The sequence below is a fragment of the Monodon monoceros genome, unplaced genomic scaffold (genome assembly GCF_005190385.1).
Source record: "Monodon monoceros isolate NGI ecotype Baffin Bay Population unplaced genomic scaffold, NGI_Narwhal_1 Super_Scaffold_21, whole genome shotgun sequence".
NCBI classification, from domain to species: domain Eukaryota; kingdom Metazoa; phylum Chordata; class Mammalia; order Artiodactyla; family Monodontidae; genus Monodon; species Monodon monoceros.
This window is the reverse complement of record NW_021703778.1, coordinates 143,052,321-143,124,152: the sequence shown is the minus strand read 5'-3', so window position 1 is coordinate 143,124,152 and position 71,832 is coordinate 143,052,321. Positions and strand designations below refer to the sequence as shown.

Sequence of the window (71,832 nt, the reverse complement as noted above, 5' to 3'; positions counted from 1 at the left end):
CTAGTCAAATCCTGGCAAACTTAAATTGGGTAATTAGTCATTTGAGGAGAGTTACTAAAGAGACTTTTCAAAGGTGGATAGAGTGTAGAAAACAAGGCGTAGGGTAGTACCCTGGAGCTAGTAATATCAGGATGATGTTGTCAACCCTGGGCTGAAGGGGTAAAAGGAGAGAACATTCCCAGAATCCAAAAAGAGAGAGCCATGTGGAGAGGGCCACCTGGCAGGAGCTGTGTGTGACCTTAGGTTGAAGGACTTATCTTGCTGGTGGGGTGAAAACCTTGACCTCCTTCACTTCCCTCCATTGGCTGAACTCTGTTGATATAGTTGGTATGAGTCAGCCTCTTGGGGTTCACAGCAGGGCAGAGAAGAGCAGAGTGGGGATCTGGAAGGACAAACAGATTTCTAGCTCAGAAATCAGGCACAGCCTCCGTCCTCAAGGAGCTTGCATATCAGAAGGGGAGACAGGAGTGCAAATTACAGTGTGATAAATGCTTTAACAAAGACATGAGCAAAGGACAGGAGGAGCTCAGCGGTCAGGAAATGAAATCTGCCGGGGAGGGTGTTAATGTGTGTGAAGGTAGGGGGAGGTGGTTGGTTCCTGGGAAGGGGTTTGCAGACAAACTGTTTCTCAAATGATGATCAGGCTTCTTGGAGGAAGTAGTATCTTGAACTGAGACCTGAAATATCAATAAGAATTGACCAGGAGAAGAAAAAAAAGAGAAGGAGTCCAGGCAGAGTGAAAAACGTGTATAAAAGCTGGAGGCTGAAGGAGAGTATAGACCTCTTTGAGAAATTGTAAGTAATGTAATATGGTAATGTAATGTGATAAAGTAATGTAACATAATAGTGTCGGGGGGATGGGTGAGAGATGAAGCTGAATTGAAAAGGGCTCACAGCATGAAGAATTCTTTTGCCAGACTAACAAATTTGGAATTTTGTCTAAGGCCAGTGGTAAGCTCCTAAAAGGTCTTAATCAGGGGAGTGATATCATTGTATTTATGTTTCCGAAAAATCGCTTTGGTTGAAGAGGAGAGAGTGGATTAAAGGCAGGGAGATTGGAAAGAAGGCTGCTTTCAGTAATCTAAGTGAGAGGTGACAGTGGCCTAAAGTCCACTGGTAGAAGAGGCAATGAAGGTAAAACTTGAGGGAGAGTTTAGTCCTGGGGAGATGGTGATACAGTTCACTGAGATGAGGATCTTTAGAGGAGGGAGAATGTGTGTGTGTGTGTGTTGGGGAAGATAGTGTGTCATGATGGAGAAGATAGAAGGAATTAATAAATAATCCAGTTTTGGCACCAGCAGGATGGCCAAACAGTGCTGAGACTGGAAGGAAGGGGGCAAGGCACAACCATTAAAAGAATGACAGGGCTTCCCTGGTGGTGCAGTGGTTGAGAGTCCGCCTGCCAATGCGGGGGACACGAGTTCGTGCTCCGGTCCGGGAAGATCCCACATGCTGCGGAGCAGCTGGGCCTGTGAGCCATGGCCGCTGAGCCTGCACGTCCGGAGCCTGTGCTCTGCAACGGGAGAGGCCACAACAGTGAGAGGCCCGCGTACCACCAAAAAAAAAAAAGAATGACACAACCATTAAGAACAGGATACGACAAAAACAGGTTAGAACCTACTAGGCCCAAGATGGCAGAAGACTCTACTTCTAGTAGACCTTGAGCCTCATTATATGCACGTTATAACACATTAGTGAGCTAAATGACATATCCACCAGCGCCATGACAGTTCCAGGGCCAACCATAAAAGGCCAAAAGGTGGGTGGTGCCCCAATTCCTGGAAATCCCTGCCCCTTCTCCAAGATAGTTAGAATATTCCTCCCACTCATTAGCCTATGAAATTACTAAACCCATAAAAACTAACCACCCCACACCTCCACTGCTCTCACATTCCCAGATGACCCCATGCCCTGGGGCTGTGGCTCCAGCCTTCTGCTCCCGCCTTCTGCAACGGCCCACACCCTGTCTATGGAGTGTGTATCTCACTAAATAAACCTGCTTTCACTTTACTATGACTCGCTCTTGAATTCTTTCCTGCTGGAAGCCAAGGACCCTCACTTAGCAGCCCATCCCAGGGACTCACTCGAGACCTGGGACACAACCATCCCTTTGTGCCCCATTTTTTTTCTGCAACAGTGCTTTGAATGAATTGTTCAGAAGAGGTCTTGGTGGAAGCTATGGATCTAAGAACCATCTGGATGCAGAAGATGACTGCAGCAATGGAGTATATGAGATCACCACGGAAAGAGCTTAGGGTTAGGAGAAAAGAACAGCAGCAAACACTGACGTTTTAGAGGATGATAGAGGTAGAAGAATTCACAAAGGAGATGAAGAAGGAGTGGCCTGAGAAGAAGGAGACCTAGGAGAGAGTGGAGTCATAGAAGCCAAAGAATATTGAGTTCTAAAAAGAGGCAAGAGAAGTAACCACGCTGAACATTACTCAGAGGTCCTAGACACAGGAGTTAGTTAACAGCGTGATTATTCTTTCCCCTTCTGTGTCTTTTAATCAGATAGATAAGAAATATTTCCTGAGCATCTACAGTATGGTTGTTATTGTGTCCCCCCAAAACGATATGTTAGAGCCCTAACCCCTAGTACCAGAATATGACTGTAGTTGGAGATAGGGACTTTATGGGGGTAACTAAGGTAAAACGAGGTCGTATATGTGGGTTCTAATCCAACAGGACTGATGTCCTTATAAGAAGAGGAGATTAAGACTCAGACAGGCACAGAGAGAAGACCATGTGTAGACAAGGAGAAGATGGCCATCTACAAGCCAAAGAGAGAGGCCTCCAGAAGAAACCAACCCTGCCTACGCCTTCACCTCCAACATCTAACCTCCAGAACTGTAAGAAAATAGATTTCTGTTGTTCAAGCCACCCAGTCTGTAGCAGCTCTAGCAAATTAATACAGTGCTTTACATCGGGATTTGAAAAAGCAAACATCATGGGCTAAGTCTCTCAGAGAACTTAGAAGTCTTTTAGGAAGGGAAGAAGCACAGAGATTGGCAACTGGCCCTTCTAGCCAGTATGACTCAGATTTGGGTAATCAGGCTGGCAATAAACCCTTTTGGAGGTTAGAGAAGCAAGCCCTTGCTCTGGGTGGGGGACATCTGGGTGACGTTTAAAGGAGGAGGTGGGGGACTTCCCTGGTGGTCCAGTGGTTAAGGCTCCACACTCCCAACACAGGGGGCATGGGATGGATCCCTGGTCAGGGAAACTAAGATCCCACATGCCACACAGCACGGCCAAAAAAAAGAAATAATAAAGGAGTAGGTGCGATTGAGCTCAGCCCCGAAGCATGTACAGGATTGGGGTTGGCAGGGCAAAAGGGAAGGCAAGCCCCCCTCGGGGGACAAGGCTAGCAAAGGGGTGGAGAGGAGAAAGTGGGAGGTGTTGAGGGAGATAGTCTGTAGTGCAGGCTGGCCGAAGATGTGGCTCCTCCAGTAGAACTGTGGAAGATGGGGTTATCCACAGACACTGAGAGCCACAGGTCCTCCCAAGATCTCTTCTCTCATCCATGCTAATAGAAGCTTTAGCTGAGCACTTGGCTCTCTGGCCAGACATGTCCTCTGCTGTTAGGTGTGGTCATGTGACTCGGTTCTGGCCAATAAAATGTGAGCGGAAGAAGTGATGCAGCCAACCTCCCAATTGTAAAATTGTCTAAAATAAGAAGTGCACCCTCCCCTTTCACCCTTCTTTCCTCATCCCTGGTTGGAAGTGGACATGTGCTGGTGAGCACTGGAACAGCTGTCTTAAACCATGAGATGTTGAAGATGGCAGGAACGAGATAGACAGAGCCTGGACGCAGACAACACGTGGCTGCTGTGTCAGACCTGGACTGATCTCGCTTAGGCTGTAATTGGAGAGAGAAGCTCCTATGTTGTTTAATCTACTGTTGTTTGTACCTTATAATAACAGACAAATGGCTAACTGATACATACAGGATGGGGCTAAATGTTGGTGGGACCTCTGGTTTGGACTGTATACAATGATAACTGCTAAAGTCTTTTGGATCAGAGAATGGAGATTAGGGAAAGAAACAAATATTTGCTGAGTGCTTATCATGTACTAGGCATTGTGTTAGGTTTAAGTATGTGTTATGTGTTAGAAGTATTTAATTCTCACGATGGCTCAGTAAGGTAGCTATTATCAGCCCTGTGTTAATGTCAGGGAAACTAAGGGTTCAAATAAGTTACGTCTCTTCATATGCTTCTCCATCCATCACATCACCAAGGGAATCTAGTTAGTAGGTAACAGAGTCAGGATTTGGATCTAGGTCAGTGTTTCTTAACTGGGGGCAGTTCTGTCCCCCAGAAGAGGCTTGGCAATGCCTGGAGAAATTTTTGGTTGTAGCAAGTTGGAGGTGGGGAGATAGGGGCGTGTTACTGGGTAATAGGGATGCACTAAATGTTCAACAATGCACAAGACAGCCCCCCACAATAAAGAATGATCGGGTCCCAAACGTCAATAGCACTGAGACTGACAACCCCTGAGGTCTGTTCTACAAAAATCCCATGTTCTTTCCGTTACACCAAATTGGGTGGTGAAAGTTGAAGAAGGGGTTATGAAAAAAATGATATGGTAGGGTAAGAAAGCCATGAAAAGATTAGTTTAGGAAGGTTAGCCTAGAGGGGCGGAAAGATGAGCTGGAGATGGGAGAAACTGAAACTAAGAGACTAATGGAAACCACTGACAAGGTCCAGGTGAGAGGCAGGAAGGACCTGGAGGGTTGGGCAGTGGGGCCGATAAAGTGAAGAGAATTTAAGTGTCCATGGCAAGAACTTGCTGACTGAGAGCATATAGCAGGTGGGAGAGGCAGCGAGAAGTAAAGACAGGCTAATCAATGAGGATTCCATCTCTCCTCTCCCCTCTCCCCGCCCCCCCGTCCCCTCCCCCCCTCCTCCCTCCCCTTCCTCCTCTGCCCATCTTTCCTTTCCCATCCTTCCCTTTTCCCTCTTTTCCCTGCAGCCCCTCCCGCATATGCCTCTGGTACTCTCTTTCTTTCCTGCTAACCCCTTTCTGTAAAGGTCTGCTCTGTTTCCCCCTGACCCCCAGTTCTAGGCTGTGGGTCTCAGCTTCCACCCCCATCAAGTACAACTCGGAAAAATCTGTGTTTCCTCAGCTTTGTCCCCCGTGACAGGAACCAGCAACAGTGACAGACTCTGACATGTCTTTTCCATCTTGCTTCCTTCTCCATTTCCTGTTTGCAGGATGGATTGAAAAGTTTGACCAGTGTCTAGGATTGTTATAAAGACAGACCCGTAGCTCCCGGAATAGCCCTAAGGGAATTTCTGACAGGTCAGAGGAGGAAGGAAATCTTGCTGTTTTTTCTGGAGTGTCTTCCAAAGGACGCTAGCCCATTGACAAGGTATCCCAAGGGCATTGGGAGGTGGCCTTCCTCCCTTTCCTAGGCCCCGGCCTGGCTTGGCAGCCTGCAGCCTGCTTCAGGGCCAGGGAACCAGCATTGCCAGGCAGGCCCTGAGCCCTGCTGGCAGAAATGTTAGTGTTTGGTCTCCATCTCTGCATCCCTGGCCCTCCTTTCCCCAAGACCCGTTTTGAGGTCACTGGTGTCTCATGCCTTTGGAAACATTTGGTCAATAAGAGGGCTGTAGTGATAAACTGATTGTTTTCATGGCTTACAGCTAAAGTCAGCGACTGCCTGGCTCTGCCCGGGATCAACGACCTCGACAGAGGGGTCAGCACTGGTTCCCCAGCCCCTCTTCCCATCATGCTTCCCGGATGTGCCGTATCCATCTCACCGCTTGTCTCAGGCAAGCCTGCCCGCGTTCCTTGCCTCTAGGCCCCCTCTGCTCATTTACACTCTTTCCAGGTCCTTAATTTCCTCTTCTCCTCACTCCCACCCCACAGCTTACCATCTGCCATGGGAGCCAGGTCTTGGGGAACAGGAAAGCAAATCCCAAATCTTTGGCCTTTGTCTCCAATCTCTTTTCTGCGCTCTTTCCCCTCCCTCTTTCAGGTATCTGCCTCCTCATACGCTTCTCCATCCACCACATCGCCACCTGGTTTGAGGAAAGAATTGGGTACCAGTCCTCTGTACCTTCGGTGGCTTCATTGCATGATGTTTCGGAAAATGCCTGCACTCTGGAGTTTAATATCTTGGGTTGGAATCCAGGCTCTCTTCCTTACATGCAGCTCTGGGTATATTAGCAAACGTTTAGGCACCCGTTTCCTTAGTCCATAAATCGGGGCTTACAACAGTATAGAACTTGCGGAGTTGTAAGGATTAAATGAATAATACATGCAAACACTTTGGATAGTGCCTGGCACTTGAGAAGTTCTAGAAAAATTAGGTGTTGTTATCTGTATAAATATGAATTGAAGTACCATAGCTCAACAAGAGTTCTTCTGTGTGTAGGAAAGGCCGCCTTCCAGCCATGACGAGCTGAATCACGAGCCACGATGGGGTGACCAGGCTATGGCGGGGGGGGGGGGGTGCTGATCAGTGTCTGCTGCCATCAGAGTGGCCAAGCCAACATTGGTGATGCCCAGGAAAGGCTGAGCCAAATCCCCAAATCAGCACCGTCGGCTTGAGACGTGGGGACTGCCGTAGAGAAGGGGAGCTGAGGTAGGGACTGGAAGGTGGGTTCTGCACGGGCAGGGATGACATCATTCCAGCACTCACTGGAGCATCAGGCCAGCAGTGGGCTGGGGAGCAGAGAGTGTGTGCCACTGCAGGGGGAGGGATGGCCAAGATGGAAAACACATAGGCTTCCCTAGGAAGCTGCTGGAGACGGGCAGGCAGGAGGCACTGCGTAAGCAGGACTGATGTGCCAAAAAAGACCTTTTTTTCCTGTTATTTCTTTAAAAAATTTTTTAAATTTCTATACAATTTTTAAAGGTTACTTTCCATTTACAGTTATTACAAAATATTGGCTATATTCCCTGTGCTGCACAATGCATCCGTGAGCCTATCCTACACCTAATAGTTTGTACCTCCCATAGCCCCACCCCTATATTGCAGTCCCCCGCCAACCCCTAGTTTGTTCTCTATATTTGTGAGTCTGCTTCTTTTTTGTTATATTCACTAGTTTGTTGTATCTTTTAGATTCCACATATAAGTGATATCATGCAGTATTTGTCTTTCTCTGTTTAAATTATTTCACTTAGCATAATGTTCTCTAAGTCCATCCATGTTGCTGCAAATGGCAAAATTTCATTCTTTTCTGTGGCTGAGTAGTATTCCATTGTGTATGTGCACCACATCTGTTTATTCATTCATCTGCTGATGGACACTTAGGTTGCTTCCATATCTTGGCAAGTGTAGATAATGCTGCTGTGAAATTGCAGTGCATGTATCTTTTCAAATTAGTGTTTCTCGTGTTTTGTTTTGTTTTGTTTTTTAAGATGTGCCCAGGAGTGGAATTGCTGGGTCATATGATAGGTCTATTTTTAGGTTTTTGAGGAGCCTCCATACTGTAATAAAGACCATTTTAATTGTCACAACTGCCTCCCCTCCATTTCCTGTGCCCTTTCTCCCTTGTTCAGGTCCTCAATGCCATTCATGGGCTCTCCTTTCCCCTCCCAGGGGAGACCCCTTGGAAAAGCCCTGAGAGCAGCCATAGCTGAGGGTGAATGATAAGGTCTTCTATGTGTCTTCTAAGTTTTCTCTATGGGAGGACTGGAAGGCCTTGACTTTTATTAAAGAAAGAATATCGTCTCCCAGCAGGAGGGCAGATGTTGGAGGTCTAGGCTTTTTCCTACTGCTTCCCAAGCGAGGAGCAGCATGTGGCACGCACGGCCCCCGGAAGGCAGGGCTTGGGGGCACCGTCCATCCTGGAGCACCAGTCACATCTGACCTCCGGCATCTCCCCTTGGACCCTGGCCAGTCAGGGACTCTGGCTCAGAATCCCTTCCTCCCTGTTCTTGGTTCTCTTTTTGTGAAGGACTGGGGGTTGGCGGGAGGTATTGTGGGAAGTCGGAGGAATCAGATTAAAACGCAGGGCTGAGAGAGCCCGCTGCTCGGGACAGGAGGAGGAAGTTAGAGCAGAGGTGAGAGCGGGGCCTTAAGCTTTCACCTCCCCTCCGCTTCTGTCCTGCCTGATGGATGATGAACCGGGAGCCGAGCAAGGAGCTGTGATGCGCCGACAGATCCGGCTTTCCACTGGTTCATTAGGAAGAGAAATGATGGCGGCAGAGCTGCCAAGAACAAACTCTTCCGGACTATTTCTTTCTGACACCTTCCACAGCATTCCAAGCTAATGGAGGGGTCAGGGGTATCTGATGCTGGGAGCATCAGGAAAACCAGGTGCCCGCAAGGTGAACAGTCAGGGTGTATGCCCAGCGGGGTGGCGACGCCTCATGTCCTGATATGGTCCTCGTGATCATCCTGGGCTCAGGAAGGAACCATCTCAGGGTCTGTACGTCCAGACGCCTAAAGAACACAGTGGCATGGCTGGGTGGGGTTACCGCCCTGGTGACTCAGCAGGAAGAGAGTTCCAGGCAGTGCTTACTCGCTTTCGCAGGGATCCCGCCTCAGGAAAATCCCGAGGCCAGAGTACAGTGGTTGGGTCTGTCTGCTTTTTCCACACGCTTCAGCAGCAGCCCTGCCCACCTCCCCCATTCATCAATATAATGGTTGTGTTTTTCCATCTTAAGAAAAATGCAGTGCAAAAGCATCTTTGAGCCAAGTCCCCTAGCCCCAGGGGTGATTTTCAAAATAGTGCCAGACATGAATCCTTTTATAGCAGGATGTCAGGGAGGTCCAGGGGAAGGAGGCTCAGGGCAGTGCCATTTACCATCTAAAAGGGAAACACTATTTTGAGGGAGGTGGTATTCACGTTTTTTTTCTTTATTGTCAAAAACACATAATATTAAATGTACCATCTTAGCCATTTTTAAAGTACAGTCCAGTAGTGTTAAGTATCTTTACATTGTTGTGCAACAGATCTCTGGAACATTTTCATCTTGTGAAACTGAAACTCTATACCCACTAAACACGAATTCCCCCCTCCTGCCTCTCCCCAGCCCCTGGTAACACCTTTCTAGTTTCTACGTCTATGATTTGGATGGCTTTAGATCCTCCATAGGAGTGGAATCATACAGTATTTGTCCTCTTGTGACTGGCTCATTTCACTTGGCATCATGTCCTCGAGGTTCAAAGCACATTGATCTTTTAAGGACCCATATTTAGGCACGTGTGTTGGCTGCATGTCAGCCCTGCCCAGCCTCCACCTCAAACTTAAACCCTGTTGTACAGGAGTCCTGGAAGTTACTCTTGCCCGAATATCAAAGAAATCCCATTCCTCCTTCCCAAATCCCTACTATGGTTCCTTCCCCAGTATGAGTTCCAGAAGACTCTTGGAATGTTCGAATCTCTCTGCTTTGGCCAATTTTTTGTTCAAGGCCTCATTTATTTAATGAGGCCACTGGTGTGGTAGTGTGTGTGTGTGTGTGTGTGTGTTTTTCCTTTCTAGCTCATTCTCAACTATTTCCTTGCATATACCACATACTATCTAAAGGGAACTTCTTGCTATATTTTGTTTTCAAACACACCCAACATGTTCCCCATCTTCTTCTTCTTTTTTTTTTTAACATCTTTATTGGGGTATAATTGCTTTACAATGGTGTGTTAGTTTCTGCTTTATAAGTGAATCAGTTATACATATACATATGTTCTCATATCTCTTCCCTCTTGCATCTCCCTCCCTCCCACCCTCCCTATCCCACCCCTCCAGGCAGTCACAAAACACCAAGACGATATCTCTGTGCCATGCGGCTGCTTCCCGCTAGCTATCTACCTTACGTTTGGTAGTGTATATATGTCCATGACTCTCTCGCCCTGTCACAGCTCACCCTTCCCCCTCCCCATATCCTCAAGTCCATTCTCCAGTAGGTCTGTGTCTTTATTCCTGTCTTACCCCTAGGTTCTTTGTGACATTTTTTTTTTCTTCTTAAATTCCATATATATGTGTTAGCATACGGTATTTGTCTTTTTCTTTCTGACTTACTTCACTCTGTATGACAGACTCTAGGTCTATCCACCTCATTACAAATAGCTCAATTTCGTTTCTTTTTATGGCTGAGTAATATTCCATTGTATATATGTGCCACATCTTCTTTATCCACTCATCCGATGACGGGCACTTAGGTTGTTTCCATGTCCTGGCTATTGTAAATAGAGCTGCAATGAACATTTTGGTACATGACTCTTTTTGAATTTTGGTTTTCTCAGGGTATATGCCCAGTAGTGGGATTGCTGGGTCATATGGTAGCCCCATCCTCTTGCCTTTGCTCATGCAGTGTCCTCTACGTGGGGGATCATTTTCTCTTTTCTCATTGTGTCCATCTCCTATCCATATGCTAAGTCCTACTCAAATGGCACCTCCTCCCTCAAAGTCCCCAGCTATTTCCTTGTCCAGAAATGATCTCTCTTTCCTCTGACACCCTAAAACACTTTCTTTTAAAACTTTGGTGTGGCACTTATAATTGTATCATCATCACGCAGTAGTATTTACTGAGAACCTATTTGTGTCATGACAATGTTCTGTGCCTTACAGTCTCATCTGCTTTTCCATCTTGTTGAATAGTTGTTTACGCATGTCTCTGTCCTTTCTAGGTTATAATAATTAAGCAAATGGGATTTGGCATCAAACTTGGATCCTAGTTCTGTTACTGGCTGTAGGACTTTGGGCAAATTAGTCTCTCTAACCTTCGGTTTTCTTGTTGGTAAAACCCAGATAATAGTAGTTCATATCAGGTAGTTGTATGGCGTGAAATAATAATAATAGCTAGCATTTACTGAATGCTTATTACGTGCTCGGCTGTTCTCTAAGCACCTTTTCTGTATTATCTTACTTAATAATTTAAATCCTTTATAACAACCCGATTTAGTAAGTTTACAGAAGAAGAATCTAAGATAAAGAAGGTTTAAGCCAGTAAGTGGAAGAGCCAGAATAAAAAGTTTGACTTTAGAATCCTTACTCTTTTCTTTATTACTTTTATTTTTTATTGAAGTAGAGTTGATTTACAACATTGTGTTAGTTTCAGATATATAGCAAAGTGATTCAAAGATATATAAATATATATGTGTGTGATATATATATATATATATACACACACATTCTTTTTCAGATTCTTTTCCATTATAGGCTATTATAAGATTAGAATCCTTACTCTTTTTTTTCTCTCACTGCTGTGGCCTCTCCCGCTGCGGAGCACAGGCTCCGGACGCGCAGGCTCAGCGGCCATGGCTCACGGGCCCAGCTGCTCCGCGGCATGTGGGATTTTGCCGGATCGGGGCACGAACCCATGTCCCCTGCATCAGCAGGCGGACTCTCAACCACGGCGCCACCAGGGAAGCCCGGAATCCTTACTCTTAATCCTTACCAACAACTGCCCCCCTAGGATGGATAACGTCCAGCACAGGCTCGATAATATCTGTGTGATACTTACCAACAACTGCCCCCCGAGGGTGGATAATGTCCAGCACAGGCTCGATAATATCTGTGTGATACTTAACCTGGCACTGGCGGGTGGCAGCTGTTATTCTTATCCTCATTCTCATTACTGAGGGCTGGGGTCTGTCCCGTGCATCTTTGTGTCCCCACAGCACTTCATAGTAGTAATAACTAGTATTTGTTAAGCATTTTCCATGAATTTGCACTTGCCAGAAATTGTGGGAAGTCTCTAGCCCTAGCACAATTAACGAATGAGTGATTGAATAAATGGATAAATGAAAATAGGAGGCAAAAACTCTTGAACAACAGGCAAAGCCTGTCTGAAAAGAGGGGTCATCCCTGCCGGGTTGTTAGCAAGTCAAGAAGACATGGCAGCCGAGGAGAGGCCTCCCAGGGATCTGACTTATGCCCAATATTCATCAGTGTTTTCATTAATGACTCAAAAGATGGAGTGCAGAGTATACTAATCAAATTGGAGAAGCCTGGGAGGCAGGATAGAAGCTGAGCACTTAGGAGGCAAGCACATGCTTGCAGACAGCACTTGACAAATTAGAGAAATAAAGAGAGTCAATAAACAGAGCTCCAGGAGCTGCAGACTTCAAGTGGCTCCGAGGGAGCGGCTACCTCTAATGGATCTGCCCAGAGAAGTCTTTGGCCCACTTTTCTTTGGGCTTCACCTGGCTTGATTGCGTATCTGGGGACAAGTCTGAATGCAGTTCTCTTCATGGGGGATTTGGGCTTGGAGGCCTCATGGACAAAGTCCCCTCTCCAGAGACCGTCCCCATACTCCTTCCTGGGCTCTCCCCTCCTCACCCTAGCCATCTGCTTAGCTGGGTCTGATGGAGGGAAGGAAACGGTTCACCTGCTCCCCCCAAAGACCTGAGACTTGGTGAAAACATCAATTACCCCATAATGTCTCCTCCCTACCCACAATACGGTTCTGCTCTTTTCTACTTGCTACAGATTCTTATCATCTCATTTGAGGCTGCCCTGGAGGTTATTGTGACCTCAGTTTTCCTTGGGACAATGTATTGGGTGTGAAAGGAGGGACAAGGAGAGTGTGACCTGGTAGAGAATGCCCTACGGCTGCTCTGCCAGCCTCTGGGAGAAGACACAGCCCGAGTGGTTTGGCAGTTATGGAAATGCATGGGCTTTGAAGGTCCAGCTTCATCCTTCTGGAGCTATGTAGAATTTGGCAAGTTACTTAACTTCTCTGAGTCACGCCCCTTTGGTTACAAATAATTGAAAGCCACTTGGTTTATCTTAATCAGAATGGAGTACCTAATTGAAAGAGTCTCAGAAAATCTGGGAGCCAGTGGAAGAGTCACCATGGACCATGGCATGGCCTCTTTCTTCCTCCTCTTTCTTCCCTGGAGTTGCAAAGTTCTCTGTGCACCTGATTTTCAGCGCATCTGATTCTTTCTTCTTTCTGGCTTAGCCTTCATTGTACGCATGACCACAGGCTGATGTTCCAGTCCCCCCTTCAAGAAGGGCCTTACAGTAATGTCTCTATATCCACATCTACATTTCTGGGGAAAAAAAACTGAACCTGCTGCTCTGGGGTCAAGTTTCCACCGTGGCCTGAGGAGTGTGGGGCATGCTTGGTACCAGCATGCCAGCAATGACCCACCTTTGTGGGTAGACGGCAGGTCCTCAAAGAAGAGAAAGAAGTGGAAAATCATTCAGTTGGGTGTTCAATGCAGTCTTTAAGCTTTCGTTTTCTCATATGAGGATGGGAATGATATTACCTACCTCATGAGGATGAAATGAAATACTGTTCGTAAAGTGCTTATCATTGTGGCTGACATAGTAAGTTCTGCCCCTTGAACAACTGCTCTTATTCAAGTTGAGGTTTACTGGACTTGGCAGGAGGATCTCTGAGGCTGGATGGGCCTGGGTAGGAAAGGAGGGTCAGGCTGAAGGGATGGGATTTGGGAATATGGGGAACATGTCTTTTTTTTTAAATAGATTTATTTATTTATTTTTGGCTGCATTGGGTCTTCGTTGCTACACGCAGGCTTTCTCTAGTTGCGGTGAGCAGGGGCTACTCTTCGTTGCCGTGCACAGGCTTCTCATTGCGGTGGCTTCTCTTGTTGCGGAGCACGGGCTCTAGGAGCGTGGGCTTCAGTAGCTGTGGCTCGCGGGCTCTAGAGTGCAGGCTCAGTAGTTGTGGTGCACGGGCTTAGTTGCTCCGCAGTATGTGGGATCTTCCCGGAGCAGGGTTCAAACACGTGTCCCCTGCATTGGCAGGCGGATTCTTAACCACTGCGCCACCAGAGAAGTCCCTGGGGAGTGTGTCTTTATTCATCGCCTAAGGGGGAGACAGAGTTGTAAACAGTTGGGGATGGGGATGCTCAAATGTCGCTATTTCAGGGGGCCTGACTCCTCATTCCCAGCTAAGGTGCAGGTCAGTGCTACCATGTCATGGGCACCCAAACCACACTTTCCTTCATTCAGCCACAGAATGTTTGGGCAGTGACCTGGAAAAGAACTAGTTGATTCTAGGAACAGACAGGTTGAATTTTTTTAAGTCATCCCTAGCTATTCAGTGAAGTTGATCATCTAGTTATCAGTCTCCATTTTTCTGTCCCCCATTAGACACAAGTTCTTCAAGGGCAGAGATCATGTGTCGGGCTCATTTTTGCATCCTTGATGATAAGCATACAATAGTGGGGGTAATCCACTGGGCTTTCAACAATTAATTGATGTTAATTGAATACCTACTGTGTGCTGGATATCATTCTGGTTGCTGGAGTTACAGCAGTGAACCCTCATGGTGTTTGTATTCTAGTGGGAGAAGAAGACAACAGATAAGATAAATAAGTAAAATATGTAATGTGTCACTGGCAGGTGTGAAGGAGAAGAAATAAAACGGGAAAGAGATATATGAAATGTCAGCCAGCTGCGATGAGTGTTAACATTTTAAAGGGGGCTAGTCAGGGAGAGCCTCACTAAGAAGGTGTCTTTTGATTAAAGACCGTGAAAGAAGTGATAGAGCTAGTCATGTTATTGGGGTGAGGGTGTGGGTAGAGAATTCTGGACAGGGGAAACAGCCAGTGTAAAGGCCCTGAGGTGGGCACCAAGAAGGAGTCCCAGGGAGACCAGTGTTGCTGGAGAAGATGGAGAGCAGTAGGTGATGAAGTCAGAGACTACAGATCCAGATCCTGTTGGATCCTGTCGCTCATAGTAAGTGGTTCGTAGTTCAGCTTTTACTCTGAGTGAGAGGGAAGCTGTGGAAGGTTTTGCGCAGAGGAGTTACATGACTGGAATCAAGTTTTACAGAATCACTTTGTAATAGACTGGGGGAGTCAAGCACAGGAGTACTGGGTCCAGCTGATATTGTTAAGGGGGCTAGAGATCATGTCTCAGACCAGAGTGGTACTAGTAGGAGTGGAAAGAGGTGGTCAGATTCTAGATATATTTTGAAAGTAGAAGTGATGGGATTTGCTCAGCTTAACTACTGCTGTGTTTTGCTAGGAGTGACGTAAATTCCAATTCCAGGCCCTCAAGTATAACTTGGCACATGGTCCTTCCTGCCAGCCAATCCTTCCCATGCATGTCTCTGTCAAACATGCTCAGGGGTCACCCCCTTTCCATGACGACCCAAGGTGTAGAGAACTGCTAAGATCTCTAAGGTCACAGCCATGGCTCCTGTGCTTGGGAAACTCTGAAGCCAAGACTCCCACGAGGAGGCATGAAGGATTTTTATTATGGTGGCAGCTCTCTTTCAGTTCAGGGACCTGACGGTGAAGCCCAAAAGTCACTTCTTCCTTCCCTTCTTAGTTTTAAGGTACACATTGAGGGGTTCCAGGAGGGAGTTCCCAACCCAGGAAACAAGTTGCCAATCTAGAAGTACATGGAAGGTCCAGGGCCACTAAGAAGTACGGAGCTCAGGCTCCAAAAGAAATGGATTTGAGTCCCAGCCCTGTCACCATGGGCCTCCGTCTGTTTATAAAGGGTTCAATTAGATGAGCTTCTTTTAAGTTCTAAAGGCCTGTGAAGTTTATGCAATAAAAGCATTTTGTTAACTGAGATATTTACTTCTCTGGCCATGACTCCTTCAGAGTCCTCATTCTTTTACGATTAGCCTCCTACAAATCAGGATAGCTATGTGAATTACAGTTTTCCAAAATGGCCTGACGACAGAGAGGATGCCTTCAAGCTAGATCACCAGGCTAAGGCTTGGAGAGCTCATCGTCCTCCTGTCAGTGGGCCTCGCTTGGCAGCCTGAGTGGAAGGTGCTCATCTTTGAGGCAAGAAGGAATAAGTCAGGAGAAAGGAGGGATGAGAGAAGGTGATGCCAGCAGGGTTTAGTTTTCTTGTTGCCAGGTGTCTTTATTCTCGTTTCTTGTGAGTTGTCTTTCAGAAAGCAAATGAAATTTTTCTGTCAGCTCCAGGGCTATAGGCATGACAAGGCATGAAGATGTGAAGAAGTGGCCCATAGTTTCTTGGGTGTCACCAGGTCACCCTTCTCTAACTGGTTCTGTTTGGGTCATCAGCCTGGTAGGAGGGGCTGTAGAGAAAGAATTTGAGCCCTCCTAGCTTTGGACAGGGGGGAATCTTTGTTTTGTGGCAACACAGAGCCTGCCAGCTGTCTTGGAGCCAGCCTGGGAGCTATTCCTTCGAGCCAATGATGGGAAAGCCCAAATTCTCCCTCTGATCTTTCTGAACTGATCGCCATCACCCTTAAGACTATGTTTCCTAAATGACGCTTGAACGAGTGACACTGGTTTGCTGGTGACTGTTTATGGGGTTATCGGAGGAGGAGTCACATGCTGTATAGTTGGTTTTTCCCTACTGAGACTCAGTGACCAAAGTGGTCAGAATTAGAAGTTTTTGCTTTGAGGGGGAAAAGCTGTAATGCTTAGGCAACAGTGACATGGGTGAGGGCTTCCCTGGTGGCGCAGTGGTTAAGAATCCGCCTGCCAATGCAGGGGACACGGGTTTCAACCCTGGTCCAGGAAGATCCCACAGGCAGCGGAGCAACTCAGCCCATGCGCCACAACTACTGAGCCTGCACTCTAGAGCCCGTGAGCCACAACTACCGAGCCCGCGTGCTACAACTACTGAAGCCCGCATGCCTAGAGCCCGTGTTCCGCAACAAGAGAAGCCACCGCAATGAGAAGCCTGTGCACCGCAACGAAGAGTAGCCCCCGCTGGCCGCAACTAGAGAAAGCCCGCGTGCAGCAACAAAGACCCAGTGCAGCCAAAAATAATAAAATAAAAAAAAACAAAAAACAGTGACGTGGGTGAAATTCAACACGAGAGCAGTAGAGGCTGAGGGAAGGCTGCAGTTCCATTAGGGCAAATTTAGGGCCTAGGTCTTCCCTTGCCTTTAGCTTTGTGCAGAAGTAGTTCTAGCTATTCAACTTCTTTTTCTTGCCCTTGATATTTATCGTGAACTCTTTTCCCTGGCTATTCAAGGTCAGTGGATTACCCACACTATTGTATGGCTATCATCAAGGATGCAAAAGCAAGCATGATGCATGGTCTCTGCCCTTGAAGGACTTGTGTCTAATGGGAGACAGAAACATGAATACTGATAGTTAGATGACCACCTTCAGTGAATAGCCAGAGATAACTTTAAAAAGATTTAACCTGGCCGTTCCTAGAATAAGCTAGTTCTTTTCCAGGTCGCTGCCCAAACATTATGTGGATGAGAACATTTCTTTTGTTTTTCTAGCAAGATGTTCTACTGGTTAACATCTCTTATGCCACACTTGACAATATAAAAGCTCAGAATTTTCCTTCTAAATGTCTGTGCTGACACATTCATCTTACTCTTTGTTCTTATAAGTAGACCCTTACCAGCCAAGTGTCCCTGGTTCTCAACCCAAGAGACAATGGGGAGATGTTTCAGCAGATAAGAAATTGACGGTTTGTCTGGACCCTTGTTCCTTAGCCTGTACATATGATCCCAGTGCATCCCCAGGTCCCCACTCCTCACACTTCTATCTTCCATTCTAGTCTAGTCTAATACACTTCTATTCATTGGTACACAGGCATCAACTAATGGTAGAGCCCTCCTGCTGCCTGAAATTTACCCTAAAGCTGCTTTCGCTGCTGTCTTCTTGCTTGCTGCTCTCTTAGAGGAGTGGTCACAGGTCCTCATAACAGACAAGCCAAGGGGTTGGAGAGCGAGGGCCAGAAAAACGGAAGAATGGGTGGAGCTGCCAGATCATGCACTGGGTTGATAGGCAGCCTCCCTGGCAAAGTTCTAGGTTCTGGTTCCTATTCCTGACAAGGCTCCAAAGGTCAGAGGCCAGACTCCTAATGATTATTGTCACTCTTCTAGAAGGAGAAACTGTGGACGCCCGAATAACCAAATGAGCTAGTGGGAAGGTAAAGGAGGCAATTCCAACCTGTTCCATCATAACAAGCACCTTTGGTTGAATGTCAGAGATTTCCTCTTGTTTAAGTGGTACCTGGTGGAATTATTCTTTTTACTTTTAGAATACTAAATTAAAGGAAAAATCAACGTATGTGGCCAAGAGAAGGGGGAAAACCCTGTCTATTAAGCATATTCTGTCCAACTCTCTTAGAGTTGGATAAAGGCTCAGGAGGGGAGGCCAGATTCTTTGCAGGGAGATCCCTCTCTGGTCCCGGTGGACCTAAACGTATCCATTTCCTCTTCAGTGTTTTGTCAACAAACATTTATTGAGTAACTACATTATGCAAGCATAGGTCCTCCCGCCTGTAATGCCCTTTCTTCGCCCACTTCCCTTTCCAGCCTTGGCCTAATCAACAGCCATGTATCCTTCTGACCTAAGCGCCCCAGAACTTTTCTCCCTTAAGTGATAAGGCTTAAAATGCAAACTGCCTCAAAAAACTCATGCACGTGGAGACACTGAGAAATCTTTTCAGATCTTTCTCTAAAAGCCACCTTTGATGTAGAAGGAAAGGAGAGTAGAGAACAAAGGAAAGCAGAGGCTCCTGAAGTGAGAGGGACGAGCGGACTGAAAGGTGGTCCCATGGGGGCCAGCAGGGAGGGTCAGGAAGAGGAGGCTGGGGGTCTCAGACATCAATCTGGCCAACTTCTCTAGTGTTGAAGAGGCTAAAAGGTTAACCCAGACTTTGATCCCGGACATTCAGGACCTAATGTAATTTTGTTCCAGGCTAACGAGAGATGAAAGCAGCCAGAGTGGGTTAGGACCAGGTACAATTTGGCTGAGAAGAGGCAGTAAGAGTCTTTGACATCCCAGGGAGAATGGATTGCTTACGCTCCCAGGACAACTTCCCACATTACAGTGGCCAAGAATGTGGGCTTTGGAGTCAGATGGTCTGGGATCACATCTCGGTATTTCCACTTATTAATTTCACGACCTTGGGCAGTTTATTTAACCCTTCTGGTTCTCAAGTTTCTTGTCAGTAAAATGGTTGTTCTAATAATAACTGTCTCATAAAATGATGTTTACAAACCTGATAGGACCGTAAAACACAGTTCTGGCACATAGAAGTCACCTGACGTTTCCTATTATAGAAGCAAATTATTTCAGAGGGAGGAAAATAGGGAAATAAAGTAAATTGGGGAGTATGGATTATAGGGTATGGATTAGGGTGACTGCGCAAAGAAGAACTTAGAGGTTAGCAAAAGGGGTTGGAAGTAGAGGTGGCTTGTGGGGTTCAGATCCTGATTCCCAAGATGTTTGCAGTGCTGGAACACCCAAAAGTCGCAGTGAGACTTAAACATACAACAGTTTATTTATAAACAACATGCAGCTAGATAAAGATATGGCCAGAGGAGTATCTGGATGCAGGGTTAGGAATAGCTGACTCTGCAGGCTGGCTGTCTCTGCTCAGGAGTCAGGCTACTCTCTTCTCTCTCTACTCAGAGCATGGCCCATACACCAGCTGCGGAGCATCTCCCGGGTCTTGTTAGAAAGGCAGAATCTTGGGCCTCCCTCCAGACCTACTGAATCGTAATCTGCATTTTTTTTTTTATTGAGGTATAGCTGACTTTTACCATTTTACATTAATTTCAGCTGTACAACATAGTGATTCAATATTTTTATAGATAATACTTCATTTAAAGTTATTACAAAATAATGGCTATATTTCCCTGTCCTGTACAGTGTATCCTTGTTGCTTATTTATTTTATACACAGCAGTTTGTGTCTCTTAATCCCATACCCCTCTCTTGCCCCTCCCCTGACCTTTTCCCCACTGGTAATCACTAGTTTGTCTTTTTATATCTGTGAGTCTGTTTCTGTTTTGTTATATACATTCATTTGTTTTATATTTTAGATTCCACATATAAGTGATAATGTAGAGTATTTGTCTGAATTATTTCACTAAGCATAATACTCTTTAGGCCCATCCATGTCATTGCAAATGGCAGAATTTCATTTCTTTTTGTGGCTGAGTAATATTCCATTGTGTATATATACCACACCTCCTTTATCCATTCATCTGTTGGTGGACGCTTAGGTTGCTTCTGTATCTTGGTTATTGTAAACAATGCTGCTATGAACATATGCATGTATCTTTTCAAATTAGTGTTTTCGATTTCTTCGGATGTATACCCAGGAGTAGGATTGCTGGATCATACGGTACTTCTATTTTTAATTTTTTGAGGAACCTCCATACTGTTTTCCACAGCGGCTGCACCAATTTACAATCCCACCAACAGTGTACTAGAGTTCTCTTTTCTCTACATCCTCACCAACCTTTGTTATTTGTAGACTTCTTGATAATGGCCATTTTGACAGGTGTGAGCTGATATCTCACTGTGGTTTTGCTTTGCATTTCTCTGATGATTAGCGATGCTGAGCATCTTTTCACGTGCCTGTTGGCTACCTGGATGTCTTCTTTGGAAAAATGTCTATTCAGGTCTTCTGCCCATTTTAAAAATTGTGTTCTTTGTTGTTTTCTTTTTCCAATATTGAGTTGTATGAGCGGTTTATAAATTTTGGATATTAACCCCTTATCACTCATACCATTTGCAGATACTTTCTCCCATTCAGTAGTTTATCTGCATTTTAACTAGATCTCCAAGGTGATTCTTGGGCACATCAAAGTTTGAGAAGCACTGCTATTCACCCATCTAGGTCCCAGGTTCTCCATAGGGGATGTGTGAACTGCTACGATTTTTAAACTCTAAGCCAGGATATAATGCCATCAGGTACGCTAAGAACTGGATTACATTCTATATTGAAATTAACTTTATACTTCAGTGAGCTCATCTTTGAATAAAGTCTTTGCATGTAGACCAGTAGCAAGAGGGATCCACGTCACCAATACGCCTTTGCCATATCAAACGTTCTTGGCCTTGGCATATATTCAGAGTTTAACATCAGCAATATTCAGTATGAGTTTTTTTTTTTAAGTCACCAGACATAATTCTTCTATTAGTGGATTCACTAGACATTCCCTAATGCATACCTTCTATTAATAGTCTTATTCAAAATTCCCCTATTGCCACCTGCCAGGGGATGTAGGAAATCAATTTAAGCAACCTCCAGCAGTCCTAAAGAGAGACTTTGAGATCTCTGTGCAGTGAATCCCAGAAAGACTGAAGACCAGGCTAGCAATGCTCTTGCTGTGCATGAATGCTCTGTGCCTCAGTTTCTCAACTGCAAAGTGGGCAACGTGATTGACAAAGAGAGTTTTAGCTTCTCTCAGCTTCCTTTCCTCTTCTGTTTTACCGTTCCTTTTTCTGGATCTCAGAACACGCTTCAGCTAAGACCTTGGGTTCTTTTAACTAGAAACTGGTGCAAACCTGGGCAGGTGTAAGATTAGACCCAGGCTAGGAAAGTGGGACTTAGTGGCTTAAAAGGTAGCTGTGGTTACAAGGAGCAGAAGGAGAATGGAGGAAGTGAAAGAATTTAGAATTTAATTCTTCTGCAAGTTCAATGACGGCTCTGATGGTACCTAAGAGGCCTAAGTAACCTCATGCTCAAAGGTTTCACAGTTCAGTCCACTGGGGATGAGGTATCAGTACCTTGCTTATGCTGAATTATGTTCCCCCGACCAGACTGCACCTGGCCCACAGCAGTGAAAGCCTGGAATCCTAACCTCTAGGCCAGTAGGGAGCTCCCCTGGCATACCTTTTTAATCTCCTCATTTCCTCATCATAGAAGTTTCCATCAAATGTCAGTCTACCATGAACTTATAACCATACCTGATGGTCAGACACTCCATCCCTACTGTCTTTATGTCTATCTCTCTATCTTCTCTAAATCTCTCTCTCGAAAAAAAAAAGCGTTTTCTCAACTTTGACCAATATGTATATTGATGCGTGCAAATAAACGAAATAAATACATGGACCAGAAAGGACCAATTCTGTTTGGTGTCAGCTGGGATCTCCTACCACATATTTATAGACTATTAGAACTGCCAGAGACCTCAATAGTTCAGCGATTCCCAAATATGACTCTGTGAACCACTATCAGAATTTTAGCTTCTAAAAAAATGCAGTTTCCAGGACCCCACATCTGTATTTTCTAAATGCTGGCTGGGTGCTCCTGATACCCAGACAGGACTCTGACTCACCTTCACCCATTTATAGTTGAGGATAAGGTAAATGAGGCCTGCCACACGTTCAAGGTACCAAAGCCAATGATGGCAGATGGAGGTTCAGGTTTCCTTTGTTATAGGTCATGCACTTATCTACATTTCTGAGTTCACATGTGTGTCAAAGACACAGAAGCCCCTATGATGCTGAATCAAAAGTAATCAAAAAGTAAAAGTTTAAAGAACATCTTGATAAGGTGGGCTTTACTGTACCAGAATTATCCCCTGACTGAAAGATGAAAAGAACCAACAAGTCCCAAACATCCTTTCCCGCAGCTCCACCTTCCAGCCTGCACTCAGCAGGCACCCAAAGCCTCACTGATTTGAAGTTGGGGAGAGACTAAGAGCACTCCATGGTTTTAACAATTTCAGTAGATTCTAAATCCAGGAAAATAATTTTTCTTATAAGCTGCCAGACTCCATTTGGGACTTATCAATACAAATAAAACCAAACGTAAAACCAGACTAAACAATAATTTTCGTGGCCCTCTAACTATGGGTGAGTGATCGGTCCTGGGTTCTCCATACCCCCCGCCCCAAGCTCTTTTCCTCCCTCCAGCTCAGCACTCATTTCTATGCATGTGAGTCTCAGCCCTTCCTCTGCAGCCCTGCGCTCTCCCCAGCAGGATGCCATGTCACCACTGCCCTCTTTCCATGAATCCAGGCAGAACTCAGTCTTCTCCATGAACATGGAGCCTCTCCCCATGCCCCCTTTTTGGCAGCACTTCCACAATGCTTCTCATCTCCTAAGTTTTCAAATTAGTGGAGATTTCTAGTCATGTACTGCTGGATTCCATCTTTGTTCTTGTTTCCTGTTGGGTGAAAGACAAGAAAGAATTATTATCAAATCTGTAGATGGCACCAAGTGGGAGAAATTAGCAGATATGGGTGATGGGATCAAGATGAAAATGCTCACAACAAGCTGTAAGGGAAGACTGAAATCAATATGATTAGATGTAACAGGAATAAAATTGTGCATTGAGATAAAAATACAATGTGACGATACTATATTATTCCATTTACATGAACTTTAAAAACAATTTTTATTTTTGCAAGACCAATCTATGGGGCTAGAAATTGGAATAGTGGTTACTTCTAGGGTTTCCGGGAGGAGATTAACTGGAAAGGGGCATGAGAGAACTTTCTAGGGTGACGGCAATGTTCTATATCATGATTGTTGTGTTGGTTGCAGGGGAGTATTCATTATTAGGACTTATCAGTTTGCATACTTGGTAAGACGTGAAATCTGTGCATTTTATAAGTTCCAGTCCAATATAAGATGGTGGATTTCAACAAGTAGAAGTACCTAAAAATGGAATGGGCTCTATTTGATATGAAACTCCCTGGAAGCATTCACGCAGAGACTAGAGAACCAACTGTTGGGGCTGTCATAAGCTTCCAGGGTGGAGAGCTATGGTTTCCTGAGTATCTATTATATGCCAGGCACTCTGCTAAAACCTGCCAGAGACATTAGGAATGATAATATTACTCTGGTCGTTCATTGCAGCATTATTTACAATAGCCAAGATATGCAAAGAACCTAAGTGTCCATCAATGGATGAACAGATGACAAAGATGTGGATAAGGATGAATGGATAAGGAACATACTACATTATATTATATATTTATATATAATATGCATATATAATGTATATAATTATATATTCTGTTAAAAAATATTCCTCTGCTCCTTCTTCTTCCTCCTTCTCATCTTATTACTATTATTATTATCATTAAATAATTAGCTAATGCTAAAGAATGCTTACTTTGTACCAGACGCCATCCAAAGCAGTTTACCCCCATTATTGCATTTAATCTTCACAGTAAATCTTTGAGAATGGTACTGTTATTATCCTTAGTTTCAGAAATGAGACACACAACAAATAAGTGTTAAAGTCTGAAGTTGAACTCTGATTGGCTCACATTACAAAAGGTGTGTGAGCCAGAGTGGGGTCAGAAGGAGAGGCCCAGGGAGCAGAAGACTGAGCTCTCTTCTCCCCTGCTGCCCTCTCTCCTACAATGTTGCAATCCTTGCCCCTCTGCCTTGGTTCAGTGGCAGCAGCTACGGAAGGGTCTAGAGTTGGGGGACATGGAAACTCCATGAAAGAGCAAGATTAAAATAACCAGGAAGGCCCCTGATGACTGTTTAGGACTCATAGGACCGTCCTTGAAGCTCTAGAACTTTGCTGTCCAATACAGTAACCACTAGCCACGCAGGACTATTGAGCAATTAACATGTGACTAGTTCAAATGGAGAAGTGCTGTCAGTGTAAATCACACACTGGATTATAAACAAAGAATGTAAATACACCATTAATCATTTCTATATTGATTATATGCTGTGATGGTAATATTTTAGATATCTTAGGCTAAATAAAATACATTACTTAAACAGTTTTATTGGGATAAAATTCTCGCATTTAAAATGTACTTGAGGGAATTCCCTGGGGGTCCAGTGGTTCAGACTTGGCGCTTTCACTGCTGAGGGTCCGGGTTGATTCCCAGGTGGGGGAACTAATACCCCAGGTGGGGGAATGGGCAGTGCAGCAAAAAAAAAAAAATGTACTTGACAATAGCTTTCAGTATATTTACAGAGTTGTGCATCCATCACCATGATCAATCTTAGAGCATCTTCATTATATTTCAGCAAGAAACCCTGCACCACTGAGGCATCACCCCCCAATCCTCCCACCACCACGCCCAAACCTCCAGCTCTGGGCAGCCACTAATCTCCTCTCTGCCTCTAGTATTTGCCTATTCTGGAAATTTCATAAAAATTGAATCATACGCATGTGGTATTTAGTGACTAGCTGCTTTCACTTAATGTTTTCAAGGTTCACCCACGTTGTACAATGTATCACTACTTACTTTCATTCCATTGTACAGATATGTCACATATTATTTATCCATTCATCAGTTGATGAACATCTGGATTTTCCCCACTTTTTAGCTTTTATGAATAATACTGCTACGAATATTAGTGTGTAAGTTTTTGTGTGGACATATGTATTCAGTTCTCTTAGGTATATACCTAGGAGCGGAATTGCTGGGTTATACAGTAACTTTATGTTTAACCATTTGAGGAACTGCCAAAATGTTTTCCACGGCAGCTGTACCACATTATATTACTACAAGCAGTGTATAAGGATCCCAGTTCCCTGCATCGGGACACCTGTTATCTGTCTTTTGATGATAGTCATCCTAGTGGGTAGGAAGGGGTGTCTCACTGTACTTTTGATTTGCATTTCTCTAGTAGCTAATGATGTGTTGAGCATTTGTTAATGTGTTTAGTGGCCATTTGTATACGTTCTTTGGAGAAATGTCTATTCAGATGCTTTTGCCCATTGTCTTTTTATTATAGGGTTTAATAGTTCTTTATATATTCTAGATACAATTATCTTATCAGATAGATGATTGCAAAAATTCCTCCCATTCTATGGATTGTCATTTTGCTTTCCTGATGGTGTCCTCTGAAGCACAGAAGTTTTTAATTTTAATAGATAAAAAGTCCAGTTTATCTATTTTTACTTTTGTTGCTGGTGCTTTTGGTGTCATACCCAGGAAATCATCACCTAATCCAAGATCATAAAGATTTTCGCCAAAGTTCTTTTCTTAAGAGTTCTATAGTTCTAGCTCTTAGATTTAGATTTTCAATCCATTTTGAGGAAATATTTTGTATATGATGTGAAGTAGCAGTCCAACTTCATTCTTTGGCACATGGTTATCCAGGTGTCCCAGCACTGTTTGTTGAAAAGACTCTTCTTCCCCCATTGAATTGTCTTAGCACCCTTGTCGAACATGAATTTACCACAAGTGAGAGGGTTTATTTCTGGACTATTATTTCTATTCCATTGATCTATATGCCAGTATCACACTGTCTTAATTACTGTAGCTTTGTAGTAAATTTTGAAATCAAGAAGTGTGGGTCATCCAACTTTGCTCTTCCTTTTAAAGGTTATTTTGGATATTCTGGGTCTCTTGAATTTCCATATGAAGTCTAGGATCAGTTTGTCAATTTCTGCAAAGAAATCAGTTGGGATATTAATAGAGATTGTGTTGAATCCATAGATCAACTTGGAAAGTATTACTACCTTTCTTTTTTTTTTTTTTTTTTTGGCCACACCACGAGGCATGCATGATCTTCCCCAACCAGTGTTTGAACCCCTGCCCCCTGCAGTAGAAGTGTGGAGTCTTAACCACTGGACCATCAGGTAAGTCCCAGAAAATATTACTGTCTTAACAACCTTAAGACTTTCAATTCATGAATATGGAAAGTCTTTCCATTTATTCAGGTCTTCTTTAATTTTATTCAACAATGTTTTGTAGTCTTCAGAGTATAAGTTTTGCGCTTTTGCTACATTTATTCCTGATGATTTAATTTTTTGATTGTTTTCTTAATTTTATTTTTGTTTAGAAAATATTACTAAAAGTAATTTTCTCTGTTTATTTTTACTTTTTTAAGGTTGGCTACTAGAAAATTTAAAATTATACAGGTGGCTCACATTATATTTCTTATGGACAGTGCTGTTCTAGAATAAAGAGGCTGAGATTAGAGGAAAAGAGGAACATAAAACAATGGAATATATCAAAAGTATGCATGCCGTGATGGCTCTGGAGCTACATTTGTGAAACCTAGTGTAGAATTTTCACCTATTATGGAAATCACAAGGGTTGAAGAGCTTCTGATTGCACTCAGAGATAACAGGTGTACTTGTCCCTACTCTGCACAGAGGGGATTTAATCAGATAGAGTCTGCAGAGTTTTCTGTGACTTCTCAGCCCTTGGGCCTATAAGGGTAGTAAAGTGACATTGCCATTGCCTGAGCCCAGGCATGAGGAAACAGGGAAAGGGTAAGAAAAGACAAGCTCATGCTGACGGCCTCAAATCCTTTCATATGGTATCCAGGAAAGGGAGTAACAGAGCTTTGCCATTGACCCTGGTCTGAAGCTGACCCCTCTCTCACCACTTCTGCTCCTCTCATTGGCACTCCCTCAGGAAAATCTTCCTTGATCCTTCAGGATTGCTATAGATGCCCCTTCTTGGTGTGCCCTTGGGGTTTCCTGTAACATTTATTACACAGATTTGAAGTTGCCTGTTTACTTTTCCTTCTTCCCTGTAGACTGTGAGTTTCTCAAGCAGAGACAATACCTCATTAACCACCTAGAGTGAAGTGATAGGAATGATAAACATTGAGTGAGGGAATGATTGCATGAGTATTATGTTCCTTCTTTCTTTGGAAGAGAGTAATGTCACAGCATTACATTAAAAAAAGAAAGATGCTTTGTAAGTGTATTTTGGTTCACTGGGTAGAATTTAATTTTGTTGTTAGAAAACTGATGTGAAAACTAATGTGAGTTCTAGTTCTGGCTTTGTTACTTACTAGCTGTGTGACCTTGAAGAAGTCACTTATCTTCTCTGGACTTGATCCCTCATCTGTAAGTTGAGAGGTTGAACTATTGAGCTTTAAGATCCTTTCCAGCCTTAATATTCTGTGAGATGCTGAAGACAGGGCAAATCTGGCTTTCAATTGTTGGCTTACTTCCAGACAAGCAATTCAACAGAACAGCTGAGATTCCCAACATTTTGCAGGGGCCTCTGCCTTCTCCCCCTTCTCCATGTCTTAGCAAATATGAATAGCCAAGGGCCTCACTGAGTGCGGTTTTTTTTTACAGAATCCAATTTCAGTCCATTTAGAGGGGGACTTTTCATGCTGACTTGGTAATTTGAACTCTGTCATGCCTGATGGACTGAATGCATTTTCCCTGCCTGTGTTACCCGCTCTGGGCTGGTGGGAAGAGAGAGTGCAGGCATTGGGAGTGGGAAGCAGGGGCACCTTAATCTGAGCAGCTGCGGATCCGCTGTTTTGGCCTTGCAGCCAGTTTTGTCTTTCCTGCTCTGAGGTACAGGATGTGGATACCATGGCATTGGAAGGAGGGTGGGCGATGGCTATCCTCTTCCCTGACAATTGCCTTCTCCTTGCAGCGCAGAAGCCGCTAGCCTGTGGGAGCAACTGCAGCAAGAAAACTGTGTTGATCTTTGGGTGTGACTAGGAAACACCTGGTTCTGCAAACCATCAGAATTATTCCAACCGATTGCTGTGGAGTCTGATATATGCTTGCAGAAGGCATGCGATGGAGTATGGGGCTTCCTCTGCTCCCCTAACCCCCAAGTATCTATACTTGTTCTATTTGATCAGAGAGTAACCCAGGGGCCTGCTGGAAGTTCACTTTCTTCTAGAGTGCAGTGTAGGGAAATACAGAAGATAAACATACAGGTATTAGTAGCCACACTATAAATGAGGAAACTGAGGCTGAGCAGGGTGGGAGGAAGAAATGAATGTTTATTCCATGCTTACCCTGTGCCAAGTACTGAGCTAGGAGACAGGTACTTCTTAATCCTCCCAACAGCCTTTTAAGAAATATGACATTATGCCATGTATAGGTGAGGAAAATGAGGATCAGAAAAGTCAAGCAACTGCCCCAAGGTCACACAGCTAGTAGACATCAAAGCTGGTATTCAAACAAAGCTCCATCTATCCACACCGAAAGATCTCAGGATTTGAAATAGTGGAGCTGGGTGTTCTGATTGTCTGCTGGTCTACCTCAGCAGTGGCTCCTTAACCTGGCTGGTCAGCGGAAACTTTTCAGGACGTTAAAAAACTATAGTAGCTTGAGCATCATCCCCATGATTCAATGGATCTAAGGCACAGCCTGAGATTATGTATTTTTTAAAAGCTGCTTCAAGTGATTCTGATGTTTTGGAAAAAGCACAGCACTGGAGCACATAGCTTCTCTTCTTTTTTTTTTTAGGTGGTTTTTTTTTTTAGAACGTGGTCACTGATTCTTTGACACACCTCTAACTGAGAGATGGGGTCTATATACCCTCTCTTTGAATCTGGTTGGGCTTGTGACTATATGACAGAAGTGATTTTTTTTTTAGATGTTGGGGGTAGGAGTTTAGTAATTTATTTATTTATTTTTGCTGTGTTGTGTCTTCGTTTCTGTGCGAGGGCTTTCTCTAGTTGCGGCAAGCGGGGGCCACTCTTCATCGCGGTGCGCGGGCCTCTCACTATCGCGGCCTCTCTTGTTGCGGAGCACAGGCTCCAGACGCGCAGTCTCAGTAGTTGTGGCTCACGGGCCCAGTTGCTCCGCGGCATGTGGGATCCTCCCAGACCAGGACTCGAACCCGCGTCCCCTGCATTAGCAGGCAGACTCTCAACCGCTGCGCCACCAGGGAAGCCCCATAGCTTCTCTTCTAACCCAAGTCTCCTAGGATTTCTTCAGTCCTTAGAAGCCAAGATCCAGTGAGCCCTGCACTTACTTCAAGTAACATTTGCCACCGGATCCATCACTGATTCCAGGTTCAATGCTCAACGTTTATTGGCCGCTTAGTATGTGCCAGGCGTTGTACTAGGCATTCTAGCTGCAAAGATGAATAAACCACAGTGTCTGCCCTGAGGAACATCCGGATAGTGGACCAGACGAATAGAAATAGGAAGTTCTGATTCCTATTTGTAGCAGATGTTAGGCAGAGGTAGACTCATGTTGTTTGGAATGCAGACTAAGGGATCAAGGAAGGCTTTCAAGCAGTGATGACTTGAACAAGTCCTATAGGAGTTAGCATGGCAAAGAGTGGATTGGAGGGGTGAGGCATAGCCAACTGGGCAGAGGGAACAGCATGGAAAGGCCCAGAGACCCCAGAACAATGGGTTCGGGGAATCACAAGAAGCTAGGCAGCAGTAGAATGTAGGGAACCTTGGGAAGAGGACCAGGAGGTGTCAGTGGGAGAAATCACATGAAAGACCTTGTGTGTTATGCTGAGTTTGGCCTTTATTCTAAAAGTGATGAGCAGCCACTAAAGATTTCTAAGCTGTGGAGTGACATAATCAGATTGTGTTTTAGAAGGGCCACTCTGCTAGAAATGAAAAGGTGAACCGTAGGCAGAAGAAGCTGGCAACAGAGGAACAAATTAATTGCAGAATTAAGAATTTATGTATGTCAAAAAGCACCATAAACAAAATTTGAAAACAAAGCACTTGGAAAGCATACTTGGCAGTGTTTCTTGCCCAAAATAATACTCTTAATAAAATTACATATTGATAATAAACATACCAATATCAAATAAATAGAAAAATCACAAAGAAGGAGGTACAAATGGTCAATAAGCATATGAAGATGCTCTTCACTAATAAAGAATTGTGAGTTCATATAACATTGATATACTATTATTTTCCTCTCAAATTGGTAAAGATTTGGTAAGTGATAATACCCACCTGTAGTGAGGGTGCAGGGAACAGGGCACTCTCAAGCCTGCAAATAGAAGAGTGCTTTGGTACAAACTCTCTGGAGGGCAGTTGGTAAAATATATCAAAATTCTTAAAGATAGCCAAACGACATCCTTCTCAGATTTTATCCTCAGGAAATAGTCCTAGATATGTGCAAAATTTAGCTACAAGAATGTCTGTTGCAATATTATTTACAATAAAGATTGGGAACGCATGAGATAATCACTATTGGAAGATTGGTTACCAAATGAGGGTCCACCCACATAATGAGGATGCTGTTGAAACAGTTTGGGAGACCAGCAAAAAATGTTACGTTCGTGTTATAGTGGGTGAAATAGCAGAAGGTGCAAAAAGTGTGTCCCATGTGCTACCATTTGTGACAAAATAGATACATACATTTGAAAATGCGTAACTGTCTCTGAAAGGATATACAAGTAGCTGGAGAGAAACTAGAGGCTGGCAGACAGGGCAGGAAAGAGAGTTGCTTCTGACTCCAAATCTTTTTGTAATTTCTTGAATATGTATGCATTACGTATTCTACAATATAAATACACATTTTGAAAAGTGAGTTATTAAAGAGTATGTACAGTATGATCCAATCTTTGTTTAAAAAAATGCATGTGCATGTGTACATTTATACCAAAAACAACCAAAAGATACATCCATAAGGATAACAATATCTGTCTCCGGTAGTAGGATTATGGGGCGGAATTTATCTTTTTTTTCCCCTAATATTTCTACAATACACATGTGAGGCTTTCATAATAATTACAATAAAAGTATAATATTTTTTCCCCAAAGAGTCTATCACAAAAGTCCAAGCGGGAGATGGCAAAGCAGGTCAGATCCAGGATGAGCGCTCCAAGTATAGCTCAGCAGTGATATCTGCAAACAAAACGTATAATTAAATAAGAGTCCCTGTTTGGGGGAGGGACGAGGAGAAGGAAGCTGATGGTTTGTTAAGGGGAACAGTGCTGATGTTGCCTACCAGCTCTCTGAAGTCTCTGGACAAACGCACAGGAAGTTCAGTCCCACCATCTCAAACAAGTCCCAGGCAGCTTTTCTCTTTGGGATCATTTAACTTTGGGTCACAGTGAATGGAGTTCCCAGCATGCGTACCTACGTTACCAGACAAGCAGAAGACCTGGTCGCTTGTTCTATGAGGCCCCATGAGGTTGTCCTCACCTAGTTCTGGTTTTCAACCGTTTTCTTTGGAAGGATGGCAGCAATCTTATCATCCCCGTCTGTCCAGCTCTGCCCCTCTCCCTCGGTGAGGCAAGACCCCTCTCCTGTTCCACGTTGTGAATAGTTACTCTGAGTCCTTCTTCATGGCACGAAGACCAAAGGAAGACCCTCCCGGATTGAACTGGTTCTGCACACCACCTCTGACCTCATCTTCATCCTTCAGATCCTAACAAGCAGTCTGCCAGCTCACAAACTTTCTGGGCTGGAGCCTAAGGAAGAGGGGAGTTTTGCACGTTTGCCCGTACTATGTGTGCTGCGGGGTGGATTTGAGTTGGGGTCATGTGAAATCATTTTGGGGGAAGAGGGCAGAGAGGAGGACATGGTAGGGGTGGGGGAGGATGTGGCAGCAGTATCAGCGTTTTTCCCTTTTTCCCTTCTCCAGAGGGTGAGCTATAGGCAACCAACTGGGGGCCCCTGGATATTTCTAGCACCTTCTTGCAGCCCCCGTTGGAAGCCTTTGAGGAGCTATGTGAATATACACTGTGCTGCCGCCTTCTGGGCCCCTCAGAAGTGATTGGATCCTGCAGTGTTGGAGCCTCTGATTAAACAAATAAGCCAGAATTAACTGTGTGTTTCCTTTCAATCTCTACCTGTAACTGTGACTCTTCCCCAAAGCTGGGGATGGGGTGAGGAATGCTAGCTGGATTGTTTGGATACGTGCTGGCCCGTCAGCAAGGAGAATAAACAATACACAGAAATAACTGCTGGGTCTCAGCTGCCTTTTCCGCCACTAGGGAGTCAAGTGTTAGGGACAATTTTTCACCTTGGACTAAATATGAAAGGCAGCCCACGTACCATCATTGACGTAGTCAAGGTTTGTCACACATACTGTCCTGCTTTCGAATGGTTGTAACTACCCAATATTATACCTTTTAGGGCAGCAACTAACTACGGAGTAGTTAGCAGCTGAAGCTCTGGAGTCAGACAGACTCGGTTCAAATCCTAGCTATGCCACTTAAGGCCATGCAACATTGGGCTAGTTTTCTCTTTTTCAGTTTTCTTATCCATCAGATGGGAATAGTAGGGTAATTGCACGAAAGAAATGAGATTATACATGTAAAGATCTGAGGACAGTGCATTTAATAAATGCTCACTATTAATATTATTGCATCTGTATATATTTTAATTTGTACAATATTGTCCCACGGATCACACAAAAAATACATGAAAGTGCTTTGAAAATTTTAAAGCATCATATAAATTAAAGGTATCATTGGTAATAATCTCCTATGACTATTTCTCAACTCTTCCAACTCCTTGAAGACTGGGACTACATCCTATGTCCCAGGGCAAACTGCACAATGACAGGCAAACAAGAAGCCCTCGGTAAGCGTCTCTTATTTGACTGAAGCAACATGGCATCGCAAAAAGGGCATAGGTGTCAGGAGACTAGGCTGGGATAAAATTAGTTTAAGGCAGGAGAGCCAGTCTGCAGTCATCATTTAGTCATTCAACAAATATTTGTTGAACACATTCTATGTGCTAGATATTGAGTCCAGGTAATTTCATCAAAAAAGAGGCTACAGGTTCCCACATAGCCAAATCCCTGGGCAGTCTCCACAATGCCAGCCTACTCTAAAAGCACAAAGGCACAGCCAGCATTGTATACCACTGCGCAAATGGCCCATTGCTTTGGGGGAAGCCTCATCCTACCTGGCTGCAAGCAGCTCTGATTGAGGGTTGCGGGAGGGAGTACAAGTGAGGGAGTGGGCCGCTTTCAACAGAAATGACAGGAACTGCTGCCTGTTAATTTATTTTTATTTACACTTAATTCGTCCGCGGCTCAGTCTCCCAGTCTATACAATGCTCTTTCCCCTAGATATCATCTCTCCCTCTCCCCGTCCCTATGTGGTCAGCCCCTGGCCCACTCTACCCTGCCCTTCTGCTGTCACAGCTGCCTGCTGGCTGGGAGTCTGGGAGAATGGTATGTGTGGTCACCAGAGGGCACTGAGAGTGGGCTTCGATGGCATGTGAATCCTGGCAGAGTCTCAGATCCCCAAGTGGGAGAGGAGAAAGCACAAACCAAGACAACGAGTGAGGGAGGGAGGCAGGGCCTGAGGTTTTGGGGGTGGGGAGCGGGTTTGTGTGCAGAAATCCAGTGCACAGACTCTCAGGCTCTGTTGGCTTAACCAACGCTTCTGGTGTCTGTCTCATCCCTGGATTTGTCACAGTTGCCTTGAGATGCTGCAGTCTGTCAGGCAGCTGTGGAGGGGTCCAGCCCGTGGGCTCCGTGCCTGACGCCTTTGGGATGGTGCACCTGCCAGGCTCTGCCTCTGCCGGAAGCACTGGCCCAAGTCAAAGCTGCAATGGCATTCCCAACCTGTGACAGTCCTCTGCAGCTGTTCCCGCTGAAGTTAGGTCCCTCTCAGCGGCTGCCCTACTGGAAAGAGGATGTCCCTTGTCAGGGCAACCCACCAGATTCCAAATCTGCCCGTCTCCTTCTTTTCACACTGGGAGTAGACAAAGAGTTGAGGGGCAATAGGAGGAGGAAGTGGGGAGAAAGGAACAGAACCCTGGGAAGGGCTCTCCACCAGTGGGTGCCTGGATGTCCCGGGTTAGGCTCGGCTCTAGAAAGGTGTTCTAGTTACATGGCTTCCTTCTCTCTCTGGGAGCATCTGCTGAGCTTCATCTCCGTCAGCTGGATATATCGAATCACGTTGGTGTCTGTGAGGAGAGAAACACACCTTAGGGAACAGCTGGTGAGGGGAACTCTTGGGTCTGTGAAGAATCAGACCAAAGCTGTATCTGCAGACCATGGACAAGCCAGACGCACTCAGCCAAGGTCCAGCGTGGCTGAGAGGGCAACCAGGATGTGCTTCCTCTCTTTCACTGCTCCGCGTCTCCACGTGGACAGGTCCCTGTGACCCAGAGCACAGATGGCAAGGAGAGGAGAGGCAGGGGAATTTCTCCCCTTATTTCTACGGAGCAGCAAACCCCAGTGGTCCTGAGTCAGCACAGTTAGTTGGAGTTTAACCTCAGGCAACTTAGAAGTTTCTCTGAGCCTCCTGTCTCGTCTGCAAGAAACAACTTCCGTTTTTCAGTGCCTACTTTATGCCATGATTTTAACCTTCATCGTCTCACTGAACACTCATTATAATCCTGTAAGGTATGTTTCATCATCCTCACTGTGACCAAAGTTAAAACTGGGCCCCGGAGAGATTAAGTCAGATGCCCAAGGAGACACACATAGTTGCCGCATCTGAATCCAAAGGCTGCCTCTCCCGGGGATCATATCTTCCTTATAAAATTGCTGTGAGGACCAAAGTAGATATGTCTAAAAGGGCTTAACCCAAATGATCAATAAATATTAGTTGATTGTAATGTTGTTTTTTTTTAAAAATAATTTTATTTATTTTTGGCTGTGTTGGGTCTTTGTTGCTGCACGCAGGCTTTCTTTAGTTGTGGTGAGCGGGGGCTACTCTTCGTTGCGGTGCGCGGGCTTCTCATTGCGGTGGCTTCTCTTGTTGGGAGCATGGGCTGTAGGCGCGCGAGCTTCAGTAGTTGTGGCACGTGGGCTCAGTAGTTTTGGCTCGCGGTCTCTAGAGCGCAGGGTCAGTAGTTGTGGCGCACGGGCTTAGTCGCTCCACGGCATGTGGGATCTTCCCGGACCAGGGCTCGAACCCATGTCCCCTGCATTGGCAGGTGGATTCTCAACCACTGCGCCACCAGGGAAGCCCCTGTAATGTTTTTCAGTTGGAGAGTTTAGAAGAAATTTGCTTCATTGTCTTATCTTGTTCTTACCAGTAAGGTTAGGCAACAACCTCACCACAAACTGGGGAATTTCCCCCCAGTTCCAGCCCTTAAATTAGTGAGTGCGGAAGGACATAGGACAACTGTTTAGCCCTGCACACACCGAAATATGAATTAGGCTGCCTGAGATGTTTACTTCCACAAGTACAAATGAATGCTGTATAATATTCCAGAATGCCTGGCAGGGCACCCAGAACAGTGCTGGCAGATAGCAGGTGCTCAAGAGAATTCTGTTGAATGAGTCCCATTCTTGGTCCTCAAGTGGCTTATAGTAGAGCTGGGGGAACATGATTTATATACAGAAAACAAATCAACAACACATAAAAATAAAGATATTAGTGTTCTTTAAAAAAATAAAGAAAAAAGCATGTTGGGTATTTGCAAATTCATCCTAACAAGACTCCTTGGAAGGAGAATTGCGTTAAAAAAAAAAAAATCAGCCATATGAACAGCCATGGCAACAGCAAGTCAAAGTCATGGTCTAAATGATACCTTCTCAAGTATTCCCTGGTGGCGCAGTGGTTGAGAGTCCGCCTGCCGATGCAGGGGACACGGGTTTGATCCCTGGTCCAGGAAGATCCCACGTGCCGTGGAGCAACTAAGCCCGTGTGCCACAACTACGGAGCCTGCGAGCAGCAACTACTGAAGCCCAAGCGCCTAGAGCCCGTGCTCCACAGCAAGAGAAACCACCGCAATGAGAAGCCCGCACACCGCAACGAAGAGTAGCCCCCGCTCGCCGCAACTAGAGAAAGCCCCTGAGCAGCAACAAAGACCCAACTCAGCCAAAAATAAATTTATTAAAAATAAATAAATAAATGATAGCTCCTCAGAGAGGGTGTTCCTGACCACCTGGTCTGAAATAGCACCCCCTTTAATCTTGATCCTCTGACTGCTTTACTTCCTTCATAGCACTTACTACTACTAAATATTACGTTATCAATTTGTCTGTTTGTTTACTGTCCATCTCCTTCCATTATAACATAAAGTCCTTGAAGGTAGCAACTTTTTTTTGTTCCCTGCTATTTACCCAGCACCTAGAAGAGTTCCTGGCCCATTGTACCTGCTCAATATATATCTGTGGCATGAATGAATGGCGGGGCTAGTGGATGTGATTTAAGCGAATGGTACAGATAACACCTGCTCTAAGGACTGGGTTCTGACTGAAGGAGCTGGAGCATGCTTCCTGGAGGATGTTGGGCTTAGCTCCCAGATTATCCATTTGTATTCTGTCTCATCAACCAGAATGTGAGCTCCTCACAAGTGGGGACCGCGTCTTCTCATCTCCATCCTTGGCACCCAGCACAAATCTTGGCACATAGTAAGAATACAATATGTACTCATTGAATAAGTAAAGAGGGCTGGATTCTCGGTTGGAAAAATGAAGAATTCCATATTCCATTTGAAAAGAAGAGATGCCCAGGCTCCCTGGAACCCAGACCCCAGGCAAAGGCATGGACTATGTGTTCTCCTTGTTCCAGGACCTAGCACACACCTGACCCTTCATTTGCCATTTCCCTCCCTGCCTGGCCCTGCCAGCCAGGAACTCTGACCACGGCAATGAGACGGCCTGGGAGCTGCCCCAGGGGGCTGGTGGTAAGGAAAGAGCAATTGCTTCCTTACCTGTTGGCTGTCGGGTCCTTGCTTCTTTCAGGTAGTAGAGTGCTTTGTCATAGTCTCCAAGGTGGTAGAAGGCCACACCGGACCGGTAAAGGGCCTTGAAATTCTCCCCTTCTTTCTTCAGGACTTTGAGGCAGTACTCTTTGACTCGTTCATAGTTCACCAGCTCAGCCTGGAGCAGGCAGGCTACAGAGGAAGGGAGAAAGAAGGGAAAGTGCCATCAACACAACAGCAGCAGGCTCTGAATGTCTCCCTTTGGTTTTTCCTCTCTGACCAGAGAAGGTTTACGAGTGCTGGGGCTTTACGGTGGGGTTTACGCCATGGAGTTTGTCATCAAATAATCCTGGGTTCTAGGATCCAGTTTCATCTTCAACAAGCTGTGTGACCTTGAGCAAGTTACCTGACCTTGTAATATGGATTGAATTGTGCCCCCCGCCCCCCTCACTGAGTCCTAACCCCCAGTGCTTTAGAATGTGACCTTCTTTGGAAATAGGGTCTTTACAAAGGTAATCAAGTTAAAAAGAGGTCATTAGAGTGGGTTCTAATCCAATCTTACCAGTGTCCTTATAAAAAGGGTACAATAGACTGAATGTTTTTGTCCCCCCGAACATTCACATGTTGAAAACTAATTCCCAGAGTGACGGTATTTGGAGGTGAGGTCTTTGGGAGTGACTAGGTATTGAGGGTGGGGCCCTTATGACTGGGATTAGTGCTCTTACAAAAGAGACCCCAGAGAGCTCCCTCACCCCTTCTGCTATGTGAGGACACAGTGAGACAGCAGCCATCTATGAACCAGGAAGTGGGCCCTCACCAGACACTGAATCTACGGTGTCTTGATCTTGGACTTCCCAGCCCCTAGAACTATGAGAAATAAGTGGTTGTTGTTTGAGCCACCCACTGTGCAATACTTTTGTTACAGCAGCCCAAAGAGACTAAGGCAAATGAGAAGTTTGGACACCAAGACAGACACACAGGAAAGACGATGTGAAGAGACACAGGGAAAAGATGGCCACCTACAAGCCAAGGAATGCCTGGGGCTACCTGAAGCTAGGAGAGAAGCACAGCTCTCGGAAGGAACCAACCCTACCAACACCTTGATCTTGGACTCCTAGCCTCCAGAACCATAAGACAGAACATATCTATTGTTTAAGCCATCAGTCTGTGACACGTTTGTTGTGGCTACTGTAGGGACAAGCCACAAGAGGCAATGACAATACTAACCTTGGCCAATATTTGTCAAATGCTTCCCTTGTGCCGGATGCTTGCTTCGTTGCTTTACTTGTCTCACCTGATAGAATCTTTGGGATACTATAACGAAGGTCCAAGTATTATTCCCATTTTACAGATGAGGAAGCTGAGGCCCAGAGAGGTTTAAGTAACTTCCCAAGGACACACAACATGAAAGAGGCAAGGCTGAGATTTAAATCAAAACTGTCCAGCTCCAGAGCCCAAGTTCCTTACTGAGCTGTTGAAGGGATTATATAAAATGATGGCACAGTATTTGACACAGGGCTTGGCACATAGTAAACACCCACACTGTTACTTCATGTAATTATAATTCTTTGCAGCCCCTGCAATCCTGTGGTGACCTCTGAATTTCCTCAAGTTCTCTTCCACACGTTTGTCTCTGCAGTCCCTGGGAGCAGGGGCCTCTGATGGGCTAGTGACCAGCCTTATACAGAGCACACCTCTGGGCATGAGAGACCTGGGGGTCCCAGGCAAGAGGAAGCTGAGACTGGCTGGTGCCTATGTGGGGCTCCTTCCTATTCCAGAGTCAGTTATCTCTGAGTAAACCGTCTCCCCCTTGAAGCTTTCTCTCACCAGCGATCAGTCACAGGGCCAGGGCTAGGGCGAGGGTGAGGAAGCTTGTACCCTTGAGTGAGCACCTCCTTACATACTGTGCCCTAGGGGCCTCACTTGCCTCACCCTAATCCCAGTCCTGCTGAGCTACCTCGGCCTCCATTCCATCCCTCAAGCATTCAGTAGGCGTTGACTAAAGGCAAAGAGGGGTGTCAAACACACTGGAGGAATTTTTTAAGAGGGGGTGGGGTGAGGTGGCGGAAGGGCACCTGTCTGCTTCTTCAAAGTGAATGAAAACAGACTTAGCAGGTCAAACTGTTGCTTCCTGCCAAGACCTGGCTGGTGGGACGTGGGACGTGGGAGGATGCTGATGCGCTGCTCCTTTGCACTCAGGTTTCTCCCACATTGGAAGAATCACCCTCGGGATAGAGTCAAGTCACTGATTTTAATCTTCAGGGGTCTACCGTCTGCTGTTTTGATTCCTTAAATAACTTCCCAGGGATGTGAACTGCTGATTAAAAGACCAGATCTTTCATCGGGCATTTTAGACAAAAAAAACCCAAAAAGACCCCAAACAAAAAAAATCCTTTTGCAGGCTGAGTTGGCGCTATGACAACCAGGAAGTGGCAGAGAATCAGCCCAGATCTGGAAATTGACCCATCACGTTCCACTCGCTACAGGGCAGGAAGCCAAACAAGACGACAGAAGCAGCAGGCTGCTAACCCCGTGGGCATGGGCACAGGTGGCTGTGGTCTCAGAGACACGCAGACCTGCTGGCACACTAGGGGTGCACCCGGCCGAGCTGACGCCACCAGCTCCCTGCCCTCTCTTCCCTCAGCTGTGGGGTGGAGACCCCCCTGCCCCCTTGCCCTACCCCGTTGCTGCTGGAGTTTGCCTTGGTGCTTTCACAGCTCTGCGGACAGGGAGGGCTTCTGTCACGAGGTTCCCGCCTGGGAACCTCACTGGCTGCTACCTGTGTGAAACTTGGCTCCAACAGCTGCCCCCAGAACTGAAGGGTTTCCTGTCCAAGCTTCCACAGGCCATCTCGTGTCCTCTGTTCTCAGCTGAGAGCCCTCTTCCTGTCCAGTCCTCCATCCTCAGACACTTCTGTTTGCTGACCTGAGCAGTCTAGGAAATGGATCTTTGTTTGTTTTAAAAAACAGTTTTTGAATGTCTAAAACTGGGGTGGGGGGGGAAGCAAAAAGGCCTGGAAACGGGAAAGTCCTCCTGCTAACACACCATCCCCCCACCTTGGGCAAAAGAAGGATAGCAGTCGATTTCCAGGACTCATTCAGTGAAAATGTCTGGAATTCCCCTGCAGATCTGGTGTGAACTGTGAGACCTGGTTGTGGACCCGGGTTCAGACCGCAGGGGAGGTGGGGCCCGGCAGGTTACAGGGTGTGGAGGCCCTATTGGCACCAGAAGCAGAGCCCAGGGAGATGGAGAAATCTGGAGTTAGCTCGGGTCCAGATGGGCTGCCTTCCCAAAAGTCTGCACCGAGAGGGGGAATCCAGATAAGAAACAAGGGGTGGCAGGCCAGAGCTCTTAAGAAGGCCCAGGGTGGAGGAGGCAAGAGACAGTCTGGGCTGCACTCAGCCCTACCTGCAGGTGATTTTTAGGTACCTCTCTTGTTTGGGTGGGGAGTTATCTGGGGTACATATAACAAGCCCATGGGATAAGTAAAATGGGATATCTGTAGGCACATTTTAGAGTTGAAGAAGTCAAGAAGGAGAGGTTGACCGGCAGTCTCTTGATGTCTCTTCCACGTTTCTCTGCCTGCTACCCAGGGCCTGGGGGCTGCAGGAGACCCTGAGACTAGGTCATTTTGTCCCATTGCCCTTTCTTCCTCTCTGTCGTTAATCCCTTACCTTGTGTCAGAGGATACCTTACCTTACCTCAGTACCTTACATATACTATGTCTTTTCATCTTCACAGCAAATCTATGAAACAGGTTCTCCGTTATGCTTCTTTTACTGATGACGAAACCCAGTTCCAGAGAAAGTAAGTAACCTGCTGGAGGTCACTCAACTAGGAGGTGGCAGAATTACGATATCCTCCCACTTCTGCCTGGCTCCCAAGACTGTGCTCTTGCCCATGGGTACCTGTGGGTCTACATGTGAAGCCTTTAGAAACCACATCACCCCTCGTAAGAGACAGGGCACCTGTGTAAACAGCCTTCCTTTGTGTCCCAGGGTCAACAAAACAAAAACTAACTGCACAGAGCACTGTACAGGGCACCGGGATGAGGTGGTGAACCAAACGCCCTGCCCCGTCCTGGAGCTGATGGACTGTTGGGGAGGGCAGACGGTGCATTATCTCAAATACCCGCGTGTGCCAAGAGCTGTGAAGGAGAAGTGATGAGTGGGAGCCTGCTGAGGGGGGAGGGCCCTAAACCAAGATCAAGTATCATGGGAGGCTTCTTGGAAGAAGCGGTGTTTAAGCTGGGTTCCAAAGGTTGTGTGTTTCTCAACCTCAGCACCATAAATATTTCAAGCTGGGTAATTGTTTGCTAGGGGGGATGTCCTGGGCATTGTAGGATGTCTAGCAACATCCTTGCGTTCTACGTACTAGATGCCAATTGTGACAAGCAAAACAATGTCTCCAGATATCGCCCAATGTCCCCTGGTGGGGGGCGGGGGGAATCACGCTTGTGTGAGAACAGTTGATGTAGGTGGAAAGGAGAAAAAGCTTTCTATGTGGGGGGGGGGGGGGGGAAGGATGGAGGAAGGAAGGAAGAAGGAAAGAAAGAAAGAAAGAGAAAGGAGGAAGGAAGGAAGGAAGATAGAAAGAAAGAGAGATTATGGCTTATTTGAGGAGGTTTGAGTAGCCAAGCCCAGCTGGAGCAGAATAACTGAAGGGAAGGGTAAAAGGGAATAAAGCTAGAGAAGCAAGATGAAACCAGGACACACAGACCCTTCTGTTTCATGTCGAGGATCTGGGACTTTATTCTTAGGGCAAGAGTGGATTTGGATGATAAAATAATGGTGACTCGGTTGACTCAAGCTGAGGCAGAAAGGCAGGAGAAAGGGATTCATTCAAGCGGCACCCAGGAGTCAGAACTGACTAGCATTAGGGAACCCCTGGAATATGTCCCCTCTGCTGTTACACTCACGTGCTTAGATCCCGTCATGCCGGGAGATCCTAGATTGCCATTTTGGATCCACTGATGATCCACGAGTTTTCTTCCACATTGTAGCAACCTGGTCTCCGTTTGAAATAAGGTTTAAAATACGAGTCTCTGTGCTCTACTATACGGCACAGATCACTATTCTAAAGAGTACTGGGCTGGGAATCAGAAGAGCTGGATCCTCGTCCCACCTTTGCCACTAGCCAACATTAGGAAAATCACTTTCCCTTTTGGGGCCTCAGTAAAAACGAGGGGCCCACACTTCATTGAGTAATCTCTACCATACCTAACAGCCTGTGAATATAAATGTTTGCCACTTAATAGAAGGATGAAATTGTTTCACTGGTTCCTCTTCAAAAGGACTTCTGTTCTCTTACTTTTGGTAAAAGGCATCTTCTACTGCAGACGACAATCAGAAATGGCGGGGGGGCAGCGATTGAAGGGCTTGTCTAAGACAGTCCTGCCATGTGGAGATTTGTTCTGGCACAGAGACTGGATTCTGTTCGGATGTGGTCTTCCCAAGCCAAGGCTCTGGGGCAGGATCTTCCCTGCAGGGCCTAAGCACCGCCGCTGTTGGCCAGTCCCAGCTTAGGAGACAGTGGACTTGGGAAGGCAGGCCTCAGGCTAGATGGAAAGGGAGCTTGTTCTTGTCCATGGCCTTGGCTCTGAGTATATATTTGGCTTCCAAGATGCAGTCATTAAGCAGCAGATGCCCGGTGGGGAGACATGTCCAAAGTAGACATGTGGAGATGGGCCCCGGCTCCCAGACCACCATATCTAGAAGCTCTTTTCAGAGAAATATTATGAACTTTCTGGTCTCTGGGTCTTCTGACAAGTTTGAATAAATGCTGCATCCTGGAATCAACCAAGCTGTGGAGAATTAGGACAAGCTTCCATTCATACTTGGAAAGGAGCGCTAGAAGGGAAACTGCCTTCCCTGAGCCTACCATGGTGGCAGCAGTAGTGGCCAGTGCAACTTACAAGAGAAAGGTAAATTTGGAGGACAAAATTGGGGCGGTAAGTCCTCAATCGCTCCTCCCATGTGGAGATTCCTCTTCCATTGCCAACCTTGGGTGGTTAGGGTATGATTTTATGGAACGAGCTTGGCAGGCTTTCTTAGCTCCGCAGAGGACTCTTCAGTAGGAGAAAGAGAATCAGAAACTTAAACAGCCCCAAGCACTCACACACAGAGACAGAGGAAATCATAAGTTTGATGTTCCCCAAGGCAACCACACTGAGACCTCAGGCTAAAACACGTCAGGCTCTCCTGGCTCTGCCACCTGTTTTGTTTCTGTTTTTCCTGGTGCATGCAGGGCATGGTGACAGCCCGGGCAAAACGCCACTTGTTGGCATGAGATGAAAGGAAACTGGATGGGGGGAGGAAGGCCAAGTTCATGTAGCCATTGGTTTTCTTCTGACAGCCGATTCACTACCATTTGCCCTTACCTGCTGGACGGGAGGGAAGCATGGGCTGGATGGGAGGGAAGGAGAGACCCATCTGGGGCCAGGGGTGAGGAGGGGGAACCTGCTTCATGAGGCTGCTCCCTGTTCTGAGGTGAATCGTGTCCTCCCAAAAAGGTATGTTGGAGTCCTAATCTTCAACACCTCAGAATGTGATCCCATATGGACAGAGGGTCTTCATAGGGGTGATCAAGTCAAAATGAGGTCAGTAGGGTGGACCCTAATTCAGTATGACTGGTGTCCGTATAAAAAGGAGAAATTTGGACACAGAGTCAGACACACACAGAAAAGACGATGTGAAGAGACACAGGGAGAAGATGGCCACCTACAAGCCAAGGAATGCCAGAGGCTACCAGAAGCTAGGAGAGAGGCCTGGAACAGATTCTCCCTCACATCTCTCAGAAGGAACCAACCCTACCAACACCTTCATCTTGGGCTCCTAACCTCCAGAACTGTGAGACAGTGTTTCTCTGTTATTTTAAGCCATGCAGTTTGTGGTGCTTTATGATGGTGGCCTTAGGAAACGAATACACCTTGCTGGTCATTTCTTTGGGAAGTGGGCCCAGGAATTGGCTATTACGTTCCTGGGGGAAATTTTCCCAAACCAAATTAGTTGACCCATTTTCAAATTGATTTCAAGGGGCGTTGGCATAGGAGTCAAGTGGAAAGAGCTTGGATCAGGATAGAGGTGACATTCAGGCTATTTAACAACTGGTATAGGTCCTAACCACACTGAATAGGCACATGGGATTGTGCTAGTTCTGGGGTGTTCTGGCTGCATCAGTGCTGGATCTGGAGATACGGTCCCAGGCTGGAATCCAAGCTCTGCCATGCACTAGCCCGGGCCCTTGGGCAGGTTACTTCATCTCCCTCGGTCTCCTTCTTCTCATGTGTTAAATGAAGATAATAATACCTATGTTGTAGAGACTCTTGTGATGATAAAATGAAGTAATTAATGTATGTTATATGCCCCACACAGCGCTGGGCACAAAAACTGATTCTCATAAATGCTAGTTCTTTAGGAAATCACTGGTCGAATGTGGTTTCCCCAGCAACGTGTTATGTTAACCAGAGGAAATTTCCATTTTGAATCCTACACACAGTGCAGGAAACTACAGCTTAATTTAAAGCCAATTTTCAAGAATAGGTCAGATATATTTTGGAGGGTAATTTAGAAGTTCTTTCTTTTTTTAGCATCTTGATTCTTTTTTTAAAAATTGAGGTAGGGACTTCCCTAGCAGTCCAGTGGTTAAGAATCTGCACTTCCACTGCAGGGGGCGCAGGTTCAATCCCTGGTCAGGGAACTAAGATCCTGCATGCTATGTGGTGTGGCCAAAGAAAATAAAAAAAGAAAAAAAAAATTGAAAAATGGTTTTAAAAATTGAGGTAAAGTTGACATAACATGATGTTCGTTTCGGGTGTACAACATGGTGATTTGATGTTTGTATATATTGCAAGATGACAGAGGGTCTTTCTGTGGCAGAGCAATGGGAATGTAGTGTGTGCAGTGAAATGATGGGTATTTTTACTTATTAGGCTTCATATCCAGGACTGCTATGACCCACCCAATTTTACCTTTCCATAAAAGTACTGATTTTCCTCTCTTTGTACACGAATGCTTACACTCAGAGTTCTGAAAACAACTTTCTTTTCTTGATTTCTCTCTTTTTGCTTCTTTCTGGACATTTATGTTGCCTCTACATTTTAGATACTGAAGTAACTTTATGATAAATATACTCATGGAGGTTTTGTTTATGTTAAATATAACCTATAATCCCAGGGTTACAGTTAGTAGGTCAGTGTGTGTGACTGTCTGCGTGGCCTTTGCCACGTAACACACAGATCTTTCCCCTTGACAGTGGCTGTTTACTTAGAGCCTTGGGCCCTCCCAAACACCTAGGAATCTTCATTTCAGAAATTATGTTTGGCTTGCTTTTATTTCACTGGGTTGTGGGGAGGGCAAAGAAGACAGCTGGAAGGAGATGGGCAAACCCCAGTTTGCACAAAGAGATGTCTACTTTCTAAGGGAGATGAAGAATTTAGGGGTAAGGCAGACCTGGGTTCTAATCCTGACTGCCCCTGGCCAGTTATGCGGCCTTAGAAAGTGACTGGCGCTCTCTAAGACTCGTTTCCTCATCTCTGAAATAAAGACAGCAACTCTATCGAACTCACCGGTCTGTTCTGAGGATGAAGTGAGAAAGTGCACCACAATGCTGGATGCAGCGCTGGGCCCACAGCAAATGCTCCGTGGACATGAGCTGATTCAGAGATCAGCAAAAATGCTCCACCCCCAAACCTGTGCAGCGAGGGCAGAGCCCATCCCCAATTTCTCATTTTTCCTTTCATGGTCTCGGATGTACATAAACTCACACTTGCCACAAATGTTTCCCACACCTAGGTTTGATGCTTGGTTTTACTTACCAGTTTTCCTTTCAAAAGTGTGCTCAAAGGTGTGTTTTCCTATCGGGGGTGGGTGGGTATATGCAGAGAACATGATAAAAGCAGCTTTGCAGCCAGAAAAGGGGGCTTAGGGAAAGAATGGAGTAGGGTTCTGGGACTATTTTCTTTTCACTTATAGATTAGACAGCCTCTGAGTCAACAGTTTGTTGTACCCTCCTCCCACCTATCTACATCCCTAAACTGCAGACATGAATGCTGCCTCCTGCCTGCTCTCAGCCCTTCTCTCATCACGAGTGGATGATTGGGTACCACCGCCGATATTTCACTGACAGCTTTTTGGATGGGGTGGCAGACAGACCCAAAGTTGCTGGGCTCCTCTGGAGTCCTAATAATTTGGGAAAGCTAGGAGCTCTAAAAGCCAGCTGTGGCAGGAAAATGAATAGGCCTTGTTCCTGACTCTATAGGGCATGAAAGAGCCTTCGAGAGAAGGCGGAAATATTTTTATGGAGAAGTTGCTGGCCAGTTTCAGTGCCTCTAAGTTAGTTGATACAAGACAATGTCCCCAGCACTAGCATTCACCTGGCATCCTTGGGTTAAGACAGCTCACCTCTCAGAGTTTCAGTTTTGAAGTGGGTAAAAATGAAGGTAATTATGGCTGCTCCCTACCTTGAAGGCTTGTGAGCGGGCTGAGAAAAGTCAGGGTTTCCCTGACATCTGATGAGAACCCCACAGTGTTTCTCATTAAATCATCCATGCTAACTGATCATCATTAGTTAACATGGAGATTCTGGAACTCTGTAATCCACATTTTTTTTCTTAAGTCTGTTTTTTTTTGGCTGAGCTGCACAGCATGTGGGATCTTAGTTCCCCGACCAGGGATCGAACCTGCGCTCCCTGCATTGGAAGCGTGGAGTCACATCCACCGGACTGCCAGGGAAGTCCCTGTAATCCACATTTTTAAAAAGTCCCCAGTGAGCACCTGCAGGTGGGCCGTCTCACCTGAGCTAGTACTTTACATTCTACCATTTTCGATGTATGTTTCTTCAGGAACATCTATTGGTTAAACCATGAGAGCCCAGGATAACCATGGGAGGCCCCAGGATTACCCACAAGGGCAAACAGGTCCCAGAAAGCCATGCCCTAGAGCCAGGAAATCTGCACATGTAGGCAAACAGCTGTTCTCCAACAGTCAACATGTGACATTTTGGGTTCTTTCCTTCTTAGTGATTAGAGACTTCTGACTGGTGAATAGGAGCCCAGGCCAAGGAAATGAAGAAACAGGGTAGAACGCTGAGATGCTTCATGATGAGCTCAGGAGAATCTAGCCTTGCATCATAGGCAGTATTCATCTATCCTCCCAGAAGGGTAGTAAGAGTAAGAGCAGGTAACCTTGATCAAGCATGAATTGGCCAGGGAGTGTTCTAAGCATTAACCCATTTAGTCTGGACAACAGCCTATGAGGTAGGTTCTAGTATTTTGCCCATTTTCTAGATGGGGAAACTAAGGCCCAAGGAAGTTCAGTCACTTGCCAAAGGTCACAAAGCTAATATGCATCAGGGCCGGGATTTGATTCTAAGCCATCTGTCACCTGAGACCGTGATCTTAAGCATTACCCACAGTGCTGTCTTAGAATGTTCAACTGCCTATAATGAATTTTAATTCAGTTCCTTCATTAGACAGCTTTGAGGCTTGAGTTCTGCTTCTTGCCAGGTGCAACTGTGGGACTCTGTTGGTACCAAACTGTGCTCATTTTATTTGTATACTTTATCTGTATACATCTCATTTGGAAGCTTCCTATATAACTCTCCGGGACCCTCTACCCCTCTTATGTCTCTGCATTCAAAGACAAAAACAAACAAACAAAACCAAGTGCAAAGTTTCCACCAAGGCTTCTCTTTCGTAAGTCCTAAAACCACCTGCATCTCCAATTCCATTGAGAGTCGGCTGTGATCCTAATAGGGCTGACATGACACATCTCTGGTTTCTTCCTGAAACAACATCCGTCTTAGCTGCTGCTGGCCAGACTAACACCAACAGTATTATTTTTTAATTGAAATTTTTATTGAGATAATATTAGATTCACATACAGTTGTAAGAAATAATACAGAGATCCCTTGCACCCTTTATCCAGTTTCCCCAATGATAACATCTTATAAAACTATAGTATAATATATTGACTACCATATTGACACTGATACAATCTGCAGATCCTATTCAGGTTTTCCAGCTTCACTTGTACTCATTTGTGTGTGTGTGTGTGTGTTAATTCTATACCATTTATCACGTACGTGGTTTCCTGTGTCTACCCCCAAAGTTAAGTTACAGAACAGTTCCATCACAGGAGGGATCCTGTTGCCCTTTTATAACTACATCCATGTCTCTCCTGTATCCCCACCTCCTTTTTCACCCCGACAACCACTAATCTGTTCTCCATTACTAAAATTTTGCCATTTCAAAGTGTTACATAAATGGAATCATATAGTATGAAGTTGTTGAGAATTAGCTTTTTTTTCACTTAGCATAATCTTGAGATAATCCCCTTGAGATGCATCCAAGCTGTTACGAGTATCAATAGTGCCTTCCTTTTCGTTGCTGAGTAGTATTCCATGGTATGGGCATACCAGAGTTTGTCTGACCATTCATCTGTTGAAGGACATCTGGGCCATTTCCAGTGTTTGGTTATTATGAATGATGCTGCTATGAAGGGTTGTGGACAGCATTCAGTCTCTCACCATTTAGTACGATGCTACCTTTAGTTTTTTTGGTAGATGCTCAAGATCAGGTAATTTCCCTCTATTTCTAACTTGCTGAGAAGTTACCATCTTTCTAATACCTGTGAATTATAGTACAACCCTCCCTAATGGTAACACTTTCACAGAACATGTAGGGTGGTCTTTTTCTAATGAGGCCAGGTCTACAGGTACAGTCATCAAGTGGGCCCTTTTGTTTCCCAATGAATAAAATCATTTTTCACAGCCATAGACTCAGCTCATGCCCATCATGGCAGCTATCTATGACACATACCTTCTTTGCTTTCCAGACAAGCATCTGTAGGGCATCTGTAAACCCTCACACAGCAAAACTACATCATACTGGTTTACACATATTGTATGCTCAGTAAGTAGCAATACCAAACATTTATATAGCATTTCATGACTCACTTGACCTTGACAGGTGCTCTGGGAAAATAGGTCTTATTAGTCCTGCTTCCAAGAGCTGAGGCTTAAAGAAGTTAAGTGATTTGCTAAGGCCATTTGAGTTTTAGGGAAAGAGCCAGGACTGTCTAAGCCCAAGCCCACATTGGTTCCCCTCCAGCAGAGCTGGTGGGTAAAGAGGCCTGGACTCACTGATCCCTGAAGGTCTTTTCCAAGTCTAAGGCACTGGGAAGCTATGACAACTTCCTGCTGACTCAGGAAGCCAGCACCCTTCAAGTGGCAGTATCTTCATTCACATCATTCTTGCCCTGCCTGGCGCCTAGATAGAGTTCCCATCACTGCTGATGCTGTTCCCATGGCCAGGGATCGTCTGCCTTTATCTCATGGGCTAAATCTCCTCTGACTCCATTCACATTAATTTCTGACCTTCTGTTTTTCCAATCTAGCAATGCTTACACTGGATTCAAATAAACATTGCGAAGTGTTTCTTTTGTTTTGTTTTAGCAACATTATTCTTGGAGGTCTCTTTACACCATTCCCAAGCTGCCCTTTGTTTCCCACCCTTCGAATTCTTCACATGGATGTCCCCAGCATTCAAGGGCTGCTGCATCCCTCTCACCACCACCACACAATCCTGGGTACAGGCTCTTCGTAAACTTATTCGATGAGGATTCATTCATCACGGCCTGTGCCGGGGCTTTGTAAGGAAATGGAGAGCATTCAAAAGATACTGATATCTTCAAGGAGTTTATATTCTTCTTATTCACCCTCTGTTGGCCACTACTTGGCTGTGAAAGTGGCATTTGAAAGAGCTCAAGTGAAAAACCAGTCTAAAACTCTTATAAGCTAAAAGCTTATGTTGACAGTCCTTTAAGGGATATCGAAATCTGCTCAAGAGAGTGGTAATGCCAAAGCCTGAGGTCAGCTCAGCCTTTTGGTGCCTGTCACATGCTCCTCTTCATGAGGGAAGGAGCAGACTTGGGTGCTACAGCAGCATACTTACAAGTTACCCCATCCACGGCCCCCAACTCTTATTGACTTCATTGCGGTATATACAGAGAGAGAAGTGGAGTAGTAGGAAGAAGGTAGGACAGCATTACTGTTTGTCTTCATTAACACCCTTTCTTGGGTTAGAAGTGGGACTTTGGAAGGGCCAGTTGGGCCATCTGGAATATGACAATGAGTATATACCCAGAAACATTCAGAAGAAACCCATTGCCTGATAGTATCTTTACCTTGTTAGCTCTGGCCAAGGACACATGTCATGCCCATTGGCAGGAATTCTGAGCCAGGATGGGGGAAAATCTCAGAAGCCAAAATGCCATCTTGTTCTCTTTTTAGACTTTAAAAAATACCTCTCCTGTTCTGATCACCTCTCCCTCCATCCTTCTGTGACCCCAGCAACACCTCTCCTGTTCCTATTGCCTCTCCTGCCATCTTTCCATGCCAACAGGGCAAATACCACGTAACCAGATATGTTTGGGGATAAGTTAGTTAACAGGCACCCGTGTAGCAGAAAGAGCACCTTTGTGGCCTCTCTGTGGCAGCACTGTGTGTATCGGCAAAGTATTGGAAATAAAGATCCATCAGTAGGAGACTGGTTAAATAAATAACAGGGCATTGGCATAATGGAACACGACACGGACATTAAATCACGCTGTAGAAAAATAATGACACTGAAAAATGTTTTTAGTGTAAAATATTTGTGGAAAAAGTTGTGCATGTTTGTGCAGTACAACCTGAATCTTGTGAAAAATAAATGTGTATGTGTGTGTGTGTGTGTGTGTGTGTGTGTGTGTGTATATCAGGGTGAAGAATGTGTAATGACAGGCATCAGAGTTCCTCTTAGGGAAGAAATTATCTTTTTTTAGAAGACCCTCATCAACTGTGATTTTATTAAAAAAAAAAAAAGATCACCTCTGCCCATTGTGTCTTCAAAGAGAGCAGTGGGGGAACCTGGGAGGAGAGGTGCAGGAAAGGCTTCTGAAGGGTTTACTGAGCAGAAAGCACTAGCTGTTCACGGAGCACCAATTTGGAGAGACCCAGGGTCATGGGAGGACTCCAGGCATTATGGCCGAGGCATGCCTGTAAGGCGGGATTAAAAGGAGGCTCCAGGGGACATGGCTGCTAGTGCTTTTATTCCCAGGACACCTGATCAAGCCAGGGGCTTTCCTCATCCGACATGAGGCAGGCAGCTCAGGAAACTGGCGCCAGCATAAGACACAAGAGAACAGGCAGAGCAGGCATGAGGCTGCCAGCTTAGCAGCTTCTCCCTCTTGCAGGGGCCTTGCCTTCCTCCACAGCCTCCTTTCCCCAGAGCACCAGTCAACTTTCTTGCTTGTGAAGCTCCCCGGGGAACCCAGCTGATCACAGCATATATCTACTCTTCCTGGAACATCCTTGCTCTCTGCTCTCAGACTCTGAACTGGTCTAACTTGTGAGAGAATCCGAAGTTCTTTCCCTACTAGTTCAGTTCAAAGAACGGGTCAGAGAATCCTGGGGCAGAGGATGGAAAGTGGCAGAGAACAGACACCGTCTAACTGAGGTTTATTCGCTTGCACAACCTCAGGCCAGAGACATGTCTGCCTAGAACCCAGCAGTTTCTCATTTATTTATTTACTTATTTATTGTTCGCTGTGTTGGGTCTTCGTTGCTGCACACGGGCTTTGTCTACTTGCGGCAAGCGGAGGCTACACTTCATTGCAGTGCGCGGGCTTCTCATGGCGGTAGCTTCTCTTGTTGCGGAGCTCAGGCTCTAGGCGTGTGGGCTTCAGTAGTTGTGGCACGCGGGCTCAGTAGTTGCGGCGCACGGGCTTAGTTGCTCCGCGGCATGTGGGATCTTCCTGGACCAGGGCTCGAACCCATGTCCCCTACATTGGCAGGTGGTTTCTTAACCACTGCACCACCAGGGAAGTCCCAACTCAGCAGTTTCTAAGTGTTTTCTGGACCGCCTTATATCCTGAGAAGCTGGAAGCAGGCATAGACCTCAGGGCCCAAAGGTCCTTGGTTCTGCTGGAGCTCAGCTGCCCTTCAGAGGAAGCCTGATGGGTTACTTGTTCATCCAGCCCCGTGGGCCCAGGTAGGAAACATCCATACCAAAGACTGTTGGTTCACACCTTGCTTGCCTCCCCTGCACTTAAGAGCTGAAACTTGCTCTTAAGTGGCTACAGTGCAGGGGAGGCGAACAAGGTGTGACCCCTCTATTGCTCACTTGCTTCCCATATTCCCCCATAGCCTCCTTTGCTGAGTCCTTTCTCCTCCCCTCTTGCACACTTTCCCGCCATAGTTCCTACCGGAGTAGGAGTTAGATTTACACATAGCCATCATCTATTTTTTAAAAAAATATTTTATTTATTTATTTATTTTGGAAATTTATTTATTTTTGGCTGTGTTGGGTCTTCATTGCTGCACACGGGCTTTCTCTAGTTGCGCCGAGCAGGGGCTACTCTTCATTGCAGTGTGCAGGCTTCTCATTGTGGTGGCCTCTCTTGTTGCAGAGCATAGGATCTAGGTGCACAGGCTTCAGTAGTTGTGGCATGTAGGCTCAGTAGCTGTGGCCCACGAGCTTAGTTGCTCCGGCATGTGGGATCTTCCCGGACCAGGGATCGAACCCGTGTCCCCTGCATTGGCAGGCGGATTCCCAACCACTGCACCACCAGGGAAGTCCCCGTAGCCGTCATCTATTAAGCACCTGTTACGTGCCAGGCACTGTGCTAGGCATGCGTGCATGCATCCTTTAATTTCAATCACCATCACAATCCTGTTTGGTGCATACTACTACTCCCATGCTATAATGGAAACAGAAGCTTGTCAAGATTAGGACCATCCCAAGGTTAACGGAGGAGTCGATGGGAAGTCAGGAGTCAAACCCAGATCCTCTTACACTAAGTAAAGATCTTTTCCATCAGGCCACCTTGCCCTACAGGTTTTCTGTTCTCCCTTTCTTCCCTCCCATCTTCACTGGCACACACAGGCACACAGCCCTTCTCTCTCTCTCTAGGTATCAGGGAGAATTCCACACAAGTTCCAATGACCCAGTGGCACCTACAGCCTGAGGTTCAGGTCCATTCAAGAAAGGAGCTCAGTTCTGACTCAGCATGAGCAGTTGGCCTAGAATCACATCCCCCAAATCCTCAGATCTGGCCCAGACTCCTCAGGGCTCTCCAGTCTTGAGTCAATGGTGGCAACTCTCTGGGATGCTACAGCGTAGCCAGCAACTGTTCCCTGAAACTCTTGGCCCTGCTACTGCCAGTTCATTTCTTAAAAGCTTTTTTTTTTTTTTTTTTTCCCTCCATCAGAACTTCCTGGCCTAATACAGCTAGTCTTACCAGATTTTTATGGTGAACGACTGCCTGCTTAGAATCAAAGTCTGAATTTTGGAATAATCTGAGAAGGTCTAGCAGCAGTAGGTAATCTCTGGTGCCATCAATTTAGATTCCAGGGCCCAGGCAATATTTTATAGAGGCTTCCAACCCCTACTCTGGTTTCTCTCTGAGACCCTCTGTCTGACTCTATCGTCCGGGGAGACTGTCATTTACTTTGGTTTACCCTCAGATTTGCAAGGTTACCTTGGAAATCTTAGTTGAGATCTTTATGCTTATTTGTCAGCACATATCAGTAAATGGGAACAAAAGAGAGCTTGTTTCCTGTTTCCTTCCTAAATCTGGTTGCTTCCAGAAAGAGAGGCTAGAAGGTGGGGGAGAGGGGAGCTAGAGGGTCTTCAAACTCCTAGACAGTTCAACACTTCTGAAAGGGCACTTGGAGGGCATCTGACCCAACACCAATTGTTTACATATGAGGAGGCTCAGAGTGATGTGACTTTTCCAAAGTCACGGAGCAAGTTGACAGCAGACTCTAGATTAGAACCCTGTTCCCACAACCGCATGCCATGTTTTGAGGAGAACACAGTGGATTTGAGATTTGGGCTGTGAAGAGCCATGGCAAGTATCCAATACAGATCTGATGATTGAGTGAGCTTCCTTCTGGGTGCTGTGTCTGAGCTATCGATGGGCAGGACTTCCTAGACTCAGGGGCCAACAAGGATCTTGGACATGGACCACCCATACGGTCCCTTCCTCCACACCAGAGGCACATCACTAATGCTCAGGACCAGTTTGTATCACAAGCTCTGACCCAACTTTCTTCCCTGCCTCACCAGCAGATTCAAACTGTCACTCACGTGCTATTGAGTCCAAAGGGGCGTCCCCCTACTGTGGGGTACCATGCTGCCAGGATCCAGCCCTATGTGTGCATTGGGGTGGTGGGCACTGCAGAAAGGATAAGTCATATTATGGGAAACTAAGAGAAAGTCTGAGGCTTGGGATAAGTTTGCTTGACATCTTTGGTGTTACAGTCTGACAGGATTAGACAAGGCACAGATAATGTCCAGAATGGCATTAAAAATTATGTGTATGAGGTAGGTTTTCTTCGGGAATATAAAAGAAGAAAGCAAAACTACCCATAATCTTTCTACACAGATAATCTTGTCATCGTTTTTCGTAAAAAATAAAAGTAATAATGCATATACTTAGAAAAGTCATGCACTATAGAAAGATTTAGAATAAAAAGTTAAAAAAGGACATGGAGGAACCTTAAATGCATATGACTAAGTGAAAGAAGCCAGTCTGAAAAGGCTACACACTGTATAATTCCAACTATAGGACATTCTGGAAAAGGCAAACTATGGAGACAGTAAAAAGATCAGTGGTTGCCAAGGGTGGGGCGTAAGAGATAAAGAGGCAGAGCACAGAGGATTTTTAGGGCAGTGAAAGCACTCGGTATGGTACCACAGTGATAGGTACATGTCATTATACATTTGTCTAAACCCATAGAATGTACAACACAAGAGTGAACCCCGAAGTAAACTGTGGACTTTTGGTGATCATGACGTGTCAGTGTAGATTCACCAACTGTAACAAATGTACCACTCTGGTGGGGAGTGCTGATAACGGGGGAGGCTAGGCATGTATGGGTGCAGGGAGTATATGAGAAATCTCTGTCCCTTACCCTCAATTTTGCTGTAAACCTTAAACTGCTCTAAAAACAATCAAGTCTTAATCTTTAAAAAAAAAAAAAAAAAGAAGTGAAAGTCTCTCCCCAATTTCTCTGCCCAGTCCCTATTCAAGTGACGTGAACAGCTTCACTTGCATAATTTCAGATAATCTTCTTGAAAGCAAGTATTGTACTAGAGTATATGTTGATGCTAGTTTATATCTTTTTTTCTTTTTTCAAACACGAAGCAAATAAACACTGTTTTGCATTCTGCCTTTTCACGTAATAACAGATTTTGGAGACTGGTCTCTATCAGTCCACACGGAACTCTCCCATTCTGGGTAATGGCCACCCAGTTCAGAAAGAATGGAGAATTATTCTTTCCAGAGCTGGAAAGGACCTTTGAGATCCTGGACTCCAACCCTCGGCTTTTAGACATCAGAAAACTACGGCCCAAGAGGTAAAATTCCTCGACCCAAGGCGGCTGGTGAGTTAGAGACAGAACTTGCTGTCCACGTCACTCTTTACCAAGTCACGCTTCCGCTGTGTCTTTGATGGGGACGTGTGAAGACTTTCAAAGAACGTCCCTCGCATTCTGCTCATCAGAAAGGCTTTTGTTTTACTGTATTAGCAAGTGCTTTTTTTGGTGGAGTGCGTGCATTTGGGGAGCAGTTTTTCTGTGTGCGTTTGAAACAAAATGGGAGAGTCAGCATCAATAGATATTTAATGCAGAAACCACGCATCAAGAGAGTTTTCCTAGTAGGTACTACTCAAGTATCTCTTTTGTCTTAAAACTGTTAGAATTAAAGGTGGAAATTTCCTTCATTGGGCAGTTCCCACTTTTTTTTTTTTTAATGTATTTATTTTTGGCTGCATTGGGTCTTCATTGCTGTGTGCGGGCTTTCTCTAGTTGTGGCAAGGGGGGGCTACTCTTCGTTGCGGTGCGCGGGCTTCTCATTGCGGTGGCTTCTCTTACTGCAGAGCATGGGCTCTAGGCGCACAGGCTTCAGTAGTTGTGGCACGCGGGCTCAGTAGTTGTGGCACGCGGGCTCTAGAGCGCAGGGTCAGTAGTTGTGGCGCACGGGCTTAGCTGCTCTGCGGCATGTGGGATCTTCCCGGACCAGGGCTCGAACCCGTGTCCCCTGCACTGGCAGGCGGATTCTTAACCACTGCGCCACCAGGGAAGCCCCAGTTCCCGCTTCTTATTTCTATTCTTTTTTTTGTTCTCCTAAATATCCCTGCCCACTTAAAAGGATAATTTATACTTCTAATACTTTGTAGTTTATAAAGTACATTCATACGTTATCATCTTGCTTTTCACCCTTATCTTGCGAGTCAGGCTGGCATGATTATACCCATTTAATATGTGAGGAAACTCAAGACCAGATTAAGTGCACATATGTAGCGAATGTGCCACCAGCTGTCACACGAGTCTCCCTTAGTTCCCGTCCCACTAGACACAGGGCCAACTGGTCTATTTACTGCTGGGTTTGGGGGAGGGGTTGTTTTTGTTTCTTGGGAGATGAGGTTTCGGCTCACAAAGTTAGAACTTATCAGCCAGTCATAAAAACACAAACTAAAAAATAAATACTACTTTACAGGATGTTAGGAGAGAAAATGTTCCATGCCACACAGAATAATACTGTGTCCAATCTCGTTTAGCACTTAAACCAGAACATATTTTTAAATGATGGTATCATCACTCTCATGACATTAAAACTGACCAGGTCTGGAGTAATGCATCTGCACAAGTCCAGATGTTATTCTTCTAATGGGTCATTTCCCGTCATTGTATCCACAAACTGGTTACTGAAAAGTAATGGCTGAAATGAATTCCTACTCTTACCACATCCACTTAAATTTCTCAAGACCTCTGAACTGGAATTCACACACTCTGGAGCAAAGGGGATAAAAACTAGGGGAGGTATGGGTGGGGCTTCTGTAAGCCTCCAGGCTCATTAGAAATTATGACTCATCAGATTCGCATTCCTCTCAGGTCACCTTCCTAGTGACAGAGAACCTGGTTACAGAGAGCAGGACGGTTTCCCCGTAACCACCCAGGATGGTCCTGGAATGGGAATCCTGATCACACAAGGCACAATCACGGGAAAAGGAATAACTTACAGAAGACAAGACTGGAGGATGGGCAAGCGAGTTGCCCTAAAAATGTCAAGGCTTTTCCTTGTTACAGTGATGAGATGTATTTTTTGTTGCTTCAAAAGATAGATAGAATATGGATGGATTGATAGAAATTTCAAGGAGGCAAATTTTAGTACCTAAGGATTCCACATACTACTGTGTGACCATGGGCAAGGGACTTAACTGCTCCAGCTTGAGTTTTCTTTCTCACAAAGGTATATAGGTATATATGTAAGTTCATGAAAGGCAGTGACCTTGTTCTTCATGTTTACTCCTGTGTTCCCAGCCCTCAAGGCCCAGCGTCTAGCACCTATTAGTTGCTCAATGAATATTAATGAAATGAATTAGTTGCTCAATGAATAGTAATGAAATGATTGCATTTCTTGGATCCTTAATATGAGACAAATGCTGGGATAAGCATTTTCACTCCTTTCAAACACATTTATGGAACATCTACTGGGTGCCAGAAGCTGGGCTCATCACGGTAGTCTTTACTACCATTATTGTTACTGCTATTATTATTATAGTTGTTGTTTTGTGGTGGTGGTTATTAAATAAGTCACTATAGGTAGTGGTGAGTATCCCTATTTTTGGAAATGCCTAAGCTCACGCTGATAACAAGGTGGTAATGTTGACAAGGAAATTCACACACCTCTGTAAGGTATGGAGTCATAACCAAATCTGAAATCGAATTCTGGTTTTCCATAACTCTCGAGCTAGCTAGTTAGCCCTTCCTTAGCACTTTTGTTCTTTTCCCACAGACACACTGTGGAAGGGAAACTTTGCTCCACAAGCTTCCTCTCTGTAAACCCTGTCTGTAATTTCAGTGCTGTTTTAAACTCCTTTTGGCTGAAAGAGAAGAGAATGTCCACTTGGATATATTTCAACCCAGGATTCTTTTAGTTCAAGTCAGCTCTCCTTGGCACTACACATTCCCCTTCCTTTTTTTTTCTTTTTCTTTAATTGAAGTATAGTTGATTTACAAATGTTGTGTTAGTTTCAGGTGTACAACAAAGTGATTCAGTTTTATATATTTAATATATATATATATTATATATAATCTCATACTTTTTCAGATTCTTTTCCCTTATAGGTTATTACAAAATATTGAGTATAGCTCCTACATCCTGCTTCTTTTTAAAAAATCTTTGGGAACTGTTGGTTTTGAGTCCTACCAGACATGGCATCATTTCCTTGCTGATATGAAAATGTGTATGTATGTTTAAAAGGAAGATAATGAGCTTTACACTGCTTATGATCATTTCAAGGCCATATGAACACCATGAGGAAGACTGAACTCTTTTAATCTTCTGTCGTATTATCTTTGGCTTTTTTTTAAAGTTTGTTTTTGCTGCACCACGTGGCTTGTGGAATCTTAGTCCCCTGACCAGGGATCGAACCCAGGGCCCCGGCAGTGACAGCACCGAGCCCAGTCCTGGACTGCCAGGGAATTCCCCTATCTTTGGCTTTTTTTTTTTTTTTTTTTGCGGTACGCGGGCCTCTCACTGTTGCGGCCTCTCCCGTTGCGGAGCACAGGCTCCGGACGCGCAGGCTCAGCGGCCATGGCTCACGGGCCCAGCCGCTCTGTGGCATGTGGGATCCTCCCAGACCGGGGCACGAACCCGTGTCCCCTGCATCGGCAGGCGGACGCCCAACCACTGCGCCACCAGGGAAGCCCCTATCTTTGGCTTTTTAAATGCCTGGTACCACTATCCGTGCTAGAGCTGTGCTTGCTGCTATGTAATTAGGAATGGACCACACTAATCGCGTTGGTGATAATGGCAAACTCTGGTCCCAGCGTGGACATCTGATTTCCCAAAGCCAAATATCTGGGAATTGGGAAATTGCTGGTTGGCTGCTTGGTTGAAACATTTGGCTTTCATCCTAGCTCTTTGGAGGAGGCACAACCTGGTGAAGAAAGAGAAGAGCTGGCAGGAGAGGATGTCCCATCTGAAGGTCACTCCCAACCTGTGAAACTCTGTGAAGCTTTGGGCTGCTCCACACCTTGGCCCTCCTGTCCATCCTGCAGCCAAGTCCCCTTGCCTTGGATGGGGCACTCCCATGCCTTTTGGCTGTAGGGACTCTGACTTCAATACATCTTAGACAGTTTCTGGCTACGAGCCACCCAACTCATTACTTTTGCAGGTAAACTAAGGAACTTCAGAATCCACTTTAGAAACTCAGCCCAAAGTCTACATTCAGAATTTTCTCTCCTTGAAAGCATTCTACAAGTTTCAATTCTCACATCCTTTCTTGGAAGATGATCTTTGAAGCCACATTTACAGGCTTAAGATTTATTGGCCAAGGGGCTGCCTGAGGAACAGCCTCAGGGTAACAATGGCTTGGCCAGTCAAACTGTCCCATCCAGATGGCAGTATCTTGGCTGAGCACCTTAGCATGAAGCCCCTCTTCTTTCCCCTCCTTTGCCAGCTCTTATCCCAACAATTCATCTTCTGGCTACCAGGTTACTGCTTGTCTCTAGCTCTTGACTTCTTTTTTTTTTTCTCACTGAGTTCTTGCATTTGTAATTTATCCATCTTCCTGCTTGGTTCTCTGGTTCCCACACCAATTTCTGTGGGGTACCTTTTGTCTTAGAATCTGCCTCAGGGTCTATATCTAATTCTGTCCACCTTAGATGTATACGCTCAGTCATCTTCTGGTGTCCCATTGCAGGGGCGGCTTTAAGGGTGCCGTCACATAAGACCCATGCTCAGAAGGGCCTTGTATTTGGTTTAATGCTCTGCTGTTGACTTCTTGAAATTCTGATTATTTTATCTTTGAAACTGTGTTTTGTAAGTGAAGCCTGATTGGATAATGGAGCATGAAGTTGAGCAGAAGACAGAGGTACAACTATTCTTTGCAGGCCCATGTAGTATATAGCATTCACGATGCCCCATGAGCACAGAATTCCAGTGGATCCACAATGCAGGGGAGTTGAACAACAAACAAGAGGGTTAGGTCAATAACTAAGTAAGCACACACGCTGACAGCCCGAAGAGGCCAGGCTTTCCATTCAACCCAGAAATTGCTTCAAATGCAGAAAGAGAGCAACGGTGTTCTAAGAAACAAAAATAACCTAAAACCCCATCACATCCTCTCTTGCTTAAGTGCCCTGTACTAGCCAACCACTTATGCAAATGATGACAGAGGAGGAAAGACTAGGGTAGGAGTATGGAATAGCTCCTTTCCTTTCCTTATTCATCAGAAAGCCAAGACTGGTAGAAAGGGCACCTATAAAGTATGCATATAAAAAGTGAAATAAAAGCAGTTGAGTTCATTTTGTCAGCATTTCCATGGTTCCAGTAAGAATAAACTACAGGGCTTCCCTGGTGGAGCAGTGGCTGAGAGTCCGCCTGCCGATGCAGGGGACGCGGGTTCGTGCCCCAGTCCAGGAAGATCCCACATGCCGCGGAGCGGCTGGGCCCGTGAGCCATGGCCGCTGAGCCTGCGCGTCCGGAGCCTGTGCTCCGCAACGGGAGAGGCCACAACAGTGAGAGGCCCGCGTACCGCAAAAAAAAAAAAAAAGAATAAACTACATATGCATGTACAAGCTACGAAATGTGAATTGTGTAACTTACATGATTTCATATACCAGTTAAGTGTTTTTATATTTCCACTTAAAACTGGCATTGCACACTATAAAGATGAATAGCAAATTCATGCCAATAATTTAAAATTGTAATTTTCTTGAAATGACATTAAATAGCAGATAAAAACACCGTTCCAGTTGAGAGAGAAACCATGAAAGGGGAAAAACTTTATCTTTGAAAACTTTTAATGACACCTTTTTCCTGCTTTTTTGAACAAGGAGCCCCACATTTTCATTTTGCACTGGGCCTCACAAATTATGTAGCTGGCCCGGTCCCATGGCTTCAAGACACGTCCACAAGCACTGATAAAGCTGGCTCCCATCCAGGCCTTTTTCTTGCGTGACTTCTTTAGGCCTTGTCACTCCCCTGTCCTGGGACTTTCAGTTGGCATCAATGGATATTATCTGCCCCTTTGGTAAAAAACAAAACAAAAAAACCCCCCGCCCAAACATAGCTCTAAATGGATGAGAAAATGGAGGTAAAATGATGTGGTAGGGACTTATACAAAGTCACGAGGTATGCCAGGAATAGGGACATAAGCTGACTCTCGTCTAGCCTTCAGATCCAATGCCATGGCCTGTCAGCACCCATCTCCACTGTGGGCATTTGAGTCCTGAACATCATTTGAAAATACCAACAGAGTCATGCATTGCAACATTTTGATCAAACCCAGCTGGGGCCACTACAGCCCCACAGGAACAGCTGTAAAGCAAAAGGTTCTGTCCTTCAAGAGGTTTTGCACAGAACATTCCAAGGCCCCAGGGGAGTCCTGTGTCTTGTTCAAGGTCAGTGGGAGTTGATCGACAGGCCAGTACATGCTTCTTTTGCAGCCTTGCTAAGAATCACATGTCTACATCTTCCCAGGCAGAATATCTTTTCTAATCATTGTATCAAAGTCATTAGAAATTCTGAAGGAAGAAGATGCTTCTCATTTCCTTCCTTGAATTTCTTAGAGAACAAGACATGCAAAATCAAATCTGGGGGTCTTGCACCCCTGGCCAGATCCCTACTAATCAGAAGGAACTCCGAGGCAGAACAGGCCACAGCCACAGGCACTTTGCACGTTGCCTGCACACCCTTCAAGTGGTCACCTCAAGTCATCCAAATGGATTTTTAGGTTAACATCTCTTAACAGATTCTAACTGCCCCCTTGCTGTTCTCTTGGAGTCTTCCATTAGAGTGCAAGGGTCCACTGAACCTAGGTTTCCTCCCGAAGCCTCATAATAGTCTTTTTTTTTGTTGCTGAGATGCCCTTAGCAACACAGCCTAATCCTCCAGGTGTTTCTGGGCTAGTTCATGTTGCTTCTAAACCCCAAACCTCTCCCTCTATGCACAGCTGTGTGGAAGGTCAGGTCCTTGAGAGAACCAACATCTTCAGACTGCTCTCTCCTGAAGCCCACTGGGTTGCTCAGCCAGCACTGCAGCCCCAGTGGAAGGGCCAGTTGCCTTTCTGCTGGAACAAACTTGCAGGTGCTGTCTCCTCCCTTTAATCAGGCACGGGGGTGGGGTGGGGGGGTTAGATTATCTTATGGGCCACGCTGCACTGTTCTGGTTCTAACAGCAATAACAGTGATCATCTTTCTTTCTCTTTCCATCAAATGCTCATTGTAAACACCCATTTACAAATTTTAGGTTGCCATTTAAAATAATCTTCACAAAAATATTTTAGTGAAATGTAAAAATGCTCTGACACAATGATGGCAAGTGGGAATAAAAACAGGATACGGGAGGTCCTTAGCTTTGTAAATAGTTTATGTTTAGGTATAGAAAAAAATACAGGAAGGAAATATATCACAATGGATTTCTTTAGGTTGGTGGGATTAAAGGTAATTTTGTATTTTCTAAACGAAAATACATTTTATAGGTAAGCATTACTTTTGTAATCCACAAGTTATTAATATTAATAAATGGTGAGCACCGGAGAAGGCAGCAGAGGGGGAAATCTGCCATTGCTACTTTCCATTCTCTCGCCACTAAAGTTTTCCAAAGTGTGTGGAGGGGTGGGTATGGAAGTGGAGGAACCGTCCAGATCTTAGCCCTGCCCTGAGTGGGCTGGCCTGACCAAGGACACAGCTTAGGTTTCACCTTGGAAATGTAACCACTTCTGGGGTAGAAAGTAGGCAGTGCTAGCCATCGGCCGGCAGCCAAAGCATGGGGTGAGGGGCAACCCTAGAATGCCCATGGAAAACGCTAAATGTAAGACTCTATTACCACTCTGAAATCACTGCATTAGTGATCCAGAGTGCCCCCTCCTTCCCCCATGGCCACTCTGCTCTTTATATTCATCAGGCAGTAATGAATATGCCAGAGACTTACGGGAAATAAAGGGAGTCATGGTGTACCTTGCGATGGATTGAAATAGTCCATCTATGCTGTATTCCTACTACTTTATCTGCTGCCGTTATTACTAGTACTGCTATCAGCACCACCATTTCCACAATTGCTACTACTACTATTATCATTAATCCTTTAAGTTTGTAAACTACTTAACAATCTACAAAGTGCCTGGGCTTTGCCTGACTAGAGATGACACTGGACATGGCGTTATGGGAAGGCAGAGGTAGGCTGGCGCCAGAGATCTCAAAGGGAACAGAGCTGACTGGCACTTAGGAACAGAGCAGAATTGTCCATACATTTGTTTTCATCCCCAACTGTCTGGGCCCCAGACAAATCCACCGTCCCCAACCACACCCATTCTCCCAACTTGACTCTGCTACAGCTGTCCAGAGCTAGTTTAGGCAACTTCAAGGATTAAGGATTAGGAGTGATGGCCTTTATCTGGCCAGAGGAGCTGGATCATGCCCAGATCCCACCAAATGGGGTGGGAGAAGAGGAGAGAGAGTGTTTTTCAAATATAAGGCCATTGCCTCTGCCAACAGCTTCCACTTTCTCACATGAAGGCCCTGGAGTGACCCCGACTCCTCCGGTTTTAGAGACTTTAAAATTTTCTGTGCCAAAGTTAATTTTTAAAACACCCGACTTTGACCTTAATCCCCAAAGTGTACTCGGGAATGTATACCTCACCTTCTTATCCAAACCCCAAAGTGTACTCGGGAATGTATACCTCACCTTCTTATCCCAATAAAAGGGCTCCGTATTCCTCAACCCTAGCAGCTAGCTGGTGTGAGAACCAGTGCTACACGGAGTGAGGCAGGGAGAAGAGCTAGAATGCAGCACAGCTCAAGCCCAACCTTGGACTAGCTTTCCATTGAGATCGCTCTCTTCACCTGGCAACCCGGGCCCCAGCAGAGCTCAGAGAGAAGAAAGTGCATTTTGGAATCCATTTTGCTTGAGATGCTGAAGGCAACGTAGCAAACTGCCCTTTGCTACTGGGGCCAAAGGAACTTGGGGAAGGACTTGACTCAGAGGGATGCGGTCAGCTGCGGGGAAGGTGAGGGCGAGCTCTGGTGCTAACGATCCCTGAGGCAAGCAGCCACTGGGCATGCCGTGGGTGCGGGTGGCCCACCCTGGGTGCTGCTGCCCGCATTTGGACCCAGGGCCACTGGTGAGCAGTAGTAGCAGTCGCCGCCAGGCCGGCTGGGTCCCCATCTCTCTGTCCAGTTATTTATAGGCGAGATTTACGAGGATGCGGGGGAGGAATGCGAGATGACAACGAGTTTCGGAAGGTATAATCCTAAAAGTCACACTTTTCCCAAAGCGCCCCCCTCTCAGGTTCTCCTTCCCAGAGCGGCACGGTCCCAGCGGGGGCGTGTGCGTCGCGGCGCGCCGCGGCGGTCGGCTGTGACCCGGAGGCCCGGGGCTGGGGAATGGGGACCGGCGCCTGGCGGGAGATCGGGAGGGCAGGGAGAGGAGGGGTCGGGGGCGCGGCGCGGCTCACCTGCCAGGCTGTTGTAGCAGTCGATCTCGATGGCTTCCACCGTCTTGCTCTGCTCCTCCGAGAGGCTCCCGGGGTTGGGGGCCCCGGCCGGGGAGGCCGCGCGCGAGTCCCGCTCCCGTTCCCCGGAGGCCGGCAGCAGCCCCTTCAGCTCCAGCAACGCCCTGTGGTATTTGCCGATGGCTTCGCGGAATTTCTTATCCTTGTAGCACTGCGCCCCTTGGCTCTTGAACTCGTGCGCTCGCCGGATGAACTCGGCTGGCTCCGCAGCCGCGCCACCCTGGCCCCGCGCCGGGGTCCCTCCGCCGCCACCTGGGACGCACAGTGGCGGCTGCGGCCGTTGAGCCTCGCCGGCTGCCGGCGGGCTCGGGTTCCCCTTGGCCGCCGAGCCCTTCCTCTCCATTCGGCCGCCACCCGGCGCCCAGCGCGCGCCGCGATCCGCCCGCCGCCGCCGCCGCCGCCGCGCCCTCCCGGGTTTAAAAGCGCCGGGCGCCTGCCCCACGCCTGGCAAGCTTGGCCGCGGCCGTGACACCCCGCGGCGGTCTGTCGTCCCGCACTCCCATTCTCCTCGCCAGCTGCGGGAGGCTGCTCTCTCCTCCTCCTCCTCGGATTGCCTTCCCCTCCTTCCCTCCTCCCTCTCTCCCTCCCTCCCCTCCTCCCGCGCCGCCCGCCCTCCTCCTCGCCCTCCTCCCCTCCCTCAACCTGCGGGCGGTGGCAACCTGGCCCTCGCGCGCTCCGGGGCTAGCGGTGAGGGGGACCGAGGGCCTGCTGGGGTTGGCGGTGATTTTCGCTGACCCGGAAGAAGCTTGGCTCGCCTGAAGGAGGGGAGGATTAATGACAAAGACTGGCCCTTTCTTTCCCATTCAATCCAGCCCTCGCAGACGCGCCTAGTCTGAAAGAGACACACGGGGGAGGGGGTCTGTGTGTGTGTGTGTGTGTGTGCGCGCGCGTGTGTTCTTTGCAGTGAGGCGTTAATATTTTTAAGGTGGCAGGGCCTCTTTTTTTGTGGATGCAGGTTGTCGCTGAGGTGTGTCTCCGTGTGTGGCTGCCCAGGCGCCCAGAACACAGTGGGCACTCCAGCGTGTAGGGCGCTGGATTCCAGGAGCCGCCGTGTGCCGAAGCCTGGGTGTGCAGGCAGTTGTGCAGAATGAATCAGACATCAGAGATGGAAAACACCTGTTACTGTTGGTCATCAAGGCTGGGCGTGCATTCGAATTTCCATTTACAGGACAGTTCTGCCCTGCTTCGGGAGGTTCCATCCCTTCGTTCATTCATTCTTTCAGTCTGCCCTGAGCGGCGGCTGTCTACTGCGGATTTGCTGAGGTCAGGGGGCAGACAAAGATAGTCAAGGAAGGGATGCCCTGTTCACCATTAACTAACTCCCAGTCTACTGGGGGAGATACACCACCCACCGGCAGAGTCACTTTGCCAGGCAGAGATTGGCAAGTGTCATCAGGGAGGAACAGAAAGTCCCGTGGAGCCCCAAGGAAGGGAAGCTTTGTACCGGAAATGGCCTTCGAAGGCCTTGACAGATGGATAAGATCTGGGCATGAGGAGATAGAAGGAAATGACATCTCAACCAGAGTGAGGAAACAGCAGAGCGCATGATGTTCGGAATCTTGGGTGTGTTTAGGGCATTAGTGGTGTGATTTTTATGGCCTAAACAAAAGTAACTGGAAATGATTGGGTTAGATTATGGAGGCATTTGGATGAAGGGTTTGCATTTGATTTTGTAAACAGTGGAGAAGGCTGGCCTGTTTTTTAGTGCTCCCCCCTCCTTTATGATGCTGAGAAAAAAGTATATGTATATATATTCTACAGCAGTGGTTTTTGAAGCATGGTTTCCAGACCTGCAGCATCAGGATCACCTGCAAAACAGAAATGCAGTTTCTAGGGTCCCACTCCAGACCTACTAAAATCAGAAAGTCTAGGCATGGGATCCACCCACCCCCACTTCGTTCAGATGCACACTCACGTTTGAGGACCCCTGCTCCAAAACCTTGCTACTCAAAGTGGAGACCTTGGGCCTGTAGCACCAGCATCACCCGGGAACCTGTTAAAGGTGGAGAATCTGCAAAATCCCAGACCTACTGACCCAGGATCTGCATTTTAACAAGATTACCAGGTGATTCATATGCCTGTGAAGAGTGTGAAAAACACTGCTCTGGAGGATTTGCAAAGTACAGAAACGTATAAAGAAACCCCCAACCCTACACCGTCACCCAGATATGTTCTTTGTTAATATTTTGTTGTAATTCCTACTGGTTGTTTTCTATACATCTGTATCTGTACAAAGTGCTCTTTCAATGAACATGAGTGGTATGGGACGATATATACAGTTTCCTGCTCTTTTTACTTTACATTATATGTGATTAAATAGTCTTTTAAAGCCTTATTTTTAATGACTTCATAATATTCCCTTTGTGTCTACAGGATAGCGTACTTAATCATTTTTCTGTGGTCAGATAGATTGATTCCAATTGTTTGGTATTATAAAAAACACTGAGATAATACAAATAATAGATACCACTTATATCATAACAATCCAGTGAAATAGGTGCTATTATTATCCCTATTTTGGACACCAGGTCACAGAGACTTGCCCAAGGTCACACTGCTAATAAGAAGTAGAGCTGGGATTTAAATCCAGGCAATCTGGTCTCAGTATCTATGCTCTTAACTAATTATATTTATACTTAAATTTTTGTCCTAATTTGTTTTTCCTTGCAAGAAATTATGCTAATGTCTAAAAATGTCTTGGAACATACTTTCAATCTGCTTTTTAGAAAGGTTGTATTAACTTGACCTCCCACCAGCAACGTACTAGCTTCCCAACATCCTTGCCACCACGGAGGATTAAATTTTTAAAAATATTTTCTAATTTGATAAATAAGAACTGTGTATCGAACAAACTGGGATATCTCTAATTTCAAGGGTGAACACTTTTCACACGTGTACTTACCATTTTTATGGTACTGAGGGTTTTTGTTTGGACACAGCCTTAATGTACTAAATTATACCTTATATGTTACAGCACCTTACTTTTCTAAGTGCTTGAACATCTTTATTCTCATCTAATCCTCCTCATAGCCCCAGAGAAGGAAAATGTTTTTTTTTTTAACGTCTTTATTGGAGTATAATTGCTTTACAATGGTGTGTTAGTTTCTGCTGTATAACATGGTGAATCAGCTATACATATACATATATCCCCATATCTCCTCCCTCTTGCGTCTCACTCCCACCCTCCTTATCCCACCCCTCTAGGTGGTCACAAAGCACCGAGCTGATCTTCCTGTGCTATGCGGCTGCTTCCCACTAGCTATCTATTCTACATTTGGTAGTGTATATATGTCCATGCCACACTCTCACTTCATCCCATCTTACCCTGCCCCCTCCCCATGTCCTCAAGTCCATTCTCTATGTCTGCATCTTTATTCCTGTCCTGCCCCTAGGTTCTTCAGAACCGGAAAATGATTTTCTACTCATGCAGTGAGTTTATAGTAGTTTCTGATCAGTGAGAGATCATACTAGTTCAGTGGTTAAGAGGCTTTGGACTTAGACAGGTGTGGGTTGGAATTCTAACTTTGCTGCTTCCTGAGCAAGTTATTCAACTTCTGACACCTTCAAATTTCCTCACTCATTAAACGGGGTTACTACTTGCTTCATAGAGCTGTTGTGAAGTACATTGTTAGCACTCAACACATTATGACTTTAATTATGACTCATTAAATCTTATCGTTATTGGATTACATAATAATGTTACGGCAGACTCAGTCCATATTTGCCAACCCCTGGCCCTTTTCACTTTAAGGTATTGTGTCAGGTAGAGCTAAGAGAAGAAACTGGGAGTTGGGTGCTCTGAATTTTTATTGTTACCTTCCTACTTAGGTAGGAAGAGCCACTGAAAGCAAATATTAGATGAACATCCAGGCCTGGGATTTGGCTACGGTCAGAAATAAGATGTGAATTGGGTCGTGATGGTCACAGTATTTAAATGTGAGAAGTACTGATGTGCCCAACTGCTTTTTGTTTTCCTTCTGTGTCCTGGCTTAATGGTGCAGTGTCTCATTCTTCAATGTTGGGTTTGAGGACAGAGCTGCAAAAGACATGTAACACACGTGGTACTATCCTGTGTAGGAAACAGAGCTCAACATAAGAGCTTCAGACTAGCTTGGATGAAGGAGAGCATGAGTGAGGAAGGGAGGGAATATTATGGGCGGGGGGGATGGTGTGAGAGGAAACTGACTATGCCCATCTGTCCCACACTGCAGAGCCGTGTGTGTATGTCTAGAACAGTTTTGTTTGCTTGTTTCTAGTATGCTTCTGTCTCTGTCTAAGCCACTCATTGGTAAGTGTGTGCTGGTTTCTCAGAAATGGCCTCCTCCCTTCAAATGGAATTAAATAGGTGCCAAAGAGAATTTCTCAAACATCTTTCATTAACTATTGACTATATGCAGAGCACTATTTTAGCAAGTGAGTGAAGATCCAAACGACAGACAATTTGGGCATGGATTTAGGATTCACAAACTCAGTGCTTCTCAAACTTTAACATGCATGTGACTCCACAGGAGATCTTATTAAAAAGCAATTCCCTGGGCTTCCCTGGTGGCGCAGTGGTTGAGAGTCCGCCTGCCGATGCAGGGAACACGGGTTCGTGCCCCGGTCCGGGAAGATCACACACGCCGTGGGGCGGCTGGGCCCGTGAGCCATGGCCGCTGAGCCTGCGCGTCCGGAGCCTGTGCTCCACAACGGGAGAGGCCACAACAGTGAGAAGCCCGCGTACCGCAAAAAAGAAGAAAAAAAAAAAAAGCAATTCCCTGATTCTACTAATTTAGGGTGGGGCCCAAGAATGTGTATTTTTAACAAACTACCAGTAAATGATGATACTGCAGGTCCATGGCCCACATTTTGGGGAGAAAGTATTTAAGGGAAAGGGACATTCCATCTCTCCCCTTCTCTCCTGGTCTTTGCTTTCTCCCAGAGAAGACTTGTTCATTAGATTGGGCAGATTCCAGGAAATTAATTGGTCCACATTTCACAAGGGCAGGGTTCTGAACCTCCATGCAGTTTTCTCTTCTATTTCGTGCAGCAGGAATAGGTAAGCTGAGCTAGAGCCTCCTCTTGGGATCTCGCCGTCTTGTTTTCTCTTCCTCAAATGCATAGCCAACCATACTTTTTATTGCTTCTCTTTCTGGCCCAGTATGGCAGGACAGAGGGTGAGATTTTGGTGTGTAATGGGGAGGGAAGCATTCATGTACGCCTTTACTATTGGCCTTTACTTTTTCTCCAATCTTGTTTTTACAGGAGAACTCTGCACTAAGAAATTGGGCACCTATTCAGGTGGAAATAAAGTAATATTTTGACTTCTCATCTATAGATGGTTCTTGAATGTATTGCTTGCTCATGAACCTCACAGGGGAGAACAATGGTTGAGCCATAGTAGGTTTCTACTACATGGTTGGTTTCATTGATTCTTTGGCCCAATGTCATCAAAACCTCTTCCTTCATTCCTAACAGGCAAGCACTGGGCATAGGCCAATGAGTCCTGTGGATGATCATACCACTAATGGTAATAGCTCATTGCCACTGAGACATGTTGCAGGATTTCTTAGAGATGTATGTGGATTATTTTGATGGGAAGAATTTGGTGTGGTACACAGCAGAAGGCACAGTGCTCCTGCTGGCTTTATGGGCCTCAGGCTCTATATGTGCCCTTGGTCCTGACCTTGTTTCTGTTTCTTTGCGTCTCTGCCTTTCTCACTGCCTACAGGTCTTAGAAGACTGAAGCCTCCCTTTCTTTCCAAACTCTCTCTGGAGCTTTCTTACCTCCTAAACAGATGGCATGTGCTGCTTTTTTCTCTTCCTTCAGCTCAGTTTCTTAAGCATATGTGAAAGACATATATTTGAATCTCTTTTATACTAATCTAAGCTGTTCAGGGTTTGGTCACATGCCAACAAAACCAATGCTATTTTCGGGATGTTTTTCTAATGGCACTCAATTTCACAATTTACCTGAGAAAATTACAACATTTCCATCACCAGTTTTTAATCCATATTCAACCTTCAAAAATCCCTCTATGGACAAGCGGGAGATTTTTAACTATCTCATCCCCAGATGTAACATTAACCATATGAGGCTAATGTGAGTTTCATATTTTCATCCCCCCACCCCCACCCCAACAAGAAATTTCTCTATCATTCCAGAGCCTGGTTCAGTCTGGTCTTATTTAGAAAAATAAGCCCTCTCTCTCTATCCTTACACTCTCCTGCTACTCAGTCCATTCTGCACCCCCCAGTCTTCCCATCTCCAATATCAATTGTAGCCCTCCATGGGGGCTATGATGTCAGTTATTTGGATCTGCTACCCTGTCTTCCTTAAGGGATTCTTCCTTCCCCTATTCCATGTGGTCCTGGTAGAGCTGTCAATCATGGTGTCTATATTATGATTCATTTTTTATTGTTTTATTTTTTATTATTTTTGGCTGCGTTGGGTCTTCGTTGCTCTGCGCGGGCTTTCTCTAGGTGCGGTGAGCAGGGGCTACTTCTCATTGTGGTGTGCAGGCTTCTCATTGCAGTGGCTTCTCTTGTTGCAGAGCACGGGCTCTAGGTGTGTGGGCTTCAGTAGTTGCAGCACACAGGCTCAGTAGTTGTGGCACACGGGTCCTAGAGTGTGCGAGCTTCAGTAGTTGCGGTGTGTGGGCTCAGTAGTTGCAGCACACGGGCTCTAGGGTGTGGGCTTCAGTAGTGTGGCACACAGGCTCAGTAGTTGTGGCGCAAGGGCTTAGTTGCTCCACGGCATGTGGGATCTTCCCGGACCAGAGATCAAACCTATGTCGCCTGCATTGGCAAGTGGATTCTCAACCACTGCACCACCAGGGAAGTCTAGATATTATGATTTATAATAAGAAATATATAATTGATCTTCATCTCTGTTTCTGGCACAGAGCTCCTAAAACCCTTGGAATTTCCTGAATAATGAGAGCAACGAAGGTGTCTTTTCTTTATGCTGATGAGATGATTTTGGAACTCACCTAAGGCTGGAGGCTGGTTGCTAGTGGAGTCAACCATGTGATTAGAGGACTGGAATTTTCAGTCCTTGGACATCCAACTTCTGGGGAAGGGGGGAGGAGTTGCAGCTGGAGTCCAATCACCAATGATCAATTATTTAATCAATCATGCCTATGTAATGAGGCCTCCATAAGAAAACCAAAAGGACACAATTCAGAGAGCTTTCAGGTTGCTGAACACACGGAGATTTGGGGAGAACGGGATGCCTGGAGAGAGCATGGAAGCTCCGTGCCACTTCCCACATATCCTGCCCTATGCATCTCTACTATTTGGATGTTCCTGAGTTGTATCCTTTTATACTAAATTGGTAATCTAGTGAGTAAATGGATTTCCTGAGTTCTGTGAGCCTCTCTAGCAAATTTATCAAACATGAGGGGCGGGGTGGGGGGGAATCATGGAAACCTCTGATTTACAGCATGTTGGTCAGAAGTACAGGTA

General features: G+C 45.7%; 1 protein-coding gene across 1 annotated transcript; it reads right to left on the bottom strand.

Annotated features, from left to right (window-relative positions):
- Positions 1-32,576: 32,576 nt before the first annotated feature.
- On the bottom strand, positions 32,577-64,744 carry TTC9 (tetratricopeptide repeat domain 9). The gene is made up of 3 exons (XM_029236447.1): positions 64,330-64,744; positions 36,832-37,014; positions 32,577-34,125 (listed from the first exon to the last, which is right to left on the bottom strand). Exons 1-3 carry the CDS (start codon positions 64,727-64,729, stop codon positions 34,046-34,048), a joined length of 663 nt encoding a protein of 220 aa, XP_029092280.1. The 5' UTR covers positions 64,730-64,744; the 3' UTR covers positions 32,577-34,045.
- Positions 64,745-71,832: the final 7,088 nt, after the last annotated feature.

Excerpts from the sequence above, each read along its gene's own strand:
- TTC9 (XM_029236447.1), bottom strand. The coding sequence starts at position 64,729 with ATGGAGAGGAAGGGCTCGGCGGCCAAGGGGAACCCGAGCCCGCCGGCA. Across the intron at positions 37,015-64,329 it reads CTGCTACAACAGCCTGGCAG|CCTGCCTGCTCCAGGCTGAG; the intron begins GTGAGCCGCGCC and ends CTTCCTCTGTAG. Across the intron at positions 34,126-36,831 it reads AAGGACCCGACAGCCAACAG|ACACCAACGTGATTCGATAT; the intron begins GTAAGGAAGCAA and ends CTCTCCTCACAG.